At 43.7% G+C, this 72,089-nt stretch overlaps 1 long non-coding RNA gene across 1 annotated transcript; it reads right to left on the reverse strand.

Moving 5' to 3' along the window:
• Window positions 1-27,709: 27,709 nt before the first annotated feature.
• On the reverse strand, window positions 27,710-30,469 carry LOC146767628 (uncharacterized). Its single transcript, XR_014955269.1, has 5 exons — window positions 29,627-30,469; window positions 29,169-29,223; window positions 28,884-28,975; window positions 28,217-28,317; window positions 27,710-27,822 (listed from the first exon to the last, which is right to left on the reverse strand). It is a non-coding gene; the product is annotated as an uncharacterized LOC146767628 (long non-coding RNA).
• Window positions 30,470-72,089: the final 41,620 nt, after the last annotated feature.

Here is a 72,089-nt window from a genome sequence, read left to right on the forward strand (position 1 = left end):
AAGCATTACAGTGTATTGCAATCCATCATTTAAGAAACACTCAATAATGACTTCCTAAATGGAGAAGAAAGGTTTCTCTGGGATTTTGCTTTGTTGTTGGGTTTTTTTTTCCATTAGTTCCCTTCTAGACAGGCCACTATGGTTCAAATCAGATTTCATCACACAGAATCAAGCAATTTGGCAAAAAAAACCTGTGTCTACTGCATATCAGGAATTACACTTTGCAGAGACACTTCATCAGTCACATACTCATCATTATCTCTTGGCCTGAAGATTCTGCACAGATTTCAGAAGAACCCAGAAGCTTGGAAAAACCTGATCCTACTATATATCAGGAATCAGAATTTAGAGAGGTATTTTACTCTCACATACCCGCTATCTCCTGGTGCCTCTTCATCATGGGTTGTCAGTGAACCAGCTGAATTCTCTGGTGATCTGGAAAGATGTGAGTCCTGCTGGTTCTGCTCCCTGGACTGCAGTGGATTAAAAATGAAAACAGAGTAGGAACCACTCAAAACAACTCTATCCTACTTCCCTCTACCAGTTCCCTGATTGGATTTGGGCTAGAAGCTTTTCTTTTGCTTGTTAGCCCCAAAAAGGGCAACTTCTGCAGTCCCAGCCCTAAACACTTCATGTTGGATGAACAGCTGCTGAAGAATTGAAACCAAACCAGAAATTTGTGTGCAAAGAATTCCAGTTTGCTACTCTATTTCTCTATCCAGGCAAACTGGACTTGGACTATGTGAAATCTGCTACTTCCTGCTAGAAATACAAAGAACACAGAGATCTGACAGTGTCATCCTGGCAGGGATTTCTCCCTCTATAGACATCACCAAGAAGGGACTTGGAGGGATGGGCAAGTTGGAGCTTCCCAGCAAGGGCTGTGCTTCCAGCCAGCTGCCCATAGCACCCATCTAAAACAACTGAGTTGTACAGCTCCCCTTTTGTCCCTTTTCCTCCCACAAACCACAAAGGACAAGAACATGTGGATCCTCACCTCTGAGTCCTCATCTGACCAATATGGAGGATCAAAATCAAATAGATAGTAACTAGAGAGAGGAGAACCACAAGAAAAAACAGCCATTAATTTCACTGGACATCAAGGGTTACTAACAGAGAAAACACTGGTACTTAAAACATCCCCTCTTCTGATTAAGCAACATCCCAGCCCAGAAACACAATCATTCCAAGATTTTTTTGTGGACGGTGTGTCCAGCCATCCTCTTCCATTGGATGTTAGATGGACAGCTCCTAAGAAGCTAAGGCTTCACAAACAGACAATAAAGGTTTCTGCTGGATTTTGCTGGGCTTATTTTAATTCTCTTCCAGGCAGGCCACTAGATGCCAGGTCTGAAGTATTTGCACAGAGTTAGGCGGAACCCAAAAGCTTGGCTAAAACCTCTTTTGACCACTTCTCTGAAATTAGAGTTTTGATAGACACTTTCACTCTCACATACCCATCATATGCTCTAGGTTCCTCTTCATCATTCCTTGCCAGTGGCTCGGCTGGATTCTCTGATGCTCTGGGAAGATGTGGCTGCTGCTGGCTCTGCTGCTTGTCCTGAAATGGGGTAGAAATGGAACCACCACTTAGGAACCACCTGAACGCTGTACTTCCTGCGTCCCTATTTCCGTTCCCTAATTGGATTTGGGATGGAGCCATTTCTTTCTCTCTTTCTCCCCCAAACTGGCAATTTCGCCTGTGATAGCCTGAACACTACTTATTATGTATATGAACAGCTGCTGAAGAGGGAAATACCCTGTACCCAGCCCTGCCCTTGCATTTGGTACATGTGGAGCTGGGTCGTGCAAATTCTGCTGTAAAATTTGAGGCCTTTTGTTTGCAAAGGTTCAGGAACAACCCTGTCAGGATATAACTCCCGTGCTATGTTTGCTGCATGTTTCTGTTTTGCACAGCAGCAGTGGCAACCCAAATTTGAGCAGATACACTGCACTGTGGGCTGGATCCAAGCATATTCTTACCAAATAGTAGGGGAAAATGAAAAAATACCAAATGTGACCCTTTTAAAGACTTATTGGAATAAGAAACCAAATTATTGTGTACCCCAGTCAGCCACATTTGCATTTACACCTCAGTGACAGAGGTACCTTAAACTGAGGTTGCAGCTAAAACACTTCTTCCTTGGGAAGTCAAAGACTTCCTGTGCTCTCCTTTAAACCACAGAAGGAACAACCCTTAGGCTGCTCACCCACTCTCTTCAAGCAGTTCTCAGCCATGCTGATGTGTTTATGAGTGTGTTTGTGGCTGGCTGGGAACTGCTGACTAAACTGTGGCCAATCAGAGCCATCATTCAACCTTTGAGGCCAGGGTACTCAGTAAGATTTCAGAAGACAAGCAAGAAAATTAATTTGAATGCAAGATGGAGAGGAGTGTGCCAGGCATTACTTACCATAAAAGACTCATCATCACTGATAGTGATGACTTCAGGCTCAGAAGATTCACCTGTGAGATCTATGACTTCAGGCTCAGAAGAGTCACCTGTGAGATCTATGACTTCAGGCTCAGAAGATTCACCTGTGAGATCTATGACTTCAGGCTCAGAAGAGTCACCTGTGAGATCTATGACTTCAGGCTCAGAAGATTCACCTGTGAGATCTATGACTTCAGGCTCAGAAGAGTCACCTGTGAGATCTATGACTTCAGGCTCAAAAGATTCACCTGTGAGATCTATGACTTCAGGCTCAGAAGAGTTACCTGTGAGATCTATGACTTCAGGCTCAGAAGATTCACCAGTGAGATCTATGACTTCAGGCTCAGAAGAGTCACCTGTGAGATCTATGACTTCAGGCTCAGAAGAGTCACCTGTGAGATCTATGACTTCAGGCTCAGAAAATTCACCTGTGAGATCTATGACTTCAGGCTCAGAAGATTCACCTGTGAGGTCTATGACTTCTACAACAGCTGAAAAGAGAGAACATGAGAACCATGGTCAGAGCTTGCAGAGCAATGCAATGGGCTGCCACTGTAGAACAGCTGTGGCTGGATTCTCCATGCCCTCAGGTGTCCGACATTTCACTCAAGCTTTGCCCTCAACAGTGCACAGGGAGCAGGGCAGACTCTGTGCAAAACAAGCTGAAGGGCAGCTGAGCTCCTCACAGGTTCTATTGGATGACTACAGATTACAGGAGGTTCACATCAACAGATGATTCATTTCATATAGGGGAATGTTTAGCACACAGTGGAAAAAACCAAACAAACAAACCACAGCAATTACTAATTTTCTGGCACCATGCTGTAGATTGGTTCCTTGAAGGATGGGGCAGAGCTAATGACAGGTTTTCCTCATCTCCATCCAGCCTGGGAGATCTCAAACTCAGCTTGCCACCCTCCACTGTGGCAGCTGCAGTGACTGCCAGCTCATCAGGACACACGTTCAGGTGTTTGAGCAGCACTGGAGGACCTTTCCTACACAGCTCATCTCCCACTTGCAGCCACTAAGAGCAGCAATAACAAGCAGCAGCAATAATGATCTCAGTAACAAACCAAAACAGTGTTCAGAAGGCTTGCTGTTTAGGGATGCCATACCAGGAGCTTCCCCAATCCCAAGGTTTCCCTTCCTCCCTAGTAAAGGGCCTAGAAACTGGCAAAAGCACATGGCCAGATGGTCTTCCACCCTCCAGAAGCCGCTTCTGTTCTTACCAGGCTCAGAAGCAGGTGTGCCACTTTCCTCAAGGTCTGTTGGCTCCGTCTGTGAAGTTCCACCTGCGCTGGAGGGCAGCAGCCGGCTCCGTTTCCGAGCTGGTCTGGAATCAACTGCTCCTCCACGGCGCTTTCGCTGACGCTGACAGGGAACAAAGCCTTAGCATTTTCTCTGCCACTAATATTAACATGGCCCTTGGGCTTTGCAACACTAATGACAGCACACAAGGACACAGAAAACACTCCTGCAAAGGCTGGAATACACACCAAATGCTGCTATGGGCCATTCCCACCCGAGCACATCACATCAGGGAAAAGACAGCACCCCTGATCTCTGACAAGCCGCCTCCCCGAGAAAGAGCCTGTCCCAATGGCTTGAAAATGAGGTCACCAGTTCCCAATTCCAGCAGGTTGCTGCTCACACCGTAAGCATTTCTGCACTACTGCTAACACCCACAGAGATCCAAAACCTTCCCAATTCCCGAACATCAAGTTACATGAAGATTTCAAAGGTTTCTGTTCCTCTGCATTTGCTACAAACTCTTGAAATGCTTTCTAGACCTACCCTGGAAAACGTTTCAAGAATCAGATTTGCATTGAGTTGCAAAGTACTTACTGAGCTCATGGTGTTTTGTGATCAAAAACAACCACCAAAATAAGCGGGACAAACTCCAAAAAAGGAATGCCAGGGATGTGATCAATCCCTTCGGTTCCTTTCGGCAGCCCACTGCAGATTTTTTGGCGTGACAGAAAACTGCTCTTCCAAACCTATCAGAAAAGTAGAGGCGAGATTATCCATTTGGATTGCCAGTTTTCTTGAACACTCCCATGCCCTAGGATTCCCATTCCCAAGTCTCCAGTTCCTGTCCAAAGCTAGATGCGAAGTCCATGACTCTGGTACTTGAGCCCACCTGCAGCCCATCCTGCAGCCCAGCCCAGCCCCTCAGCATCAGAAGCCTTTCCAAGAATTGTCTGCACTCACCTGTACGGTCAGTCCAGAGTTTGGCTCGCAAAAGTCAGCAAATCGCTCTCTAATCCCTTGTGGGATGGAGAAGAGGGATGCTCTGCGTCTGCTGCGCAGCAGAGAATCCCTCAACTGGCTCAACAGACTCCGTGCCAACAGAACATGGAACCAGGAGTGCCCCTGGCAACCGGTGGCAACGTTCCATGCCCAGGGAGCTGATGGCCGCAGTGCTCACCCACGGAGTTCCAGAAGGCCATGGAGGCAGCTCAGCCATCGCCTGCTGCTGCTGCCGCCCCCCAGGTCAGGGCGCTCAGGGCCCTGCCCAGCCCGGCCTGGAGCGGCCCATGGACAGGGCAGCCACAGCTTCTCTGGGCAGCCCGTTCCAATGTCTCACCGCCCCCTCAGCTCTGCCAAACACCCGATCCCAATCTCCCCTTCTCGTCTGAAGCCCTTCCCCTTCCCCATGGCTCTCTGCCCCCTTTGGGCACCGCAAGGCCGCAGTGAGGCCTCCCCGCTCCCGGCTGCTCCCCAGGCTGGACAGCCCCGGCTCTCCCAGCCTGGCCAGGGGACAGGTGCTCCAGGCCCCCACACCTCCCTACGGCTCCTCCGGCCCTGCTCCACAGGCACATCCTGCTGGGCTGGGCACAGCTGGGCACAGCTGGGCACAGCTCCGCACGTGGGGCAGGGCAGGGGCAGAGCAGGGGCAGAGCTGCACCTCCCGCGCCCTCAGCCTGAGCAAGCCGAGCATCACTGGAGCCTTTCTGCGGCTAAAGAAACCCCATCACACCACACCTCCCCAAGTCAGAAAGAAATTTAAACCCTTCCTTAACCCTCCTCCTTCTGGTCTATGAGTCTGTTGCTCTTTTAACTCTTATCCGAGTGTTTGAACTTTAACCCTAATAAACAGCCATTAAAAAAGAATCAAAATTTGTTGGGTTTTTTTCCAGACTATGGAAAGTCTAACAATTCAGCTCATTATTTCAAGTCTCTGAAGTCTTGACATTTTCAGGGTTCCAATGCTCCTCTACCAGAGTTTCCCAACAGGGCTGAGGAGTTTTGCTTTGCTCCTGGTGTTATGGAGAGGCTTACAATGAAAACTTTAAAGTAAGAAATAAAAAGCAGGCCAGTTAATTAAAAACAAGCAAGCCTGTTTATTACTGAAAGAACAACTGGAAGCCAAAGCCTCCGGCCAGTCCGTAGACTGTTTCAATAACTTAGTAACTGTATACCTAGGGGCATTTCCAAGGATACCAGCTCCAAGGAAAGACCTGGGTGTCACACACCCCAGGCCTTTTAAAGTCTCCCTCTTCTTCCCTTATTGGGGCGCTCAGGATCCGTGCTGTGATAAATTTCTTTTTCTGTTGCTGACTGGCCCCATAAGTTGGCGCCGTCTTGGCCAATCATTTTGAGATTCTTGCTTCTTAGTGGTTGGTCTCTCCTCCAGTCTTAATCCAAGCTGCGGCTGTGTTCTACGATGTTATACTTCTAGAAGCTTCTCTGCCCCCCCTCCACAAAGATTGGCATTTCCTGCCTGGTTCCAGTCCCCTTTTAAGTATACACAACAGTATTGAGTTTTAATAAAACCTTACTTTGTACCCACAACATCCAATCCTGCACCACACCCTGTTAACTACATATCCAATTATAACTTGTTACTTGTATCAACAACATCCCTTTTCATACATACATTGTTAACAACATTCCCCAAAAGTTTAAATTTTTTTTTTTTGTTGTTCATAGCAATCCCCCCTCTAATTCTTTGATCAAGCTTTAGCCTGCATCAACCTTAACTCATCAAACTGGACTTTCATAGTTTCTGTAAAACTCTTTTAACTTCTGGTATTTCTCATACATCTCTTTTGCACTTTCTATTCCTTTTCTTCTTGGTTTTCTTTCATCACCATAATTTTTTCATCTGTTAACCTTTCAAGAGAAGTCTGGACAATATTGTTAATCATTCTGATAAGACAAGGTACTAAACAAGGAAGGAAAATTAAACTTATGAGTGCCCCTCCCTCTATAAGTAGCATCTTTTTCTACCATTCTCTATTCCAGATGTTATCCCACCAATTAGCTTTTATTAATGGGGTCCATCGTTGCACAGGTACATGTGCATATTTTCTGATCCTGGTGGTTATATTTTTAATTAGGTCCCCATGATCATCAGTTTTTCTACAGCATTCAGATGAATTAAACTTTCCACATACCACTCCTTCTTCAGCCAGCAGGTAGTCCAAGGCTAGCCCGTTCTGATATATGGCAGTCCTCATCTGGCGGCTCTGCACTGATTACAAGTCTAGAACTAAAGTTGTCTCATTAGAAATTATCTCTAGAAGTGCTTGTAACCTTATAATTCTGTTTAACATATGAATGGGGGTTCTATACCCCCGTGAACCGTCCTGTGCCCAGGTGGCAGGGCCATAGGTTTCAATAATTCTCTCTGGGGGCCATCTTCCTCCCCCCAACTCTGTGTTCCTCCACTTAGATCTCTCTTTTTACGTTTTAACTCATCATAGAGGGGTAACCCTAAACCTTGATGGTCCTCTTTTGGGAGTAGAAAGAATGACGGTCTTATTACACCTAATGTACAACTCCCTTTCTAGTCTTTTGATAGCATCACATATGCCATCTTTCCAGAGCAATCCAGAACAATCCTTTTGGGGCTTTCCAGAATTTTAGTGATCTGGTGTTTTTAACTTCAGTCTTATTCCAAAATTTAGATGACTTAGGTTCATCTTGATATGGATTTGGTTTTTTAGCTAGACACTTACACAGTTATTCTCTTTGTATATAAGATTTTTGTTTTCGCGCCCAATACAGATGTTTACTCTGGGGAATCCACCACTCATGGGTATCATTAGCAGTTAGATACTTTTTACAAGACAGTTCACCTGCATAGGAAAGAAATTTCAGTTCCCTTCTCCATATACATTCTTCCCCGATTACCTCGGACTTTAAGTTCCAAACTTCTTCCTCGTTTCGGATGTCTGGTTGTCAGTGTCTATTTAGATTCTTCATCAGTTTTAGAGTTTCTTGAGGGCTGAGCGCGATTCCTTCCCAGGGCCATATTTCTGATGTCCTGGTATCCCCACATATCCAGCAATTCGACACATTGAACCCATGGCTAATTCTTTCTACCAGATCTAAAATCAAATTCTTTCAATTCCTTAATTTTGTTTCTACTCCTGGTTTAATCACCCCTCTTATCTCTTTCTCTTGTATTAAGTCCAATCCTTTAACGACCCTATTCCCTATTTTCTTATCAGTGCATAACCATTTCTCCCTTGTAGGGGATTCCCCCATTAGTTTCTGTTTATGGGTCCCTTCATTTTCAAATAGCCAGTAGGTTTTTCCATCTTTTACACGGGTTTGTAATTGTGACAAGTCAACACACTCAGGGTTAAGATTAGTGTGGAATGTGAGAACTGCGCTCTGCGCATTCCCGGTATAGATAGCATGATAGCAGTTATCACAGGAGTTCGGTGAGCTCTCCTGGAGACTCGCAGTCACTATTGCTATCAGCACCCATGGGGGTGCAGTACAGGTTACTCTCTTGACTCTCGTGGTCCTTGGTCAGCCTCAGATGGTAAGAGTACTGTCACCTGATCTGGGCTTGCCCCCTGTGCTGACATTCTTACCGGTATCCTCATCTTACTCCACTCTTTTGTGTGTTGACTTGTTATTTTTTTCCCGTTTTAGGGTCAGATCGCTACTATGGTGGGAGAATGCTCTATCTTATGGAGACTCCTTGTCACAGATTCTGTAATGAGAAATACCAGAAAGTGCAATTAGTTTCTATTAACATTTTATCCAAAACTGTCAATAAATATTCTAAATAGTAACACTTTAATAATAAATATTACAATAAATATTTAAATAGCTCTTTATCTTAACTTTAACACTAATACTGGATTAAATAGGATATTAAATAACAAGTTTATAAATAATATCTTTAAATAACAGTTCATAGATTACAACGTTAGAACAACGTTTTATAAAAAAAGAGGTGCTACTTGGTGTTAGTAGAGTCTTCCATAGTCTATCCTGTGGGAGCAGAAACTGAACCTTTGACCCTAGTGACACAGGTCCACCCTTTTTCTTGAGTTCTTATTGCAGTTTCGGTAGTTAATAAAACTTGGTATGGGCCTTCCCATCTGGGGGTTAATGGCTGTTCTTTCCATGATCTAATTAATACCCAATCTCCTGGTTGGTATTTATGGATTTTAAAATCAATGGCAGTACTTTGGGGGAAATATCCATTCCTCCTTAACTCTTCTAATGTTTTTGCAATTGTTTTTAGGTAAATTTTCACACCTTTTTCCCCTTCTTCATATGTCCCCATACAATGTGAGGTAATCAAAAATGGGAGTCCAAACATCAGTTTGTGAGGGGAAATACCCATATCAGATCTAGGCTTTGTTCTCACTCTCATCAGGGCTAAAGGGAGGCATTTTACCCAATTCATTTTTGTTTCATCTACTAACTTGGTAAGTATAATTTTCAGGGTCTGGTTAGCTTGCTCTACCCTTCCTGAGCTTTGGGGCCTCCAAGGAGTATGCAACTTGCAAGTCATACCAAGTGTTTCAATTACATTTTGTAAAATTCTAGCAGTAAAATGAGGCCCTCTGTCTGAATCTATTGTATTCACTATACCATAACGTGGGATAATTTGTTCTAGCAGAATTTTACTAACAGTTTCTGCAGTTGCTTTTACTATTGGAAAAGCCTCTAGCCAATGGGTAAGGTGATTGATAATAACTAATAAATGTTTAAACTTCTGTACTTGAGGAAATTCAGTGAAGTCAATTTGTATGTTCTGAAGAGGTCTTTTAGCTAATTCTCTTCCCCCTACAGGTACTTTCTTAATTATTTTGTTATTTATTTTCTGACAAGCCATACAATACTTTGATACAGCTTTTGCTATCCCAAAACCCCCAATGCACACATATGTTCTGAAAAAGTGATCACAGAGTGCTTGAGTTCCCCAATGTGTAGAGGCATGCAGAATTTCTAGGATTTTACAGGATAGGTTTTTATTCAATACTTGCCTCCCATCAGGCATTATCCATTTCCCCAATTCATCCCTCACACCCCCTTGTTTCTGCAATTCTTTTTGCTCTTGTTCTGTGCATACTGGAATTTCTTCCCCATCCATTTCTTTTAGTTTTTCTATTTCAAATATCCACTCTTCCTTTCCTAAAGCTGCCTCTTTTGCTGTCTGATCCGCTAAATTGTTTCCTTGCATTTCTATTGATGTCCCCCTTTGATGTCCTTTAACATGTACTACTGTGACTTCTAATGGATCTTTTAGTGCTTTTAGTATTTCCTTTATCAATTCTTCATGAATTAACATTTTACCTTTAGAGTTTATAAACCCTCTTTCTTCCCAAATCTTACCGAATGTGTGTACAACTCCGTAAGCATACTTGGAATCAGTATAGATAGTTCCTTTATTGTATTTCTACCAAATTAAGCCTCTTAATAGGGCATACAATTCACAGCACTGAGCTGACCATTTAGTTGGTAATTTTCCTTTTTCTATTACTTTCATCGTTTTCCCATCTATAACTGCATAACCGGACACCCTTTTCCCTTCTACAGTTCGAGAAGAGCCATCTATAAATAACACTTCCCCTTCTAATAAAGGTAATTCTTGTAGCTCTTCTCTTGCTTTAGTCTGCAGATTCATTAATTCTTCACAACAATGTTCAAGGTGGCCTTCTGATTTTCCATATAAAAATTGTGCAAGATTTTGCACTTTTGTAGTTGTAAGTTCTATGCTATCAATATTAGTTAGTACTATTTCATATTTAAGTAATCGACTGTCCGTAATCCATTGATTAGCTTTTTTGCTCAATATTAATGTTATATCATGGGGGTATGTACCTTAATTCTACCTCCAAAGGTTAGTTTATAGCTTTCCTCAATTAGAGTCACAGCAGCGGCCACCGACTGTAGGCAGGTGGGCCAGCCTCTCACCACAGGTTCCAACAATTCTGACATATAAGCAATTGGTTTCCTTTCTCCGCACCACTCTTGCACTAATACACCATAAGCAATTCCTTCATCTACATTTACAAACTGTTCAAAAGGTTTTTCCAAATTGGGCAAACTTAAACCTGGAGCTTTCATCAGTCTTTCCTTTAACTCTGTTAATTTCCCTTCATCTTCTTCAGTCCATTCAAAAGTCTGGGTCTCAACCAATTTATCATATAAGAATTTAACTAACTTGGTGTGTCCATCTATCCAGGATTTACAGTATCCAACTAAGCCAAATAATTGTCTTACATCCCTTTTCTTTTTTGGGGAGGGCAAGGATAGGATTCCCTCAATTCTACTCATTGCCAATTTCTTATAACCTTTCCCAATTAGATGTCCTAAATATTTTACTTCTTGCTCTACAAATTTGAGCTTTCCTCTTGACACTTTTAAGCCCTTTTTTCCCAGAAAATTTAAAAGTTCTATGGTAGGTTCTCGTACTATTTCCTTTTGCTCCCCCAAAATGAATAGATCATCCACATATTGTAAAATCTGGGTATTCTGTTTTGACTCAAATTGCTCTAATAATTCTTCCAATGCTTGTCAAACAGATTTGGTGATTCAGTAAACCCTTGGGGCAATCGCGTCCATTGATATAATTGTTTTCTCCCTGTGTTCTCATCATACCATTCAAAAGCAAACCACCCCCTACTCTCCTCTGCTAATGGGCATGCCCAAAACACATCTTTAAGTTCTATCACACTAAACCAGGAATGTTCTGGTGGTATTTTATTCAACAGTGTGTAAGGGTCAGGCACTACTGGATATCTGGCTACAGTTTGCTTATTGACTTCTCTTAGATCCTGTACTAATCGGTACGTTCCACATGACTTTTTAACTGGTAAAATTGGTCTATTATGGGGTGACATACATGGCTCTAATGTCCCATCTTGAATCAATCCTTTTATTATGGGAGTTAACCCCTGTTTTCCTTCAGCTGAGATGGGGTATTGACGGACTCGAATGGTTGTAATTTCGGGTTTCATTTTTATCTTTATCGGCGGTATATCTAATAAGCATCGACCACCTTCTTCTGCCCATACCTGGGAATCTATTTCTTTCTCATCTTTGGTATTTAATCTCATAATTGTTGCTACCATCTTCCCTTCTTTTGGAACTAAAGAACTTTATTTGTAAATCACGGCTGAGTAAATTACACTTCAAATTAGGCATAAATAGTAAATCAACACATCCTACCCTTGAATTTCCTCTTACTATTACTTGTTTAATTATGGGTACTTCAAATGGACTACTGCTTGCCCCTCTTACTTTACAAGTTGTTCTACCAAGTTCACTACTGTAGCTATCATGCTGGCATGGTAGCGTGGAGGAAGGTTTAAGAAAGGCCTTAGGAACGGTAAACTGAGGAAAAGGATACATTCATGTATGCCCCATTGTTTTAGAAAGGCCTTGGGAATGGTAAACTGAGGGAAAAGATACATTTATGTATGCTCCACTGTTTCGGGAAAGTCCCGCTTCAGCATTCCTCTGTAAACCCCCTTCTCCCCACCCCTGAGCAGTTCCCATTGGACCTGGCCCCTGGGGTGGTTCTGATGTGCCTTAGCTGAACACTGTCTCTATTGTTTAGACCGTATCTCTTAATTTTGCTGTATAAAACTGTATCTGGGCAATAGCCCGTGGCCTTTTGGTCCCTGCAATGCTTCAGGCAATACAATCTATCTGGACAAGCATACCATTGGTCTCTCTTGGTCTCTTTATCTCGAATCCTAGCGGCGACTGAGGCAACGCTGCCGCTCAGACCGTGCTAACCCAGCCGCTGCCCGGTAAGCCCAGGGCAGCGGGACCACGGCAAACCCTGGCCCCAAGAGGGGACAGCTAGCCGGAGGGTCCCGGGGGGCCGGGGAGGGACGGGGGACAGCAGCAAGGAACCCCCGAAAGCAACAAGTGGCAGTCCAAAGAGAAGCAACAAGTGGTGCACCAACGTTGGGCTTTGCATTGGTCTGAGCGAGCGAGGCCCCAGCCGTCGTGGACAGCCCACTGGCTAGGAGCTTTTCCAGATGCTTTGCAGTGTCACCGCGAGCAACAGAGCGGAGAGCGGTGCGAATAAGCCGCCACGCAGGCTGTCAGTTCCGCGGGGAGAAGCTCTTGGATCACGCTGGTGGTGGGGCATTTGCCTCTCCACACAGCCCAGCGGGACTGTTGCCGTGGAGACAGACGCCGATTTCTGTCTGGCGCGGTCTCCACGGGTCGGACGGCACCTCCCAACACCTGGAAAACCGCCCGCGGAGTCGGGAATCGTTGCTGCAGCGGTGTCTAAAGGACGGCAGTGGGTGAGTCTCGGTACTGGGGGGCAGGGGCCCGGCCAGGAGACATCGGCTCTCTTGTGCCCGAGGGGGGACACGCCAGCGCGCAGGTGTGACGGGAGTCTCCGTCGTAGCTTTAGAACTTTGGGGTTTGCTACAGTAATTGGTTGAGATTTGCTGTGAAGGTAGCGATGGGTGTTACGCTGACTACACAGCAGAAAGAGATTTATAAGCAAGTTCAGGAGCCCCTGCAGAGTGCAGGTGTCAAATTTCCTAAGAGCCTTGTGAAAGAGTTTGTCAGATGGTTATCAGTAAGTTTTCCCGAGGTAACAGAGCAAGTAGTGAGAGAAGACGATTTTGGAAGAGTGTGGGTGCAGTGCTGAGTGAAAGGACAAAGGCAGGAGATCCCTCAGTGAAAGAAGGTTTTATGAGAATGTTTTTGTTCATTTACAATGTTGTGAAAGAGAGTGCAGACACTCAGTGCGCCCGGGGAGCAGAAAAGCGCCCTGTTGCGTCCCCTGTGTCTCCCCGCGCCCCCTGCGGTGAAAAAACTAACCGTGCAGATGTAGATTTAGTTTCTAACCCTTCTCCGCCTCCTGCTTTCGCTCCCGCAGCTGAAAATCCATGCTTTGCACCCCCCATCCCCCTCGTGCAGCCACCAAAACATGGAGGCGGCCACGCGGTGCTCCCGGTGCTCCCTGTGCCAGCCCACATACCCCTTCCTTCGCCCGTCCCCGATCCCAACCCCTCCTCCCTTGCGGCGATCCAGCCCCCGGTTCAGCCCATGGTTCAGCCCACATTCCAGCCCACATTCCAGCCCCCGGTTCAGCCCTCAGCTCCTCCCCTCGCAGTTGCATCACCACCCCCTGCCCCCTGCCCCGCTCCACACGGCCCCGCCGGCTGCGGCCACTCCCACACAAGCCGGCCCGCCTCCCTCTCCCTCTCCCGGTCTCTCTGGCAACGGCAGCACCGACACTGTCAGCGCGGGGAACCGGGAACTGGTCAGAGACACCGACCGTGCGTTCCTGACCCCTGTGATCTATAATGCCAGGGGACAGAACGCCAAATGGGAGCCCCTTTCGTATGATAGTATTAGGGAACTTTGCAAAACAAAGCGTGAGTTTGGGGAAAGAAGTGATTTTTTTAAGAGCATTTTAAAAGCTACTCTAAGCTCTAAAACATATGTCCCTGCTGACTTGAAACATCTTTTCAGTTGCTTGCTCCCTCAGTCTGAGTTTAGATTGTGGGAAAGAACCTGGAAAAGGCTTGCAGGACATCTCCTCCCAGAGATTCTGCAAAATCCAAGTCATTCCACAGATACAGAGGATGAGGAAATCACTTTAGAACATCTAGTGGGTGAGGGTGATTGGAGCCAAGCTGAAAAGCAAGCAGCAGGCATTCCCAGGGCAGTGTTGGACCTGTCCAGGGATGCAGCAGAACGTGCATTTTTTAACATGCCTTCTAAAGAACCTGTTGTTTCTTATAGTGCTTTGAAGCAGTCTGTTGCAGAACCATTCATGGATTTTGTGGATCGAGTGCGAGCCTCTGTGGAAAAAAGGGTGCAAAATCCAGAGTTCCAAGACCAGCTTATATTAGAACTTGTCACCACAAATGCAAATGAAGTCTGTCAGCGAGTCATCCTGGCTCTTCCATCATCGCCTCCCCCCACACTCGATCAGCTCATCGAGGAGTGCACCAGGAAAGCTGTGCTGAGGACAGAGGACTCAGTGATAAAACCACGGGAAAGGGTGGTTGCTACAGCAGCAGCAACCCCGAGGACTCCAGGGTCTGAAGGGCCTCCTCAACAAGGGGGGAAAGTGGGAGGGGGGGAATCATTTTCCTTTATACTGGCAGAGCAAATTGTATCTTTTTCAGAGTTAGTTTACTTTGTTATATGATTTTATCTTTCTTTCAGACTAGCAGAATGTCAATTTCCACATTCCTGCTCATCGTTTAGTTCCAGGGAATGGTCATCTACCCTTCCATGGTGGATGCATGGATTGTTCCACAGCCCAAGAAAAATGTGTGGGTCACGCTAGCCCAAGCCTTGCAACAAGATCTTATGTGTTTGCCCACTGCCTCAGCAGAAAATCCAATGTCCACATGTTTAATAGGGGTGCCAAGTAAGGAGGATGAGTTCCCAATTGATCTGGTCCATTTGCAAAAGCAGGTGAACGAAAATAAAATACCTAAAGGTGCAGGACAAGTTAAAGCACCAGTGCGAAATCCCCTCATTTTGTGGCAAGGATGGGTCTCACATTTGCCCACTGCTGAGGGAGAGCCCCAGGAATTAAAACTCCTAGGCTCTGCAAAAGCTGAATTCTGCATTCAATTTGATTTTTCCCCAACCAAAGAAGTAAAATTATATGAGCATGTCAAACAGTACAAGGTAGAATTCAGAGCAGGTCAATGGTGCACAGCTGTCTATAAGCTGAAATTTACATCCACCACTGATTTCCGTCCACGCAAGCTGGACAAGGGAATGTTTCTTATCTGTGGGGACAGAGCATACCCAGGAATCCCCTCTCGTCTTATTGGAGGTCCATGCACTTTTGGGCATCTGACCCTTGCTTCCCCCAACATGACCCAAATTCCAATTGGGCAAGCAAAAGGTGAGAAAAAGATTACTAAGCGGAGTGCAAGTCAATTTGATGAACATTGTGATGCAGGAATTTACCATTGGGCAAAATCCAAAAGAGTTGCCGTCTCTGTGTTTTTACCATGGGTTGCGGCAGCCAAAGCATTGAGTGAATTAGGCAATCTAGAATGCTGGGTGACAAAGCAGGCAAATTTAACATCAGCAGCCCTGAGTGACCTCCTAGAAGATGAGGAAATAACCAGGAAGGCTACCCTCCAAAATAGGACAGCTATTGATTTCCTGCTGTGGGCACATGGTCATGGATGTAAAGAATTTGATGGGTTGTGTTGTTTTGATCTGTCATCTAAAAGTCAGAGTGTCCACTCGTCCATTCAGAAAATGAGAAGCCTCACTGGGAGTATGAAGCAAGAAAATGAGGATTGGTTTAAAACTCTGTTCAAAGACTAGGATCTTTCTGGGTTGGCAGTGTCTCTTTTAAAAGACATCTTTTACTTTCTAGTTGCATTGTTTTTAGTTCTGTTAGCATTTGGGATTCTGAAGCGGATCGTCTCCAAGGTCATCACCTCGAAGCCAAAGGCTTCCGCACCGGTTTTCATCGCTGCTGCCGCCACGGAAAGCGATTGGTGGGAAGATGACAAGCAGAAAGACACTGCAGTTTAAGAGCCACAGTTTTACCTTCTCCCAAGGCACTGTTCTTCTTATTAAGTAAAGAAGAGGGAATTGTAGCTATCATGCTGGCATGGTAGTGTGGAGGAAGGTTTTAGAAAGGCCTTAGGAATGGTAAACTGAGGAAAAGGATACATTCATGTATGCCCCATTGTTTTAGAAAGGCCTTGGGAATGGTAAACTGAGGGAAAAGATACATTTATGTATGCTCCACTGTTTCGGGAACGTCCTGCTTCAGCATTCCTCTGTAAACCCCCTTCTTTCCACCCCTGAGCAGTTCCCATTTGGCCTGGCCCCTGGGGTGGTTCTGATGTGCCTTAGCTGAACACTGTCTCTATTGTTTAGACCTTATATCTTAATTTTGCTGTATAAAACTGTATCTGGGCAATAGCCCGTGGCCTTTTGGTCCCAGCAACGCTTCACGCAATACAATCTCTCTGGACAAGCATACCATTGGTCTCTCTGGGTCTCTTTATCTCAAATCCTAGCGGCGACCGAGGCAACGCTGCTGCTCGGACCGTGCTAACCCAAACGCTGCCTGGTAAGCCCAGGGCAGCGGGACCACGGCAAACCCCAGCCCCAGAGGGGACAGCTAGCCGGAGGGTCCCGGGGGGCCGGGGAGGGACAGGGGACAGCGGCGAGTGACCACCGAAAGCAACAAGTGGTGGTCCAAAGAGAAGCAACACACTACCTTCTGGCATCTTAAAAACACATGACCTATCAGCTCCTGTATCTACTAAAAATTCAAATTCTTCTCTCTGAGGACCAACCTCTAAATTTATCAAGGGCTCCCCTTTTAAATCCTTTACTGCCCTCAGAGAATAGAGCCCCTGACATCCCTAATCTTCTCCTTCTCCAACTCCTATCTCAATTTCTCTGTATAACTTCTGGTCTTTTATGAACTGCTTACAATTTTTCTTGACATGACCCCTGTTACCACAATAAAATCACTCTCGTTTTTCAAATTCTCCTCTTTGGTCTGGTTTTCTCTCCCTCTTATGCCATTCTATCTCCTTTTGGGTTTCTTCCGGCTTTCCCTGACTTTCCCTTGCTACTGCTACCATGATTTTTGCCTTCATTTTCGCCTTCTCCTCCTTCCTCCTTAGAAACACCTTTTGTGCTTCCTTTAATAGCTCATTTAAACTCCTTTCCTGCCATTCTTCAAGCTTTTCCAGTTTCTTTCTAATATCATCCCAAGGCCTCGCCACAAAGTGTACCCTAATGAGTACCTTTCCCTCCCGGCTTTCTGCATCCACACTGGAGTAAAGTTGAAAATTTCTTTTTAACCGGGCTAACCACGCACTTGGAGCCTGATCCTTTTCCTGATGGCTATCAAATGTTAGCTTTACATTGTTTGCTCTCGGAACTGCGTTCCTGATTCCTTTTATGATCAAAGATCTATACTCCCCCATACTCTTCTGCCCTGCTTCATTATTTGTGTCCCAATCCGGTGGTGTTAGGGGCATTTTAACCTCCCCAGGGGGAACATCTGCAGGGTGGCCCGTTCTATTTTCTTTCTCCCACACTTTTATTCCTGCAATTTGTATTAGCTGCATCTCCTCGGGAGAAAATAAAATTCCTATTATTGAATTTAATTCTTCCCAGGTATAGATATTAGGACCTAGGAATTGATCTAGCTGGTGTGCAATTCTTCTACCAAGGTCTTTGTTTCTTTCTTAAAATTCCTCACCTCGGAAGCTGTCAATGGGGCATTCACAAATCCTATTCCATTGGCTCCTCCCATGGGAACTTCCCTTAGGGGAAATAGTCTTTCTGCCCTTTCTCCTCCTGAGCAACACTGGTTTTAAACCGAGTGTTACAATGGTGGGATATTGGACTAGCTGTTTCAGCTTTACCACAATTACAACCTTGAACTTTATTTCCTTGCACACTATTCTGCCAATCACTATTCGCTACTAGTCCCCTCTCCCATCAATCTTTGTTTCATTTATGTGTCTTGGAGGTGTTTAAGACAACACTCTGTGAAGGAGGTTGGTTAGCACTGGTTATGAGGAGGTTTGGAGGGTGTGACGAAACCTTAATCCTGGAGTCAGGGGTTATAACCACCTGACTTGGGGCTGTTAATGTACTTCCTGTTGATGGTGTGGAGAGAATATGGGGAGGAGTCGGAGAGGCTGAAGGGGTAGGTTGGACAGGTGCAGGTATTGAAGGAGCAGGTTGGACAAGAGGAGGTGCCGGAGGAACAGGAGGGGAAGAGGGTGGAAGATAAAGGGTCCCACCTTCTTGCGGGCTTTTCCCTTGAGTCTTTAACATTCTTAATGTCCTTTGACACTTTGTACCCTTTTGCTTTTTCCTCCAGGGTATCACTTTCTAACCAACAACTTGCATACTTAGTTTCTTCCTCACTCACACTCTTCCTCAAATTCACATATTTGTTTAAAGCTAAACACAACCACCTGTCCTTTGAACCATACCAAGGCCAGTAAACTGACCCTTCCTGGAGAGCTTCTTTTGGCCATATTTCCACACAATATTGTATCATCTTTATTTTAGATAATCCTTTAAACTTCTCATCACCTTCCCACTTTTCAATCATTTCTCCTAAAGGGCTACTGGGTGGAATTTCTTTCAGCTTACCCTTCTTAATCCCTCCCCTGCGGGAGTTCTTACTAGTACCCTGCCCCATTTTATAAATTAACTGGACAACGAACTAACCTAGCAAGCAGTAAGTCAAATGAGCTAATGAAAGGATCTACACTTATGTGAAACAGGACAATTGAAATTACTCTTGACTGAATAAACTGATATAGCAATGTGAACCTTGATTGGTCAAAAATAACTTTTATCCAAAATATTGAATTTAACAATCTAAAATAATGTAATTAATACCAGATGGAATGATCAAGTGATTGAAAACAAACAAAAATAAAACTGTTGACATTTAATTTAAAAAATTGAAATAAAAGAATTAAAATAAAATAATTGAATTTCAATAAAAACAATCAGAATGAAATTAATTAGAATTATGAAATTAAAATTGTGCAATTGCAATAAAGAAACAACTGGAATAAACTACTAAAATTCAATAAAATTATTAGAAATAAACTATCATAACAAAATAGGATGATCTAATTTTGAATAATTATATAATTAATCTTAATAAAGATAATAAATGAATTAAAATAAAACAATTTAAACAAACAATTCTTCATAACAATTAAAATAAACATTTGGAATAAAACAATTGGAATCATTTTTTGTTTTGTTTTTGTTTTAATATCAAAAATTGAATTAATTCATGAATTGAAATAAAACAATTGAAATAAATTGAAATAAACAAATCAGAATAAAACAATTAAAATAAAACAAATGGAATTGAAATAGCAACTTTAACCTAGTTCAGATTTAAATGAGAATAATTCAGATAATTGAAATAGAATGAAATAATTAGTACAATTGAAAGAGAATAATTGAATTAGACTAATTGAAATCACAACTGTCAAATTTAAATAAAATAATTAAATGGAATTATTGGAATTAAATAATTAAATTGGGCAAATTTTTGTCTAGTAAAACAATTGAATAAAATAATTGATAAACTGAAATAAAACCATTAAAATGCAAAATCAAAATAAAACTATACTATTAAAGTACCAAATAAATCTAACAGAAACAACTAAATCAAACAATCTGAATAGATTACAATAAAAAGATCAAACTAAATATAACTAGTAATGATCCAAAATACCAAATTGGCATTCTCGTAATTGAAATTAATACAACAAACAAAAGTAATGAAATGATCCAATAAAACAAACAACCTATAGAAACAAAAAGAATAAAATAACTCGCTATAACTGACCACAAGATTCCATCGCAATCAAGTCACACATATAAATAAATAGGTTACATTCCTTGTAACTTGATGATTAGGGTCACAAGCTGGAGCACTGCTAGCAAGCAGCCCCAGGGCCCTCTGCCAGGCTCAGCCCCCTTGGCCGCCCCCTTCTCGTCAGGCAATGCCCGCCCGTCACCGCGGCCCCTCCCAGGGAGGCCCGGCCGCAAAGTGGCTCCTCTGAGCCGCCGCTGCCTCGCACTCCAACGGCGCCTCGCGGCTGCCAGCACCACTCGCTGCAAAATGAAGACTTAAACTTTCTACTTATTCCAAAAGCCAACTTGTACCAACTAAATGCGTTCAAGTAGTCTTGAACTCAAACATAAAATTTAGCAACTTATAATTTTTAATACCTCTACCTTCAAACTAACAGTACACTAAACAGATATACTCTCTCTCTAACGAAATGCTTTTTAAGTTCATTCTCCCTGTCCGGTAAGTGGTCTGGGGACTCTTGGCTACCACCTCACCCCAGAACCTCACTTACACCGTGCTCTGACCTTCGACACACACACAATTAACTCAGCTTGAAACAGTTAAACAATAACCATTTCTATCCCCAAATAATCAGCACCTAGAAAAGCAATGATACCAATAAATTACATCCAGGTAGTCCTGGACTCAAAAGTAAAAACTATGTAACTGAAGTACCACATAAAAGGAAACAACAAATTCCCTGACCCGAGCTCGCCAGGGTAGGAGGAGATCCCAGCTCCGAGTCACCAGGCCAGGAGGATCCCCCTAACTTGCCTGGCGTGGCCGAAACCAGGTGCGTCCACCTGCCCAGCCCACCCCGTGCAGGACCAGGTGCGTGCCCGCCCCGCGTGCCCGCCGTGCAGAGAATTGGGGTCCTACCCCCCTCGGCCGGGACTCCGATCCCCCCCTACCAAAAAGGAGGACACTCCCCTAACCGGTGGCTCCCTATCCTCGGTCTCCGGTTAGGAGTATTTTCTACCACCGACGCTGAGGTCCTGCTTCCAAAGGACCTTTCCAGGCACTGGGTTTCTGGGAACCCACGGAAGTCACCTTTAATGGCTTTGGACGGTCTTCCCAGACCCACCCCTGGGAAGCTCTGGGCACTCAGCCCTCCGTGGCCCTCTTAGGGGTATCCCCTCACTCTGAGGCATTCCCTGGGTGCTCTTGGGACCGAATCCCTCAATCCAGCCCACCCCGGGGGTCTTGGGGATGGCTGAGCCCCAAGGGTACCACACTCAGTCCTCTGCCCTCTCGCTTCCTTCCACTATCGCTCCGGGGGTCTGGCCTGCCGGCCCCGTCTCACTCACACACACTCTCTCACCATTCGGGGTGTACCCTTCCATACCCTCCATCCCCCTCGCACACTCACCCAGGTGCCGCTCACCCAAGTGCTGCGAGGACCTCTCCCGCTGCCTGGAAGGCTACTCTAAGTTGTTGAGGCTTCCAGGAGTTCCTGAGGATCAAGCCAGCAGCCCCTCTGTGGATCCAATGTACTCCTCAAGAATCCAGTCAGCTGGAATCGTCCGGGTGCACCTCCCAAATCCAAGTCCTACACCAGACCCGCCTCTGGGTGTGGCTCTCCAGGGCGATGCCCCAGTTGTTATGGACAGGCTTACAACAAAAACTTTAAAGTAAGAAATAAAAAGCAGGCTGGTTAATTAAAAACAAGCAAGCCTGTTTATTACCGACAGAACAACTGGAAGCCAAAGCCTCTGGCCAGTCCAGAGACTGTTTCAATAACTTAGTAACTGTATACCTAGGGGCATTTCTAAGGATACCAGCTCCAAGGAAAGACCCGGGTGTCACACACGCCAGGCCTTTTAAAGTCTCCCTCTTCTTCCCTTATTGGGGCGCTCAGGATCCGTGCTGTAATAGGTTTCTTTTTCTGTTGCTGACTGGCCCCATAAGTTGGCGCCGTCTTGGCCAATCATTTTGAGATTCTTGCTTCTTAGTGGTTGGTCTCTCCTCCAGTCTTAATCCAAGCTGTGGCTGTGTTCTACGATGTTATACTTCTAGGAGCTTCTCTGCCCCCACTACACAGATTGGCATTTACTGCCTGGTTCCAGTCCCCTTTTAAGTATACACAACAGTATTGAGTTTTAATAAAACCTTACTTTGTACCCACAACATCCAATCCTGCACCACACCCTGTTAACTATATATCCAATTATAACTTGTTACTTGTATCAACAACATCCCTTTTCATACATACATTGTTAACAACATTCCCCAAAAGTTTAATTTTTTTTTTTTTTTTGTTCATTACACCTTCCTCCTGAAGCCCTGCTCCACTACGGAAGGTGACAGAGCAGAAGAAGCAGAATTAGTATTCACTTTTCCTTCTAGCCACTCTGCCTCGGGACCTGTGTTCAGAAGGAAGGGCTGTGGCTCCTGAGAGCAGCAGGGAACCCATCTCAGCCCTGCCAGGTTCAGGGCTGCTCCTCCGCCCCTGGTCCTGTTGGGTGCTCTGGGGTGTGGGGAGAATGGTGGAAATTGATCCGGGGCTCTGGAGAGCACAAGGATATGTTCAGCTCCGGCTCTACATGAGGAGGCTCATTTCTTACAAAAGTTTCTCTGTTCTTGCAATTCATCCTTTTGGGTATTTGACAACATGCTGGGTGTTGAAGAATGGGTAGGGACTTTTCCATTTTTTGAAGAATCCCAAAGTAGATTTAATACTTTATATAAAATGCAAAGACACTAAAGCAATTCCAAATATACATTTAATAGATGAATATTTAAGCACCTTGTATGAATCCGAAAGCACCGATTATGAGAAATGAACAATTCAAATGTGCTGTCTTTCTGGTCTGGCCTTCAAAGCTCAAAATACCCCATTTCTTCTATGCCTACAGATCAATGATGAAATGAGCTGAAAATGTGCTTTTCCTTCTGCTGACAACTATGCACCACAACTGAAACCAATGCTTTAACTATTCAGTTTCTTTTTGGTAATCAGTGCTTTCCTAGATCAATACTTTCTAAAAATTATATATAGATATATATATACACACACGGAATGCTTTAATTCCTAACCCTATACCAAAATTTTAAAAGAAAATTGCCTCAGCTGATAGTGTTGAGCCATACTAACATCTCTTTAAACCTATTATAAAATCAGCTGAGTGCCATTTCATTACTTAAATTTACTTGACCATAAATCGTTTCCTTAAATGCTCCTTTTAATGAGAATACGTGGCATTGCATGTCACCTAGGAGTATAGCTTTTAGAAAGACATATAGATAATTTAACAAGACATTTCTGCTTACTGTCATTGCATCCACCAAGTAGCTAAAAGTCTAGCAAAAATGAGAACCAAAAAACATCAGTCTAAAATTTATGGCTGTCTTGTAATTAAATAATTTTATTTGTGTCTGTTGAAGAATTATCTTTGAGTTTAATTTTGACAACTCAAGTAGGTTTCATTAAAAACAAAAATCAAAAAATCACTTTATCAGGCTAATACTAATGTTTTCATTTTTTTATTAAGACCAAGCCACATAAAAATTAGGGGCTACATTGAACCTTGTTTATTACTACCTCTACATAAATATGGCAATATTAGGACATCTTGAAATATGACTGAGGAAGCAGATAAATAATACAATAAAGACAAAAATGAAAAACCAAAATTAAGGATTCATGTCCACACAGATGACCAACTTTTAACACACAGAGGACCTCAGTTCAGTTTGGTCATCTGAGTTTTCTGTTTCATGACACAATGAATTTACTCTCCCATTGTTTACCTGAGATCTGCCTGTGCCTCTTTATTACTTTTGTATAACAGAAGTAATTTTCTTTCCTCTCTTATGTCCAATTTCTAAATCTTTGGACAGTTGCATTCCTCTTCAGTGTAACATAGGATTATACTGCTGTGATTGAAGGAAGCTACAACATAGTTGTACTGCCAACAGCTCAAAGATGGTAACCAACTTCAGACATTCAAAAACACCTTCCTTTGAAAGCCTCCAGATTCTAATTCTAATGAAACCTTACAGCACTAAATGCAGCAGTTTGTTAATGTAGCAGTTATTGTCAAAGAACATTACTTTCTTTGGATGTGTGCACAACCTGCTACTCTTTCCATCTTCTGAGGGATAAAGTCATGACATTTTCCCCAAAGCGTCCACCAGAGTCTGGCCTGAGAAATTGAATCCCTCTCACCCCAAGCAGGCTGTGTTTCTTTTTCCCTGTACAACACACACTGGCCACAAGAACTACAATCAGTACAGTCCAGCACAGAAGAGCAGACAGACTATATTTAAATCAATCAAAACTTTATTTAAATTGAATTCAGCAAAAATGAAACTATATAGAGGAAGAACTATATACATAAAGAAACAAGTCTCTACACTGCCTATTGTCCAAGATCTATCTCAGTCTGTCCTGAGAAGCAGAAGCACTCATAAATAAATGGTATGGTATAGTTCTGGAGTAAGTTCCATTCTGCAGGTTGGGCACATGTGAGCGGCCTCCAGGGCAATCGGGAGGCATCTACTGCAGAAGACATGGCCACACAGGGTTGCCACAAGCTGTCGTCCACGTTGAGTAAACTGGAAGAAAGAAAATCACAACATTTATTGTGAGGAAAGAATTTGAGTCTGCTGCCCTATTGGCACCAGGCAAATGAGACTTTGAACATATGGAATCAGTTAGAATTACAAGGGACCCACAGATCTGCCAGTGCCATCTTGGCAAGGGCTTCTGCCTCTACATTCACCAAGAAGTGACTTGTGGAGCTTCACAGCAAGGGCTGTGCTTCCAGCCAGCTGCCCACAGCATCCCACATCATCCGACTGACTTGTGCAGCTCCCCACTTCTGGCTTTCTCCTCCCACAAAGCAGAAAGGACAACAACGGGTGGATCCTTACCTCCGAGTAAAATTCCATGCAAATTGGACACCTAACAACAACTCCTTGCTGTGCACTAGAGGAAACAGAACTAGAAAGAACATGCAGCTGTTAATATGACCACACTTCAGTGGTTATTGATATATAAAAGCTCACATATTCATACAACTGCACTGACTAGCCATGACACATTTCCTTTGAAGATCCCTGCTGTCTTTAAGGCTCTGTTTGCTGCATTTAATGAGGATTTCGGGTCTCCCATCTCCCCTGCCCTGAGGGAAAGGATGTCCTGGTTTTCACTGGGAGAATGGTGCAGTCAGTCACCCTGCTCTGGGCTTTGAAGTAGCAGCAGTCTCTAGCACTGGCCAGTTTGTGTATGGCAACCTTGACTTCCAGCAGGTCATCAGTGACAGCTTTGTAACTACAGCATCAGCTGTCCTCTGGGAATTATTCACCCCAGAATATTCATTCTAGGTCCCAGTTTTAAACTACAGAGTAATACAGCTCTGGCAAGATCCAACCCTGGGAAGGAGCCTTTGGTCAATTTTAAATGCTGCAGCACTGAGCTATTTTGGCCTTAACTAAACAGAACAGTTACATTCAGTAATTGAGAAGCTTGAGACTGGAGGGACAAAGTATTCCTGTTTTATATTAACCAGGGGTTGGGATTTGTTCACCTACAGACTTAACAATCAAAACTTAAGTATCTACAAATTCATTGGCAAAATGCCAAATTAAGGTTTAGAATCGTAGAAGCCCTTTAGGTGGCATGTTTAAGACCTGACACCTAAAAGTTCCATACTCAAGTTATCTCCTACATTGCCTTTCCTAAAGCCTCAAAGCTGTGTCTTTTCCCCACCCCAAAAAAACCAATTTGAAAACCTTATACCATAATTATAATATTCTTTGTCCTCCCTAGTGACACAGACACTTGGTTAAAATTAATCAGTGTAATGAACTGTATCTTTCTTATCCTGATGGAGTGCTCCTACAGCAGGACTTTCCTGTTCCCCTGCAGAATGGGAATTTTACTGTGCAGGCACCCAACTTGAACTGCAAGATTTCCATCACAGAAGCAAGTAAATCAGGGCCTGTGACATCCAGCATTGGCCATAAAAGCACGACCTCCACAACTGCCTGTGTGCAAGTCTACCTTGGGAAGAAGGGCTCCAGCTCCAGGAGAAAGGCAACCAGCTGGCACCGTTCCAGCAGGGAATTTTTGTTGGAATTTGCCCAGCTGCTGCCTGCTGGCCCCCTGATGCCAAGCCCCAGTGATTACAATGGAAGCATTTCCATATCTAACATCACTACTACAGCTTGTCAGAAAAAGCAAATGCAATACTGAGCTTTGGCCTGTGACCAATCCCCATTCCTTGCCATACCCCCACACTCATCTCTAAGGCTCTATGCAAAGATGCACATCTGTTTTGGGCTGCTTTTTTCTCCCAAAATTCAAATAGTATCATGTGATCATCCTGCAACATGGCAGAAGGAGGGAAATAAGTAGAGTAGGGAAGGCGTCAAAGATAAATCAGGCATAGCAGTATTACTAAGTCCTACACAGAAAAGAAAGGAAGGCACAGAATTCTGTGTGTGGTGGGGCATGAGGCATACATACTCTGAACTCTGAGTGTCCTCCTCCTCTGCTCCCTGTTCTGCAGGGGCTGAGTCAGCCACAGGTGCATCATTAGCTCCTGTTCCATTACCAGAGCCATCCACCTGTTCCTGGCTGTTCAGCGTAACATTTCTCCTTTCCTGTCCATACACTGTAATTTAATTTTCAGAAGTTAGATCTATTGTTCTTTCTGTCCCTGGAGCTACCCTTGAAATAAGTTATATAAATAGTCAGTAATGGTTCCTATTTTAAATGGACTCTGTTCAGCCAAGTTAAAAACAATCCTAAACAAACTACTTTCCCAAATAGTAAGGATGAACCCTTCCAGACTTTGTGACTACTCTTCTACAAACCAACACACTTGGTCTATTAAAGCACAGTCCTTTGTTTTTTGCTAAAGGCAGTTTCAATCCCTGCTTCTTGAGTTTCTTGAAAACAAAACAAAACAAAAGCAAACAAATTAGAAAAAAAAGAACCCCAAAAATAACAGTTATGTTTAAGACAACTCCATTATCAACTGTGAAACATCAACTCACCTTCAAGAAGCTTCCATCGATGCACATGGGAAGGGAGAGAAAAGAAGATACAATTAGATTTGGTGAGCCCCCCTGGTGCTGCACACAAACCCCAGCTCAGAAAGCAGTTACAGCAGAGGAGGGGAGCAAGGGTAGGGCATCACCCTCGAACTTTGCCTAAGAGCATTCAAAGCAGTAGCACAAAGAGCCACTGCCCTGAAGAGCAAAGAAGTGGGTGCTGCTGATTCTGCTCTCATTGCTGCAACAGGGTACAAACAGGGGCAGCTTAGGAGCCCCTGAACACCCTCCTCCCCTGTTCCTGTTCCCTAGTTGGATTTGACCTGGCGCTCTTTATTTCCCTCTTTCTCCCTCAAAAGGGAAAATTCAAATGTTATATCCATAAACACTCAGTATAAGGTGAACCACTGCTGAAGAAAGGAAGCCACAACAGAAATCTGGGAGCAAAGAATTCCAGTTTGCTCTTCTATTGGCACCAGGAAAACTGGACTTGGACTATGTGCAGTCTGTCACTCAATGCTATAAAACTATAAGGAACACACAGAGCTGCCAGTGCCATTCTGGCAAGGGCTTCTCCCTCTGTGGACACCACCAAGGAGGGACTTGGAGGGATGGGCAAGTTGGAGCTTCCCAGCAAGAGCTGCCTGTGTCACCCACCTAAAACAACTGAGTTGTGCAGCTTCCCCTCCATTCCCTCCCCTCCCACAAAGTAGAAATTATGAGAACATGTGGATCCCCACCTCTGAGTCCTCATCCTCACTAGTTGGCGGACTGGCAGGACCTGCTTGCTGTGCCCTAGAGGGAAAAGGACCAGAAAGAACATGCAGCCATTAATTCCACTGTCCATCAAGGGTTATTGATACATAAACTGTAAGAGATTGAAACATCCCGTAATCTGATTTAGCAACATCCCAGCCCAGTAACACAATCATTCCAAAAACTTTTATGTACTGCAGTGCAACTCAGGCCATTTTCTCAGAAGTATTCAATATTGTTGAAGAGAGAAGTAAGATTTCCTCTTGACTTTGGTGTTTGCTTTTCTCAAATTAGTTGGTTCTCTTCCAGACAGGCTACTATATGCCAAGTCAAATTTTTTCCCTCAGAATCAAACAGACCCCAAAAGCTTGGAAAAAATGTTTCTACTATATAGTCAAAATTAGGCTGTGAAGAGATATTTTCTGGTACGTACTCATCATTATCACTTTGTTCCTCTTCATAGCTCCCCATCACTAGCACAACTGAATTATCTTCTGCTCTGAAGAATTGTGGCCGTAGCTGCAAATTCCAGCACTGTTGTAATGGAGTAGAAATTGAGGCAATTTAGGAACCACCTGAACACCCTCCTCCACGCTCCCCTGTTTCAGTTCCCTAACTGGACTTGGACTAGAGGTTTGGGTCCTTACCACTGGGTAATAAGGCATCCAAACTCGAGCAACATATACACTGTCTAGCCATCTGCTAAAGAGAACAGAACCAGAAGTACATGCAACATTAACTTCATTGGGCACCAAGGATTACGGAAACACATACGCTGTCAGAAATTGAAACATTCCCTATTCTGATTTAGCAACATCCCAGCCCAACAACACAATCATTCCCAGAGCTTTTATGTACTGCAAGCATTTCAGTATATCTCAAGCCTTATTTAACATATTTAACATTTAATAATTTCTTCATGCACAAAGAAGAATGGCTTCTACTGGATTTTGCTGCTTGATTTTTACATTACTTCTCTGCAGGACACTGTATTCCAGGTCTGATGTTTTGCCACAGAATCAAGCAGAACCCAAAAGCTTAGCAAAACATTAGGTTTACCATATATCAGAAATCAGAGAAACAGTTTCTTTCTCCCATACCCTTGATTATCTCTTGGTTCCTCTCCAGCATCACTTGCAGGTAGCTCAGCTGAATTCTCTGCTGTTCTGAAAAAATATGGGCGCTCCCAGTCCTGCAGTGAGATAGAAATGGAGGCATCTAGGAACCACCTGAACACCTTTCTCCCTGCTCCCTTGTTTCAGTTCCCTAATTTAATTTGGCCTGGAGCTGTTTCTTTCCCTCATTTGCCCCCAAAAGAGCAAATTCTGCTGACACAGCCCTAAATACTTCATGCTGGATGAATAAATCAACATGTGGATCCTCACCTCTGAGTCCTCATTCTCCTCAGCCAGAGGATTAGCAGGACCTGCTGGCCATGCACTAGAGACAACAGAACCAAAAAGAACATGCAGCCATTAATTTCACTGCAAACCAAGAGCTACCAGTACACAAACTGTCAGTTTTTGAAACATTCCTTATTCTGATTTTGCAATATCCATCCCAGCAACACAGTCATCCCAAGAAATTTTATGTACTGCAAGAATTTCAGCATGTGTGAAGCCATCTGGCTAAATGACTTTATGAACAGAGGTTTCTGATGGATTTTCCAGGTTGGGTTTTTTCTTTTTTTTTCTTTCATTAGTACTTTTCCAGACAGACCACTTTATTCCAGGTCTGAAGTGTTTTGCACAGAATGAAGAAGAACCCAAAAGCTTGGTAAAAAAATCAGTTTTACCATAGATCAGAAATTAGAGTTTAGAGAGACATTTTCTCTCTTGCATACCCTTCAACATCTATTGGTTCCTCTTCATCATTGCTTGCCAGTAGATCAGCTGAATTCCCTGATGCACTGGAAACATGTGGGTACTGCTGGTTCTGCTCCCTGTGCTGCAATGGGGTAGAAATGGAGACAGATTAGGAACCCCCTGAACACCCTCCTCCCCTGTTTCAGGTCCCTAACTGGATTTGGGCCTAGAGCTGTTTATTTCCCTCTTTCTCCCTCAAAAGGGAAAATTCAAATGTGATATCCATAAACACTCAGTATAAGGTGAACCACTGCTGAAGAAAGGAAACTGCAACAGGCATTGGAAGGAAAGAATTCCAGTTTGCTCTTCTATTGGCACCAAGCAAACTGGACTTGGACTATGTGCAGTCACTCAATGCTATAGAACTATAAGGAACACACAGAGCTGCCAGTGCCATTCTGGCAAGGGCTTCTCCCTCTGTGGACACCATCAAGAAAGGACTTGGAGGGATGGGCAAGTTGGAGCTTCCCAGCAAGGGCTGTGCCTCCAGCCAGCTGCACGTGTCACCCACCTAAAACAACTGAGTTGTGCAGCTGCCCTTTTGTCCCTTTCCCTCCCACAAACCACAAAGGACAAGAACATGTGGATCCTCACCTCTGAGTCCTCATCTGACCAATATGGAAGATCGAAATCAAATGGTAGCCGATCACTAGAGAGAGCAGAACCAGAAGAACATGCAGCCATTTCAACATGGAGCCATTTATTTCCTGGGCACCAAGGGTTGCCACTAAAGAAAATGTCGGTACTTAAAACATCCCCTATTTTGATTTAGCAATATCTCAGCCCAACAGTACAATTATTCCCAGAGCTTTTACATATTGCAAGCATTTCAAGCCATACTGAAGAAACATTTGTAATGGCTTCATGCACAGAGAGGAATGGTCTCTACTGGATTTTTTGGTTTGTTTTGTTGTTTTTTTTTAAATTGTTTCTCTTTCCATCAGGCCACTCTATTCCAATTCTGAAATTTTGGCACAGAATCAAGCTAGAACCCAAAAGCTTGGCAAAATCTCCTGCTATGTATCAGAAATTAGATTTTAGAGAGTCAATTTATCTGTAACATACTCATCAATGTCTCTTGGTTCTTCTGCATCTTCCCTTGCCAGTGGCTCATCTGATGTTCTGGAAAGATTCAGCTGCTGCTGGCTCTGCTCCCTGTCCTGCAATGGGGTAGACATAGATGCACTTAGAACCACCTGAACACTGTACTTCCTGATTCCCCATTTCAGTTTCCTAATTGCATTTAGGCCTGGAGCTGTTTCTTTCCCTCTCTTACCCCCAAACTGGCAAATGTGCTGTGTTATCCAAAGATATTTTGTGTTAGATTAACAGTTGCTAATGAAAGAACCCCAAACCAAAACCATCTCTGGGAACTGGAGTTGGGTCATGCAGGCTCTGTTGTAAAGTTTGAGGCCTTTCCTTTGAAAAGGCTCAGAATAATTCTGTCAGGAAGTACCCTTTATGTTATGCCTGCTGCATATTCTGCTTTGCACGGCAGCAGCAACACCCCAAAACTGATGGAATAAACTACACAATCTGGATCAAGGGTTATTCTTTCAAACAGCAGGGGAAATGAAAAGAAAAAAAAGAGTGACATTTTAAAAGACTTCTTGGAGCAATAAAAATACACCTAGTTTGTACCCCAGTCAGCTGCAGTTGCACTTGGTGCCTCAGTGACAAGAGCACCTTAAACTGATGTTGCAGCAAAAACACTTCTTATTTGGGAAGTCAAAGACTTCCTGTTCTCTCCCTTGATTTTTTCTATAAATTACTGAAGCAACAAGCTCTTTTAGATTATTATTACACTCTCTGAAAGTGATACTCAAAGAGATAGTAAGATGCCAGAAGACAGGCCTAGGAGCTCAAGAGAAACTAATGTGAATGCAAGATGGGGAAGAGTGTGCCATTCACTACTTACCATAGGAGACTCATCGTCAATGATATTGATGACTTCAGGCTCTGAAGATTCACCTGTGAGATGTATAACATCTTCATATCTGAGCTGTATGACTTCTTCACCTGCCACATCTATGGCGTCTTCATATCTGAGCTGTATGACTTCTTCACCTGTCACATCTACGGCATCTTCATATCTGAGCTGTATGCCTTCTTCACCTGTCACATCTATGGCGTCTTGATATCTGAGCTGTATGCCTTCTTCACCTGTCACATCTACGGTGTCTTGATATCTGAGCTGTATGCCTTCTTCACCTGCCACATCTACGGCGTCTTCATATCTGAGCTGTATGCCTTCTACACCTGCCACATCTATGGCGTCTTGATATCTGAGCTGTATGCCTTCTTCACCTGCCACATCTATGGCGTCTTCATATCTGAGCTGTATGCCTTCTTCACCTGCCACATCTATGGCATCTTGATATCTGAGCTGTATGCCTTCTTCACCTGTCACATCTACGGTGTCTTGATATCTGAGCTGTATGCCTTCTTCATATGGCACATCTACGGCATCTTCATATCTGAGCTGTATGACTTCTTCACCTGTCACATCTACAGCGTCTTCATATCTGAGCTGTATGCCTTCTTCACCTGTCACATCTACAGCATCTTCATATCTGAGCTGTATGCCTTCTTCACCTGTCACATCTATGGCATCTTGATATCTGAGCTGTATGCCTTCTACACCTGTAACATCTATGTCGTCTCGATATCTGAGCTGTATGACTTCTTCACCTGCCACATCTACAGCATCTTCATATCTGAGCTGTATGCCTTCTTCACCTGTCACATCTACAGCGTCTTCATATCTGAGCTGTATGCCTTCTTCACCTGTCACATCTATGGCGTCTTGATATCTGAGCTGCATGCCTTCTTCACCTGTCACCTCTACGGCATTTTCATATCTGAGCTGCATGCCTTCTTCACCTGTCACGTCTATGGCATCTTCATATCTGAGCTGTATGCCTTCTACACCTGCCACCTCTATGGCATCTTCATATCTGAGCTGTATGCCTTCTTCACCTGTCACATCTATGGCGTCTTGATATCTGAGCTGTATGCCTTCTTCACCTGTCACATCTATGGCATCTTGATATCTGAGCTGTATGCCTTCTTCACCTGTCACATCTACGGTGTCTTGATATCTGAGCTGTATGCCTTCTTCATATGGCACATCTACGGCATCTTCATACCTGAGTTGTATGCCTTCTACACCTGCCACATCTACGGCGTCTTCATATCTGAGCTGTATGCCTTCTACACCTGTAACATCTATGTCGTCTCGATATCTGAGCTGTATGACTTCTTCACCTGTCACATCTACAGCGTCTTCATATCTGAGCTGTATGCCTTCTTCACCTGTCACATCTACAGCGTCTTCATATCTGAGCTGTATGCCTTCTTCACCTGTCACATCTATGGAGTCTTGATATCTGAGCTGTATGCCTTCTTCACCTGTCACCTCTACGGCATTTTCATATCTGAGCTGCATGCCTTCTTCACCTGTCACGTCTATGGCATCTTCATATCTGAGCTGTATGCCTTCTTCACCTGTCACATCTATGGCGTCTTGATATCTGAGCTGTATGCCTTCTTCACCTGTCACATCTATGGCATCTTGATATCTGAGCTGTATGCCTTCTTCACCTGTCACATCTACAGCGTCTTCATATCTGAGCTGTATGCCTTCTTCACCTGACACATCTACAGCATCTTTATGTCTGAGCTGTATGCCTTCTTCACCTGCCACATCTACAGCATCTTCATATCTGAGCTGTATGCCTTCTTCACCTGTCACATCTATAGCGTCTTCATGTCTGAGCTGTATGCCTTCTTCACCTGCCACATCTATGGCATCTTCATCTTCACCTGTGAGATCTATGGTGTCTTCACCTGTGAGATCTATAACTTCTTCACCAATTGAAAATGAGAACATTAGAGTCAGATCAGAGATTACAGAGGAATGAAATAGGCTGACAGTGTGGAACAGGCTCAGGATGGATTTACTGTGCTTTAGGTCTTTTTTTTTTCAAGAATAGGTCCAAAATTTCACTCAAGCTTTGCCCTCAACAGTGCATATGGAGCACAGCTGGCCCTGTCCGCTAAGGGGCAAAACAAGTGGAAGAGCAGCTGTGCTCATCACAAGTTCTATTGGACGACAACAGGAGGTTCGCATCAACAGATTATTCATTTCATATAGGGGAATGTTTAGCACACAGTGGAAAAAAAGTCCCACCAAAACTCTAATCATAGAGGGGATCCTAATTTTAAAGTATCATGCTGTATATATTCCCCAGAAGGATTGGTCACAGCTAATGACAGATTTTCCTCGTCTCCATCCAGCTTGGGAGATCTCAAACTCAGCTTGCCACCCTCCACTGTGGCAGCTGCAGTGACTGCCAGCTCATCAGAACACACGTTCAGGTGTTTGAGCAGCACTGGAGGACCTCTCCTACACAGCTCATCTCCCACTTGCAGCCACTAAGAGCAGCAATAACAAGCAGCAGCAATAATGATCTCAGTCACAAACCAAAACCATGTTCAGAAGGCTTGCTGTTTAGGGATGCCATACCAGGAGCTTCCCCAATCCCAAGGTTTCCCTTCCTCCCCAGTAAAGGGCCTAGAAACTGGCAAAAGCACATGGCCAGATGGTCTTCCACCCTCCAGAAGCCGCTTCTGTTCTTACCGGGCTCAGAAGCAGGTGTGCCACTTTCCTCAAGGTCTGTTGGCTCCGTCTGTGAAGTTCCACCTGCGCTGGAGGGCAGCAGCCGGCTCCGTTTCCGAGCTGGTCTGGAATCAACTGCTCCTCCACGGCGCTTTCGCTGACGCTGGCAGGGAACAAAGCCTTAGCATTTTCTCTGCCACTAATATTAACATGGCCCTTGGGCTTTACAACACCAATGGCAGCACACAAGGATTCAGAAAACACTCCTGCAAAGGCTGGAATACACACCAAATGCTGCTATGGGCCATTTCCACCCGAGCACATCACATCAGGGAAAAGACAGCACCCCTGATCTCTGACAAGCCACCTCCCCGAGAAAGAGCCTGTCCCAATGGCTTGAAAATGAGGTCACCAGTTCCCAATTCCAGCAGGTTGCTGCTCACACCATAAGCATTTCTGCACTACTGCTAACACCCACAGAGATCCAAAACCTTCCCAATTCCAGAACATCAAGTTACATGAAGATTTCAAAGGTTTCTGTTCCTCTGCATTTGCTACAAACTCTTGAAATGCTTTCTAGACCTACCCTGGAAAACGTTTCAAGAATCAGATTTGCATTGAGTTGCAAAATACTTACTGAGCTCATGGTGTTTTGTGATCAAAAACAACCACCAAAATAAGCGGGACAAACTCCAAAAAAGGAATGTCAGGGATGTTATCAATCCCTTCGGTTCCTTTAGGCAGCCCACTGCAGATTATTTGGCGTGACAGAAAACTGCTCTTCCAAACCTATCAGAAAAGTAGAGGCGAGATTATCCATTTGGATTGCCAGTTTTCTTGAACACTCCCATGCCCTAAGACTCCCATTCCCAAGTCTCCAGTTCCTGTCCAAAGCTAGAGGCGAAGTCCATGACTCTGGTACTTGAGCCCACCTGCAGCCCATCCTGCAGCCCAGCCCAGCCCCTCAGCATCAGAAGCCTTTCCAAGAATTGTCTGCACTCACCTGTACGGTCAGTCCAGAGTTTGGCTCGCAAAAGTCAGCAAATCGCTCTCTAATCCCTTGTGGGATGGAGAAGAGGGATGCTCTGCGTCTGCTGCGCAGCAGAGAATCCCTCAACTGGCTCAACAGACTCCGTGCCAACAGAACATGGAACCAGGAGTGCCCCTGGCAACCGGTGGCAACGTTCCATGCCCAGGGAACTGATGGCCGCAGTGCTCACCCACGGAGTTCCAGAAAGCCATGGAGGCAGCTCAGCCATCGCCTGCTGCTGCTGCCGCCCTCCAGGTCAGGGCGCTCAGGGCCCTGCCCAGCCCGGCCTGGAGCGGCCCATGGACAGGGCAGCCACAGCTTCTCTGGGCAGCCCGTTCCAATGTCTCACCGCCCCCTCAGCTCTGCCAAACACCCGATCCCAATCTCCCCTTCTCGTCTGAAGCCCTTCCCCTTCCCCGTGGCTCTCTGCCCCCTTTGGGCACCGCAAGGCCGCAGTGAGGCCTCCCCGCTCCCGGCTGCTCCCCAGGCTGGACAGCCCCGGCTCTCCCAGCCTGGCCAGGGGACAGGTGCTCCAGGCCCCCACACCTCCCTACGGCTCCTCCGGCCCTGCTCCACAGGCACATCCTGCTGGGCTGGGCACAGCTGGGCACAGCTGGGCACAGCTCCGCACGTGGGGCAGGGCAGGGGCAGAGCAGGGGCAGAGCTGCACCTCCCGCGCCCTCAGCCTGAGCAAGCCGAGCATCACTGGAGCCTTTCTGCGGCTAAAGAAACCCCATCACACCACACCTCCCCAAGTCAGAAAGAAATTTAAACCCTTCCTTAACCCTCCTCCTTCTGGTCTATGAGTCTGTTGCTGTTTTAACTCTTATCCGAGTGTTTGAACTTTAACCCTAATAAACAGCCATTAAAAAAGAATCAAAATTTGTTGGGTTTTTTTCCAGACTGTGGAAAGTCTAACAATTCAGCTCATTATTTCAAGTCTCTGAAGTCTTGACATTTTCAGGGTTCCAATGCTCCTCTACCAGAGTTTCCCAACAGGGCTGAGGAGTTTTGCTTTGCTCCAGGTGTTATGGACCGGCTTACAATGAAAACTTTAAAGAAATAAAAAGCAGGCCAGTTAATTAAAAACAAGCAAGCCTGTTTATTACTGACAGAACAACTAGAAGCCAAAGCCTCCGGCCAGTCCAGAGACTGTTTCAATAACTTAGTAACTGTATACCTAGGGGCATTTCCAAGGATACCAGCTCCAAGGAAAGACCCGGGTGTCACACACGCCAGGCCTTTTAAAGTCTCTCTCTTCTTCCCTTATTGGGGCGCTCAGGATCCGTGCTGTGATAGGTTTCTTTTTCTGTTGCTGACTGGCCCCATAAGTTGGCGCCGTCTTGGCCAATCATTTTGAGATTCTTGCTTCTTAGTGGTTGGTCTCTCCTCCAGTCTTAATCCAAGCTGTGGCTGTGTTCTACGATGTTATACTTCTGGAAGCTTCTCTGCCCCCCCTCCACAAAGATTGGCATTTCCTGCCTGGTTCCAGTCCCCTTTTAAGTATACACAACAGTATTGAGTTTTAATAAAACCTTACTTTGTACCCACAACATCCAATCCTGCACCACACCCTGTTAACTACATATCCAATTATAACTTGTTACTTGTATCAACAACATCCCTTTTCATACATACATTGTTAACAACATTCCCCAAAAGTTTAAATTTTTTTTTTTTGTTGTTCATAGCAATCCCCCCTCTAATTCTTTGATCAAGCTTTAGCCTGCATCAACCTTAACTCATCAAACTGGACTTTCATAGTTTCTGTAAAACTCTTTTAACTTCTGGTATTTCTCATACATCTCTTTTGCACTTTCTATTCCTTTTCTTCTTGGTTTTCTTTCATCACCATAATTTTTTCATCTGTTAACCTTTCAAGATAAGTCTGGACAATATTGTTAATCATTCTGATAAGACAAGGTACTAAACAAGGAAGGAAAATTAAACTTATGAGTGCCCCTCCCTCTATAAGTAGCATCTTTTTCTACCATTCTCTATTCCAGATGTTATCCCACCAATTAGCTTTTATTAATGGGGTCCATCGTTGCACAGGTACATGTGCATATTTTCTGATCCTGGTGGTTATATTTTTAATTAGGTCCCCATGATCATCAGTTTTTCTACAGCATTCAGATGAATTAAACTTTCCACATACCACTCCTTCTTCGGCCAGCAGGTAGTCCAAGGCTAGCCCGTTCTGATATATGGCAGTCCTCATCTGGCGGCTCTGCACTGATTACAAGTCTAGAACTAAAGTTGTCTCATTAGAAATTATCTCTAGAAGTGCTTGTAACCTTATAATTCTGTTTAACATATGAATGGGGGTTCTATACCCCCGTGAACCGTCCTGTGCCCAGGTGGCAGGGCCATAGGTTTCAATAATTCTCTCTGGGGGCCATCTTCCTCCCCCCAACTCTGTGTTCCTCCACTTAGATCTCTCTTTTTACGTTTTAACTCATCATAGAGGGGTAACCCTAAACCTTGATGGTCCTCTTTTGGGAGTAGAAAGAATGACGGTCTTATTACACCTAATGTACAACTCCCTTTCTAGTCTTTTGATAGCATCACATATGCCATCTTTCCAGAACAATCCAGAACAATCCTTTTGGGGCTTTCCAGAATTTTAGTGATCTGGTGTTTTTAACTTCAGTCTTATTCCAAAATTTAGATGACTTAGGTTCATCTTGATATGGATTTGGTTTTTTAGCTAGACACTTACACAGTTATTCTCTTTGTATATAAGAACAGCTTGAGCCAGATTTTTGTTTTCGCGCCCAATGCAGATATTTACTCTGGGAATCCACCACTCATGGGTATCATTAGCAGTTAGATACTTTTTACAAGACAGTTCACCTGCATAGGAAAGAAATTTCAGTTCCCTTCTCCATATACATTCTTCCCCGATTACCTCGGACTTTAAGTTCCAAACTTCTTCCTCGTTTCGGATGTCTGGTTGTCAGTGTCTATTTAGATTCTTCATCAGTTTTAGAGTTTCTTGAGGGCTGAGTGCGATTCCTTCCCAGGGCCATATTTCTGATGTCCTGGTATCCCCACATATCCAGCAATTTGACACATTGAACCCATGGCTAATTCTTTCTACCAGATCTAAAATCAAATTCTTTCAATTCCTTAATTTTGTTTCTACTCCTGGTTTAATCACCCCTCTTATCTCTTTCTCTTGTATTAAGTCCAATCCTTTAACGACCTTATTCCCTGGTTTCTTATCAGTGCATAACCATTTCTCCCTTGTAGGGGATTCCTCCATTAGTTTCTGTTTATGGGTCCCTTCATTTTCAAATAGCCAGTAGGTTTTTCCATCTTTTACACGGGTTTGTAATTGTGACAAGTCAACACACTCAGGGCTAAGATTAGTGTGGAATGTGAGAACTGCGCTCTGCGCATTCCCGGTATAGATAGCATGATAGCAGTTATCACAGGAGTTCGGTGAGCTCTCCTGGAGACTCGCAGTCACTATTGCTATCAGCACCCATGGGGGTGCAGTACAGGTTACTCTCTTGACTCTCGTGGTCCTTGGTCAGCCTCAGATGGTAAGAGTACTGTCACCTGATCTGGGCTTGCCCCCTGTGCTGACATTCTTACCGGTATCCTCATCTTACTCCACTCTTTTGTGTGTTGACTTGTTATTTTTTTCCCGTTTTAGGGTCAGATCGCTACTATGGTGGGAGAATGCTCTATCTTATGGAGACTCCTTGTCACAGATTCTGTAATGAGAAATACCAGAAAGTGCAATTAGTTTCTATTAACATTTTATCCAAAACTGTCAATAAATATTCTAAATAGTAACACTTTAATAATAAATATTACAATAAATATTTAAATAGCTCTTTATCTTAACTTTAACACTAATACTGGATTAAATAGGATATTAAATAACAAGTTTATAAATAATATCTTTAAATAACAGTTCATAGATTACAACGTTAGAACAACGTTTTATAAAAAAAGAGGTGCTACTTGGTGTTAGTAGAGTCTTCCATAGTCTATCCTGTGGGAGCAGAAACTGAACCTTTGACCCTAGTGACACGGGTCCACCCTTTTTCTTGAGTTCTTATTGCAGTTTCGGTAGTTAATAAAACTTGGTATGGGCCTTCCCATCTGGGGGTTAATGGCTGTTCTTTCCATGATCTAATTAATACCCAATCTCCTGGTTGGTATTTATGGATTTTAAAATCAATGGCAGTACTTTGGGGGAAATATCCATTCCTCCTTAACTCTTCTAATGTTTTTGCAATTGTTTTTAGGTAAATTTTCACACCTTTTTCCCCTTCTTCATATGTCCCCATACAATGTGAGGTAATCAAAAATGGGAGTCCAAACATCAGTTTGTGAGGGGAAATACCCATATCAGATCTAGGATTTGTTCTCACTCTCATCAGGGCTAAAGGGAGGCATTTTACCCAATTCATTTTTGTTTCATCTACTAACTTGGTAAGTATAATTTTCAGGGTCTGGTTAGCTTGCTCTACCCTTCCTGAGCTTTGGGGCCTCCAAGGAGTATGCAACTTGCAAGTCATACCAAGTGTTTCAATTACATTTTGTAAAATTCTAGCAGTAAAATGAGGCCCTCTGTCTGAATCTATTGTATTCACTATACCATAACGTGGGATAATTTGTTCTAGCAGAATTTTACTAACAGTTTCTGCAGTTGCTTTTACTATTGGAAAAGCCTCTAGCCAATGGGTAAGGTGATTGATAATAACTAATAAATGTTTAAACTTCTGTACTTGAGGAAATTCAGTGAAGTCAATTTGTATGTTCTGAAGAGGTCTTTTAGCTAATTCTCTTCCCCCTACAGGTACTTTCTTAATTATTTTGTTATTTATTTTCTGACAAGCCATACAATCCTTTGTTACAGCTTTTGCTATCCCGAAACCCCCAATGCACACATATGTTCTTAAAAAGTGATCACAGAGTGCTTGAGTTCCCCAATGTGTAGAGGCATGCAGAATTTCTAGGATTTTACAGGATAGGTTTTTATTCAATACTTGCCTCCCATCAGGCATTATCCATTTCCCCAATTCATCCCTCACACCCCCTTGTTTTTGCAATTCTTTTTGCTCTTGTTCTGTGCATACTGGAATTTCTTCCCCATCCATTTCTTTTAGTTTTTCTATTTCAAATATCCACTCTTCCTTTCCTAAAGCTGCCTCTTTTGCTGTCTGATCCGCTAAATTGTTTCCTTGCATTTCTATTGATGTCCCCCTTTGATGTCCTTTAACATGTACTACTGTGACTTCTAATGGATCTTTTAGTGCTTTTAGTATTTCCTTTATCAATTCTTCATGAATTAACATTTTACCTTTAGAGTTTATAAACCCTCTTTCTTCCCAAATCTTACCGAATGTGTGTACAACTCCGTAAGCATACTTGGAATCAGTATAGATAGTTCCTTTATTGTATTTCTACCAAATTAAGCCTCTTAATAGGGCATACAATTCACAGCACTGAGCTGACCATTTAGTTGGTAATTTTCCTTTTTCTATTACTTTCATCGTTTTCCCATCTATAACTGCATAACCGGACACCCTTTTCCCTTCTACAGTTCGAGAAGAGCCATCTATAAATAACACTTCCCCTTCTAATAAAGGTAATTCTTGTAGCTCTTCTCTTGCTTTAGTCTGCAGATTCATTAATTCTTCACAACAATGTTCAAGGTGGCCTTCTGATTTTCCATATAAAAATTGTGCAAGATTTTGCACTTTTGTAGTTGTAAGTTCTATGCTATCAATATTAGTTAGTACTATTTCATATTTAAGTAATCGACTGTCCGTAATCCATTGATTAGCTTTTTTGCTCAATATTAATGTTATATCATGGGGGGTATGTACCTTAATTCTACCTCCAAAGGTTAGTTTATAGCTTTCCTCAATTAGAGTCACAGCAGCGGCCACCGACTGTAGGCCGGTGGGCCAGCCTCTCACCACAGGTTCCAACAATTCTGACATATAAGCAATTGGTTTCCTTTCTCCGCACCACTCTTGCACTAATACACCATAAGCAATTCCTTCATCTACATTTACAAACTGTTCAAAAGGTTTTTCCAAATTGGGCAAACTTAAACCTGGAGCTTTCATCAGTCTTTCCTTTAACTCTGTTAATTTCCCTTCATCTTCTTCAGTCCATTCAAAAGTCTGGGTCTCAACCAATTTATCATATAAGAATTTAACTAACTTGGTGTGTCCATCTATCCAGGATTTACAGTATCCAACTAAGCCAAATAATTGTCTTACATCCCTTTTCTTTTTTGGGGAGGGCAAGGATAGGATTCCCTCAATTCTACTCATTGCCAATTTCTTATAACCTTTCCCAATTAGATGTCCTAAATATTTTACTTCTTGCTCTACAAATTCGAGCTTTCCTCTTGACACTTTTAAGCCCTTTTTTCCCAGAAAATTTAAAAGTTCTATGGTAGGTTCTCGTACTATTTCCTTTTGCTCCCCCAAAATGAATAGATCATCCACATATTGTAAAATCTGGGTATTCTGTTTTGACTCAAATTGCTCTAATAATTCTTCCAATGCTTGTCAAACAGATTTGGTGATTCAGTAAACCCTTGGGGCAATCGCGTCCATTGATATAATTGTTTTCTCCCTGTGTTCTCATCATACCATTCAAAAGCAAACCACCCCCTACTCTCCTCTGCTAATGGGCATGCCCAAAACACATCTTTAAGTTCTATCACACTAAACCAGGAATGTTCTGGTGGTATTTTATTCAACAGTGTGTAAGGGTCAGGCACTACTGGATATCTGGCTACAGTTTGCTTATTGACTTCTCTTAGATCCTGTACTAATCGGTACGTTCCATCTGACTTTTTAACTGGTAAAATTGGTCTATTATGGGGTGACATACATGGCTCTAATGTCCCATCTTGAATCAATCCTTTTATTATGGGAGTTAACCCCTGTTTTCCTTCAGCTGAGATGGGGTATTGACGGACTCGAATGGTTGTAATTTCGGGTTTAATTTTTATCTTTATCGGCGGTATATCTAATAAGCATCGACCACCTTCTTCTGCCCATACCTGGGAATCTATTTCTTTCTCATCTTTGGTATTTAATCTCATAATTGTTGCTACCATCTTCCCTTCTTTTGGAACTAAAGAACTTTATTTGTAAATCACGGCTGAGTAAATTACACTTCAAATTAGGCATAAATAGTAAATCAACACATCCTACCCTTGAATTTCCTCTTACTATTACTTGTTTAATTATGGGTACTTCAAATGGACTACTGCTTGCCCCTCTTACTTTACAAGTTGTTCTACCAAGTTCACTACTGTAGCTATCATGCTGGCATGGTAGCGTGGAGGAAGGTTTAAGAAAGGCCTTAGGAATGGTAAACTGAGGAAAAGGATACATTCATGTATGCCCCATTGTTTTAGAAAGGCCTTGGGAATGGTAAACTGAGGGAAAAGATACATTTATGTATGCTCCACTGTTTCGGGAAAGTCCCGCTTCAGCATTCCTCTGTAAACCCCCTTCTCCCCATCCCTGAGCAGTTCCCATTGGACCTGGCCCCTGGGGTGGTTCTGATGTGCCTTAGCTGAACACTGTCTCTATTGTTTAGACCGTATCTCTTAATTTTGCTGTATAAAACTGTATCTGGGCAATAGCCCGGGGCCTTTGGTCCCTGCAATGCTTCAGGCAATACAACCTCTCTGGACAAGCATACCATTGGTCTCTCTTGGTCTCTTTATCTCGAATCCTAGCGGCGACTGAGGCAACGCTGCCGCTCGGACCGTGCTAACCCAGCCGCTGCCCGGTAAGCCCAGGGCAGCGGGACCACAGCAAACCCCAGCCCCAAGAGGGGACAGCTAGCCGGAGGGTCCCGGGGGGCCGGGGAGGGATGGGGGACAGCAGCAAGGAACCCCCGAAAGCAACAAGTGGCAGTCCAAAGAGAAGCAACAAGCGGCGCACCAACGTTGGGCTTTGCATTGGTCTGAGCGAGCGAGGCCCCAGCCGTCGTGGACAGCCCACTGGCTAGGAGCTTTTCCAGATGCTTTGCAGTGTCACCGCGAGCAACAGAGCGGAGAGCGGTGCAAATAAGCCGCCACGCAGGCTGTCAGTTCCGCGGGGAGAAGCTCTTGGATCACGCTGGTGGTGGGGCATTTGCCTCTCCACACAGCCCAGCGGGACTGTTGCCGTGGAGACAGACGCCGATTTCTGTCTGGCGCGGTCTCCACGGGTCGGACGGCACCTCCCAACACCTGGAAAACCGCCCGCGGAGTCGGGAATCGTTGCTGCAGCGGTGTCTAAAGGACGGCAGTGGGTGAGTCTCGGTACTGGGGGGCAGGGGCCCGGCCAGGAGACATCGGCTCTCTTGTGCCCGAGGGGGGACACGCCAGCGCGCAGGTGTGACGGGAGTCTCCGTCGTAGCTTTAGAACTTGGGGTTTGCTGCAGTAATTGGTTGAGATTTGCTGTGAAGGTAGCGATGGGTGTTACGCTGACTACACAGCAGAAAGAGATTTATAAGCAAGTTCAGGAGCCCCTGCAGAGTGCAGGTGTCAAATTTCCTAAGAGCCTTGTGAAAGAGTTTGTCAGATGGTTATCAGTAAGTTTTCCCGAGGTAACAGAGCAAGTAGTGAGAGAAGACGATTTTGGAAGAGTGTGGGTGCAGTGCTGAGTGAAAGGACAAAGGCAGGAGATCCCTCAGTGAAAGAAGGTTTTATGAGAATGTTTTTGTTCATTTACAATGTTGTGAAAGAGAGTGCAGACACTCAGTGCGCCCGGGGAGCAGAAAAGCGCCCTGTTGCGTCCCCTGTGTCTCCCCGCGCCCCCTGCGGTGAAAAAACTAACCGTGCAGATGTAGATTTAGTTTCTAACCCTTCGCCGCCTCCTGCTTTCGCTCCCGCAGCTGAAAATCCATGCTTTGCACCCCCCATCCCCCTCGTGCAGCCACCAAAACATGGAGGCGGCCACGCGGTGCTCCCGGTGCTCCCTGTGCCAGCCCACATACCCCTTCCTTCGCCCGTCCCCGATCCCAACCCCTCCTCCCTTGCGGCGATCCAGCCCCCGGTTCAGCCCATGGTTCAGCCCACATTCCAGCCCACATTCCAGCCCCCGGTTCAGCCCTCAGCTCCTCCCCTCGCAGTTGCATCACCACCCCCTGCCCCCTGCCCCGCTCCACACGGCCCCGCCGGCTGCGGCCACTCCCACACAAGCCGGCCCGCCTCCCTCTCCCTCTCCCGGTCTCTCTGGCAACGGCAGCACCGACACTGTCAGCGCGGGGAACCGGGAACTGGTCAGAGACACCGACCGTGCGTTCCTGACCCCTGTGATCTATAATGCCAGGGGACAGAACGCCAAATGGGAGCCCCTTTCGTATGATAGTATTAGGGAACTTTGCAAAACAAAGCGTGAGTTTGGGGAAAGAAGTGAATTTTTTAAGAGCATTTTAAAAGCTACTCTAAACTCTAAAACATATGTCCCTGCTGACTTGAAACGTCTTTTCAGTTGCTTGCTCCCTCAGTCTGAGTTTAGATTGTGGGAAAGAACCTGGAAAAGGCTTGCAGGACATCTCCTCCCAGAGATTCTGCAAAATCCAAGTCATTCCACAGATACAGAGGATGAGGAAATCACTTTAGAACATCTAGTGGGTGAGGGTGATTGGAGCCAAGCTGAAAAGCAAGCAGCAGGCATTCCCAGGGCAGTGTTGGACCTGTCCAGGGATGCAGCAGAACGTGCATTTTTTAACATGCCTTCTAAAGAACCTGTTGTTTCTTATAGTGCTTTGAAGCAGTCTGTTGCAGAACCATTCCTGGATTTTGTGGATCGAGTGCGAGCCTCTGTGGAAAAAAGGGTGCAAAATCCAGAGTTCCAAGACCAGCTTATATTAGAACTTGTCACCACAAATGCAAATGAAGTCTGTCAGCGAGTCATCCTGGCTCTTCCATCATTGCCTCCCCCCACACTCGATCAGCTCATCGAGGAGTGCACCAGGAAAGCTGTGCTGAGGACAGAGGACTCAGTGATAAAACCACGGGAAAGGGTGGTTGCTACAGCAGCAGCAACCCCGAGGACTCCAGGGTCTGAAGGGCCTCCTCAACAAGGGGGGAAAGTGGGAGGGGGGGGAATATTTTTCCTTTATACTGGCAGAGCAAATTGTATCTTTTTCAGAGTTAGTTTACTTTGTTATATGATTTTATCTTTCTTTCAGACTAGCAGAATGTCAATTTCCACATTCCTGCTCATCGTTTAGTTCCAGGGAATGGTCATCTACCCTTCCATGGTGGATGCATGGATTGTTCCACAGCCCAAGAAAAATGTGTGGGTCACGCTAGCCCAAGCCTTGCAACAAGATCTTATGTGTTTGTCCACTGCCTCAGCAGAAAATCCAATGTCCACATGTTTAATAGGGGTGCCAAGTAAGGAGGATGAGTTCCCAATTGATCTGGTCCATTTGCAAAAGCAGGTGAACGAAAATAAAATACCTAAAGGTGCAGGACAAGTTAAAGCACCAGTGCGAAATCCCCTCATTTTGTGGCAAGGATGGGTCTCACATTTGCCCACTGCTGAGGGAGAGCCCCAGGAATTAAAACTCCTAGGCTCTGCAAAAGCTGAATTCTGCATTCAATTTGATTTTTCCCCAACCAAAGAAGTAAAATTATATGAGCATGTCAAACAGGACAAGGTAGAATTCAGAGCAGGTCAATGGTGCACAGCTGTCTATAAGCTGAAATTTACATCCACCACTGATTTCCGTCCACGCAAGCTGGACAAGGGAATGTTTCTTATCTGTGGGGACAGAGCATACCCAGGAATCCCCTCTTGTCTTATTGGAGGTCCATGCACTTTTGGGCATCTGACCCTTGCTTCCCCCAACCTGACCCAAATTCCAATTGGGCAAGCAAAAGGTGAGAAAAAGATTACTAAGCGGAGTGCAAGTCAATTTGATGAACATTGTGATGCAGGAATTTACCATTGGGCAAAATCCAAAAGAGTTGCCGTCTCTGTGTTTTTACCATGGGTTGCGGCAGCCAAAGCATTGAGTGAATTAGGCAATCTAGAATGCTGGGTGACAAAGCAGGCAAATTTAACATCAGCAGCCCTGAGTGACCTCCTAGAAGATGAGGAAATAACCAGGAAGGCTACCCTCCAAAATAGGACAGCTATTGATTTCCTGCTGTTGGCACATGGTCATGGATGTAAAGAATTATATGGGTTGTGTTGTTTTGATCTGTCATCTAAAAGTCAGAGTGTCCACTCGTCCATTCAGAAAATGAGAAGCCTCACTGGGAGTATGAAGCAAGAAAATGAGGATTGGTTTAAAACTCTGTTCAAAGACTAGGATCTTTCTGGGTCGGCAGTGTCTCTTTTAAAAGACATCTTTTACTTTCTAGTTGCATTGTTTTTAGTTCTGTTAGCATTTGGGATTTGAAGAGAGCCTGACAGAGGAATGGTTGAACGACAAGGGACATGATACTGTAAAATTAATCCAAATAGGGAGGGCTACGTGACTGCTGCAAAGTTCGCATGGCCCTGAAGAATAGATGATGTGCAGAAAGCAGGATATTGAAACTGCTTGGTATGTAGAAGTAGATAGAGAAGAACAAAGGAGTACTAAGCTGTTCTAACTGCAAGGCCAGCCGGACAGGCATGTATCGATCATAAAGATACTTTTAAGATAATAGTACAAGTCACATAGCAACCAATCATGAGCTTGGTTTTTGCAATATGTATGAGCTAATTAACAAACATATATAAACTGTGTAATCTGTCACAATAAACTGAGACTTGATGATCATGATATCATGAGTCTTGTCTCCCGCGGCATTTTCCCTCTAACAACTGGCGCCCGAAAGCTGGGACCTGAACCGAGCCTAAGGCGAGAGAGGTGCTGCGTTGGAGTTCGGGTCCTGCGGCTGGAAGGACGGCGAAAATAAAGAGAAGAGGCAAAACGCTCTTCTCCGCGCCCTGAGTGACCGTAGAAGCGGGCTCAGCCGATACGTGCTGCCGAAGCCTGAAGGAGCCAGCAACGGTACCGACGTAATCATGGAAAGGCAAGCAGCATATGATTTATTTAGTGCTTCTCTTATAAAAAGGCAGATTAGGGGGATTGACTTAGATAAGGATCTCCCTTCGCTATTGCATCATGCTGAGTCTTACGGCTTTTTCGTTAACCCCCATAGTGTTCCTAAACTTTCAGAATGGAGAAGATATAGGGATAAGTTGTGGGAATTAGTGTTAGATGAGGATAAACCGGGCAAGAAAATGAGTAAACTTTGGAGAGTGGTTGATAACGAATTGTTAATGTGTCAGGCAGAAAAGAGGGCGGTGGAAGTGATACGGACAGCTCTGGAGAAAAATAAGGAATGTAAATCCTCGCTTCTCTCCAGTGAACCAAACCCTCCGGTTCTCACAAATTTTCCCATTCCCATCTCTGCTTCTGAAATGCCTGTACCTCCCATAGACACTAGTAGCATTGAGGTGCTGGAAATTGAGATCCAAATTGCTTTATGGCAATGGGACTGGGATCCCAAATTCACTTTTTGTGAACGGGAATCAGGTAGAACGGAGCGGGCGCGGGGCCAGACAGAGCGGGGCCGGCCAGCACCGAGCCGGAGGCGAGCCCGGGGCGGAGCGGACATCAGCCGAGAGACGGAAGGCTCCTTGTTGCCGAGCAGCAGCGCAAGGGGGGAGAGGGGCGTTCCTGGGGCTCAGCCGCGCTGGAGCCGGAGCAGGCGGGGCGCGGCCGTGGCGGGGGTGTCTCTTCTCCCATCCACAAGGTGACACAACAAGGACGGGAGCGAGGCGGCGCCGCCCCTCATCTCCCCGCAGCGCCCAGCAATGGCGGCGGAGATGGCGGCACAGTCCTGGTTGCCATGGCAGCGACAACGCCGAGAGCAGCAGCGCCACCGGTGGCGGGATCGCGACACTACAGCAAAAATTTCAACAGCATCTTCCCAATTTCTTACAAGAGTCAGAGACGTAATGAAAAAGTACAGCAGTACCGAGTGTTTTCCAAGATACCAAGAAGGATGAACATTATGTGAATCAATGTTATTTCAAATATGATATAGATAAAAATCACTGTATAAAGATAGAAATTTTAGTAATGATTTAATTACCAAAAATGTCTCTGAAAACAAAGAGTTGAGAAAATGTCATCTGATGGAATTTTAGTATTGAGTTTGTAATCTCCGTCTTTGGGTTTTTATAGATAATAATATAAGTAATAGTGATTTTTAAGTTTTATAGATAATACGATAAATAGTGATTGTTAAGTTTTTGTAAGTAATGATAAGTAGTGATTGTTACTAATGTTATATGAGTGCTTTAAAAGGATTGTCTTAAACTATTTTAAACATTTCTTGTTAATAGGTTGATCATAAAATGCGAGTTGTCTGATTTTTGTGATAAGAATTATTATTAAGGTATTAAGGTATTAAGGTGTTGTTATAGTATTTACAGTCAGTTTTCATATGTTTTATTGTCTCTTTAGGTGATTGATTACAAGATATTTTTTCAGGATCCTGTGTTTTTGATTTTTTAACTACTCATGTGTTTTCTTTATCCAATCTTTTATGCAGCTGCAATTCATCTTCCTTTAAAAATTCATTATCCAAATTTTAATTCAAAATTTCAGACTTCAAATTTTCAGATTTCTGAAGAAAGGGTTTGTTGTATTTAGAGAATTTTTGTCTTGAAAGAGATTTTAGACAGGTTCAATTATTTAATAGTTTGATAAATTTTTAATAATAAGGTTTTTTACTTATAACTGTTATTTCTAGGACTTTTGTTTTATAATGTGTTAAAACATATCCTCCAATTAGAGTTTGAGCTCTGGCCAAGCTCTGGCTCTGCGTGGATGGTGTGATTGACCCAGGTGTTTTCTGCATCAAAAAGTATTCAAGTCCTTTTGGCTTGACAATTTGACCATATAAGGCAGCTGAGCCTCAAAAGGAGTTTTGGAGAAACATGATCCGGACATGTTTTATCCAACTCGCTGTTGTTTTAAGGTTTATCAGCTGCTGCAGACTCTGAGATGACAATTTGATAGTGTAGCACTTGGTAACTGTGATTTTATATGTAATATTAATTGTGTATTATCTAATTGATTTTTATTTGTTGTTAGTTTCTTTACTATATGCATTGTTTTGTTCTTGATGTTTTTTCATGTTTATTATAAAGATGTTGATATTTCCATTTCTTCATGCAAATTTTAGGAAACAGAATTGAGAGAGGACCCTCCAGTCCCTGTGGGGAGTGTTGAGTTTGTTTGTGTTTTAGCAGGTGCAGAATCTGGATAGATTTCATTGAAGAATGTTAAACTTATCAATTTCAAGAGAACACTAATCTCTCCACAAGTAAATCAGAGGATGCACAGCAAAAGTGGATTGTGCAAAGATTTGTGTTTCACCCACAGAAGATTGTAGACTTTGGGTTTTTTCATAGGTGTGTTTTTAATTATGTTATAGACTTTTTTTACTAAGTTTTAATGAGTTTTAGTAATGCCTGTGATTTTTCTGTTCATTTTACCATTGCTTTTCAATGGCAAAAGAAAAAGAGGGACAATCAATTAGATAATCAAAAGCATAACATTAAGTTTATCATAAATATAGTTTGTATTTAGAATTAAGTTTGTTCCTTTCATGTTAAACAGAACAATCAAAACCATGAGAAATATGAAGTGGGGTGCACTTCTGTAATACTAACCTCATTTTTCACCCCACGAGTTGCTTCAGTGCAAGCTCTCACACAATTAAAAATCCTAGCCTACTGGACAGAAAAATAAATTAATATTTCATCTAAAATGTTAAGTGAGCTTGCCACAAATATAGGTAGTATCTGTCATGCAGTTCTGCAAAACAGAGCAGCTACCACTAATTTACTTCTTCTAGCCCAAGGTCATAGTTCTGAAGAATTTGAAGGAGTGTGCTGTATGAACTTATCTGATCACTCTACATCTATCCATAAGCAAATACGAAAATTGACCGAGCTAACACAACAGTTAAAGGTAGAAGATAGATTAGATATAAAAAGATAGCTAAAAGGATTGGGGATCGGACCATAGTTAAGAGACATTATCAAATACAGCATAATAGTTCTAAGCATAATTGTGATACTTTTGCTTGTTTTGCCCTGTGTGTTTACTTGCTTGCAAGGCTTGATGCAGCAGCTTTTGCAGAAAATGCTGAATGCACACCTTCTTGTACAAAAGGAAAACGGGGGAGATGAAGAGAGCCTGACAGAGGAATGGTTGAACGACAAGGGACATGATACTGTAAAATTAATCCAAATAGGGAGGGCTACGTGACTGCTGCAAAGTTCGCATGGCCCTGAAGAATAGATGATGTGCAGAAAGCAGGATATTGAAACTGCTTGGTATGTAGAAGTAGATAGAGAAGAACAAAGGAGTACTAAGCTGTTCTAACTGCAAGGCCAGCTAGACAGGCATGTATCTTTCACAAAGATAGTTTTAAGATAATAGTACAAGTCACATAGCAACCAATCATGAGCTTGGTTTTTGCAATATGTATGAGCTAATTAACAAACATATATAAACTGTGTAATCTGTCACAATAAACTGAGACTTGATGATCATGATATCATGAGTCTTGTCTCCCGCGGCATTTCCCCTCTAACAGGGATTCTGAAGCGGATCGTCTCCAAGGTCATCACCTCAAAGCCAAAGGCTTCCGCACCAGTTTTCATCGCTGCTGCCGCCACAGAAAGCGATTGGTGGGAAGATGACAAGCAGAAAGACACTGCAGTTTAAGAGCCACAGTTTTACCTTCTCCCAAGGCACTGTTCTTCTTATTAAGTAAAGAAGAGGGAATTGTAGCTATCATGCTGGCATGGTAGTGTGGAGGAAGGTTTTAGAAAGGCCTTAGGAATGGTAAACTGAGGAAAAGGATACATTCATGTATGCCCCATTGTTTTAGAAAGGCCTTGGGAATGGTAAACTGAGGGAAAAGATACATTTATGTATGCTCCACTGTTTCGGGAACGTCCTGCTTCAGCATTCCTCTGTAAACCCCCTTCTTTCCACCCCTGAGCAGTTCCCATTGGGCCTGGCCCCTGGGGTGGTTCTGATGTGCCTTAGCTGAACACTGTCTCTATTGTTTAGACCTTATATCTTAATTTTTGCTGTATAAAACTGTATCTGGGCAATAGCCCGTGGCCTTTTGGTCCCTGCAACGCTTCAGGCAATACAATCTCTCTGGACAAGCATACCATTGGTCTCTCTGGGTCTCTTTATCTCGAATCCTAGCGGCGACCGAGGCAACGCTGCTGCTCGGACCGTGCTAACCCAGCCGCTGCCTGGTAAGCCCAGGGCAGCGGGACCACGGCAAACCCCGGCCCCAGAGGGGACAGATAGCCGGAGGGTCCCAGGGGCCTGGGGAGGGACGGGGGACAGCGGCGAGTGACCACCGAAAGCAACAAGTGGTGGTCCAAAGAGAAGCAACACACTACCTTCTGGCATCTTAAAAACACATGACCTATCAGCTCCTGTATCTACTAAAAATTCAAATTCTTCTCTCTGAGGACCAACCTCTAAATTTATCAAGGGCTCCCCTTTTAAATCCTTTACTGCCCTCAGAGAACAGAGCCCCTGACATCCCTAATCTTCTCCTTCTCCAACTCCTATCTCAATTTCTCTGTATAACTTCTGGTCTTTCATGAACTGCTTACAATTTTTCTTGACATGACCCCTGTTACCACAATAAAATCACTCTCGTTTTTCAAATTCTCCTCTTTGGTCTGGTTTTCTCTCCCTCTTATGCCATTCTATCTCCTTTTGGGTTTCTTCCGGCTTTCCCTGACTTTCCCTTGCTACTGCTACCATGATTTTTGCCTTCATTTTCGCCTTCTCCTCCTTCCTCCTTAGAAACACCTTTTGTGCTTCCTTTAATAGCTCATTTAAACTCCTTTCCTGCCAATCTTCAAGCTTTTCCAGTTTCTTTCTAATATCATCCCAAGGCCTCGCCACAAAGTGTACCCTAATGAGTACCTTTCCCTCCCGGCTTTCTGCATCCACACTGGAGTAAAGTTGAAAATTTCTTTTTAACCGGGCTAACCACGCACTTGGAGCCTGATCCTTTTCCTGATGGCTATCAAATGTTAGCTTTACATTGTTTGCTCTCGGAACTGCGTTCCTGATTCCTTTTATGATCAAAGATCTATACTCCCCCATACTCTTCTGCCCTGCTTCATTATTTGTGTCCCAATCCAGTGGTGTTAGGGGCATTTTAACCTCCCCAGGGGGAACATCTGCAGGGTGGCCCGTTCTATTTTCTTTCTCCCACACTTTTATTCCTGCAATTTGTATTAGCTGCATCTCCTCGGGAGAAAATAAAATTCCTATTATTGAATTTAATTCTTCCCAGGTATAGATATTAGGACCTAGGAATTGATCTAGCTGGTGTGCAATTCTTCTACCAAGGTCTTTGTTTCTTTCTTAAAATTCCTCACCTCGGAAGCTGTCAATGGGGCATTCACAAACCCTATTCCATTGGCTCCTCCCATGGGAACTTCCCTTAGGGGAAATAGTCTTTCTGCCCTTTCTCCTCCTGAGCAACACTGGTTTCAAACCGAGTGTTACAATGGTGGGATATTGGACTAGCTGTTTCAGCTTTACCACAATTACAACCTTGAACTTTATTTCCTTGCACACTATTCTGCCAATCACTATTCGCTACTAATCCCCCTCTCCCTTCAATCTTTGTTTCATTTATGTGTCTTGGAGGTGTTAAGACAACACTCTGTGAAGGAGGTTGGTTAGCACTGGTTATGAGGAGGTTTGGAGGATGTGACGAAACCTTAATCCTGGAGTCAGGGGTTATAACCACCTGACTTGGGGCTGTTAATGTACTTCCTGTTGATGGTGTGGAGAGAATATGGGGAGGAGTCGGAGAGGCTGAAGGGGTAGGTTGGACAGGTGCAGGTATTGAAGGAGCAGGTTGGACAAGAGGAGGTGCCGGAGGAACAGGAGGGGAAGAGGGTGGAAGATAAAGGGTCCCACCTTCTTGCGGGCTTTTCCCTTGAGTCTTTAACATTCTTAATGTCCTTTGACACTTTGTACCCTTTTGTTTTTTCCTCCAGGGTATCACTTTCTAACCAACAACTTGCATACTTAGTTTCTTCCTCACTCACACTCTTCCTCAAATTCACATATTTGTTTAAAGCTAAACACAACCACCTGTCCTTTGAACCATACCAAGGCCAGTAAACTGACCCTTCCTGGAGAGCTTCTTTTGGCCATATTTCCACACAATATTGTATCATCTTTATTTTAGATAATCCTTTAAACTTCTCATCACCTTCCCACTTTTCAATCATTTCTCCTAAAGGGCTACTGGGTGGAATTTCTTTCAGCTTACCCTTCTTAATCCCTCCCCTGCGGGAGTTCTTACTAGTACCCTGCCCCATTTTATAAATTAACTGGACAACGAACTAACCTAGCAAGCAGTAAGTCAAATGAGCTAATGAAAGGATCTACACTTATGTGAAACAGGACAATTGAAATTACTCTTGACTGAATAAACTGATATAGCAATGTGAACCTTGATTGGTCAAAAATAACTTTTATCCAAAATATTGAATTTAACAATCTAAAATAATGTAATTAATACCAGATGGAATGATCAAGTGATTGAAAACAAACAAAAATAAAACTGTTGACATTTAATTTAAAAAATTGAAATAAAAGAATTAAAATAAAATAATTGAATTTCAAGAAAAACAATCAGAATGAAATTAATTAGAATTATGAAATTAAAATTGTGCAATTGCAATAAAGAAACAACTGGAATAAACTACTAAAATTCAATAAAATTATTAGAAATAAACTATCAGAACAAAATAGGATGATCTAATTTTGAATAATTATATAATTAATCTTAATAAAGATAATAAATGAATTAAAATAAAACAATTTAAACAAACAATTCTTCATAACAATTAAAATAAACATTTGGAATAAAACAATTGGAATCATTTTTTGTTTTGTTTTTGTTTTAATATCAAAAATTGAATTAATTCATGAATTGAAATAAAACAATTGAAATAAATTGAAATAAAACAATTGGAATAAAACAATTAAAATATATATTTGAAATAAAAAATAGAATATATATATTTATATAGAAACAATCAAATAATTAATCAATTAAAATAAAACAATTGAAATAAACAAATCAGAATAAAACAATTAAAATAAAACAAATGGAATTGAAATAGCAACTTTAACCTAGTTCAGATTTAAATGAGAATAATTCAGATAATTGAAATAGAATGAAATAATTAGTACAATTGAAAGAGAATAATTGAATTAGACTAATTGAAATCACAACTGTCAAATTTAAATAAAATAATTAAATGGAATTATTGGAATTAAATAATTAAATTGGGCAAATTTTTGTCTAGTAAAACAATTGAATAAAATAATTGATAAACTGAAATAAAACCATTAAAATGCAAAATCAAAATAAAACTATACTATTAAAGTACCAAATAAATCTAACAGAAACAACTAAATCAAACAATCTGAATAGATTACAATAAAAAGATCAAACTAAATATAACTAGTAATGATCCAAAATACCAAATTGGCATTCTCGTAATTGAAATTAATACAACAAACAAAAGTAATGAAATGATCCAATAAAACAAACAATCTATAGAAACAAAAAGAATAAAATAACTCGCTATAACTGACCACAAGATTCCGATCGCAATCAAGTCACACATATAAATAAATAGGTTACATTCCTTGTAACTTGATGATTAGGGTCACAAGCTGGAGCACTGCTAGCAAGCAGCCCCAGGGCCCTCTGCCAGGCTTAGCCCCCTTGGCCGCCCCCTTCTCGTCAGGCAATGCCCGCCCGTCACCGCGGCCCCTCCCAGGGAGGCCCGGCCGCAAAGTGGCTCCTCTGAGCCGCCGCTGCCTCGCACTCCAACGGCGCCTCGCGGCTGCCAGCACCACTCGCTGCAAAATGAAGACTTAAACTTTCTACATATTCCAAAAGCCAACTTGTACCAACTAAATGCGTTCAAGTAGTCTTGAACTCAAACATAAAATTTAGCAACTTATAATTTTTAATACCTCTACCTTCAAACTAACAGTACACTAAACAGATATACTCTCTCTCTAACGAAATGCTTTTTAAGTTCATTCTCCCTGTCCGGTAAGTGGTCTGGGGACTCTTGGCTACCACCTCACCCCAGAACCTCACTTACACCGTGCTCTGACCTTCGACACACACACAATTAACTCAGCTTGAAACAGTTAAACAATAACCATTTCTATCCCCAAATAATCAGCACCTAGAAAAGCAATGATACCAATAAATTACATCCAGGTAGTCCTGGACTCAAAAGTAAAAACTATGTAACTGAAGTACCACATAAAAGGAAACAACAAATTCCCTGACCCTAGCTTGCCAAGCTAGGAGGAGATCCCAGCTCCGAGTCACCAGGCCAGGAGGATCCCCCTAACTTGCCTGGCGTGGCCGAAACCAGGTGCGTCCACCTGCCCAGCCCACCCCGTGCAGGACCAGGTGCGTGCCCGCCCCGCGTGCCCGCCGTGCAGAGAATTGGGGTCCTACCCCCCTCGGCCGGGACTCCGATCCCCCCCTACCAAAAAGGAGGACACTCCCCTAACCGGTGGCTCCCTATCGTCGGTCTCCGGTTAGGAGTATTTTCTACCACCGACGCTGAGGTCCTGCTTCCAAAGGACCTTTCCAGGCACTGGGTTTCTGGGAACCCACGGAAGTCACCTTTAATGGCTTTGGACGGTCTTCCCAGACCCACCCCTGGGAAGCTCTGGGCACTCAGCCCTCCGTGGCCCTCTTAGGGGTATCCCCTCACTCTGAGGCATTCCCTGGGTGCTCTTGGGACCGAATCCCTCAATCCAGCCCACCCCGGGGGTCTTGGGGATGGCTGAGCCCCAAGGGTACCACACTCAGTCCTCTGCCCTCTCGCTTCCTTCCACTATCGCTCCGGGGGTCTGGCCTGCCGGCCCCGTCTCACTCACACACACTCTCTCACCATTCGGGGTGTACCCTTCCATACCCTCCATCCCCCTCGCACACTCACCCAGGTGCCGCTCACCCAAGTGCTGCGAGGACCTCTCCCGCTGCCTGGAAGGCTACTCTAAGTTGTTGAGGCTTCCAGGAGTTCCTGAGGATCAAGCCAGCAGCCCCTCTGTGGATCCAATGTACTCCTCAAGAATCCAGTCAGCTGGAATCGTCCGGGTGCACCTCCCAAATCCAAGTCCTACACCAGACCCGCCTCTGGGTGTGGCTCTCCAGGGCGATGCCCCAGTTGTTATGGACAGGCTTACAACAAAAACTTTAAAGTAAGAAATAAAAAGCAGGCTGGTTAATTAAAAACAAGCAAGCCTGTTTATTACCGACAGAACAACTGGAAGCCAAAGCCTCTGGCCAGTCTGGAGACTGTTTCAACAACTTAGTAACTGTATACCTAGGGGCATTTCCAAGGATACCAGCTCCAAGGAAAGACCCGGGTGTCACACACGCCAGGCCTTTTAAAGTCTCTCTCTTCTTCCCTTATTGGGGCGCTCAGGATCCGTGCTGTAATAGGTTTCTTTTTCTGTTGCTGACTGGCCCCATAAGTTGGCGCCGTCTTGGCCAATCATTTTGAGATTCTTGCTTCTTAGTGGTTGGTCTCTCCTCCAGTCTTAATCCAAGCTGTGGCTGTGTTCTACGATGTTATACTTCTAGAAGCTTCTCTGCCCCCACTACACAGATTGGCATTTCCTGCCTGGTTCCAGTCCCCTTTTAAGTATACACAACAGTATTGAGTTTTAATAAAACCTTACTTTGTACCCACAACATCCAATCCTGCACCACACCCTGTTAACTATATATCCAATTATAACTTGTTACTTGTATCAACAACATCCCTTTTCATACATACATTGTTAACAACATTCCCCAAAAGTTTAATTTTTTTTTTTTTTTGTTCATTACACCTTCCTCCTGAAGCCCTGCTCCACTACGGAAGGTGACAGAGCAGAAGAAGCAGAATTAGTATTCACTTTTCCTTCTAGCCACTCTGCCTCGGGACCTGTGTTCAGAAGGAAGGGCTGTGGCTCCTGAGAGCAGCAGGGAACCCATCTCAGCCCTGCCAGGTTCAGGGCTGCTCCTCCGCCCCTGGTCCTGTTGGGTGCTCTGGGGTGTGGGGAGAATGGTGGAAATTGATCCGGGGCTCTGGAGAGCACAAGGATATGTTCAGCTCCGGCTCTACATGAGGAGGCTCATTTCTTACAAAAGTTTCTCTGTTATTGCAATTCATCCTTTTGGGTAATTGACAACATGCTGGGTGTTGAAGAATGGGTAGGGACTTTTCCATTTTTTGAAGAATCCCAAAGTAGATTTAATACTTTATATAAAATGCAAAGACACTAAAGCAATTCCAAATATACATTTAATAGATGAATATTTAAGCACCTTGTATGAATCCGAAAGCACCGATTATGAGAAATGAACAATTCAAATGTGCTGTCTTTCTGGTCTGGCCTTCAAAGCTCAAAATACCCCATTTCTTCTATGCCTACAGATCAATGATGAAATGAGCTGAAAATGTGCTTTTCCTTCTGCTGACAACTATGCACCACAACTGAAACCAATGCTTTAACTATTCAGTTTCTTTTTGGTAATCAGTGCTTTCCTAGATCAATACTTTCTAAAAATTATATATAGATATATATATACACACACGGAATGCTTTAATTCCTAACCCTATACCAAAATTTTAAAAGAAAATTGCCTCAGCTGATAGTGTTGAGCCATACTAACATCTCTTTAAACCTATTATAAAATCAGCTGAGTGCCATTTCATTACTTAAATTTACTTGACCATAAATCGTTTCCTTAAATGCTCCTTTTAATGAGAATACGTGGCATTGCATGTCACCTAGGAGTATAGCTTTTAGAAAGACATATAGATAATTTAACAAGACATTTCTGCTTACTGTCATTGCATCCACCAAGTAGCTAAAAGTCTAGCAAAAATGAGAACCAAAAAACATCAGTCTAAAATTTATGGCTGTCTTGTAATTAAATAATTTTATTTGTGTCTGTTGAAGAATTATCTTTGAGTTTAATTTTGACAACTCAAGTAGGTTTCATTAAAAACAAAAATCAAAAAATCACTTTATCAGGCTAATACTAATGTTTTCATTTTTTTATTAAGACCAAGCCACATAAAAATTAGGGGCTACATTGAACCTTGTTTATTACTACCTCTACCTAAATATGGCAATATTAGGACATCTTGAAATATGACTGAGGAAGCAGATAAATAATACAATAAAGACAAAAATGAAAAACCAAAATTAAGGATTCATGTCCACACAGATGACCAACTTTTAACACACAGAGGACCTCAGTTCAGTTTGGTCATCTGAGTTTTCTGTTTCATGACACAATGAATTTACTCTCCCATTGTTTACCTGAGATCTGCCTGTGCCTCTTTATTACTTTTGTATAACAGAAGTAATTTTCTTTCCTCTCTTATGTCCAATTTCTAAATCTTTGGACAGTTGCATTCCTCTTCAGTGTAACATAGGATTATACTGCTGTGATTGAAGGAAGCTACAACATAGTTGTACTGCCAACAGCTCAAAGATGGTAACCAACTTCAGACATTCAAAAACACCTTCCTTTGAAAGCCTCCAGATTCTAATTCTAATGAAACCTTACAGCACTAAATGCAGCAGTTTGTTAATGTAGCAGTTATTGTCAAAGAACATTACTTTCTTTGGATGTGTGCACAACCTGCTACTCTTTCCATCTTCTGAGGGATAAAGTCATGACATTTTCCCCAAAGCGTCCACCAGAGTCTGGCCTGAGAAATTGAATCCCTCTCACCCCAAGCAGGCTGTGTTTCTTTTTCCCTGTACAACACACACTGGCCACAAGAACTACAATCAGTACAGTCCAGCACAGAAGAGCAGACAGACTATATTTAAATCAATCAAAACTTTATTTAAATTGAATTCAGCAAAAATGAAACTATATAGAGGAAGAACTATATACATAAAGAAACAAGTCTCTACACTGCCTATTGTCCAAGATCTATCTCAGTCTGTCCTGAGAAGCAGAAGCACTCATAAATAAATGGTATGGTATAGTTCTGGAGTAAGTTCCATTCTGCAGGTTGGGCACATGTGAGCGGCCTCCAGGGCAATCGGGAGGCATCTACTGCAGAAGACATGGCCACACAGGGTTGCCACAAGCTGTCGTCCACGTTGAGTAAACTGGAAGAAAGAAAATCACAACATTTATTGTGAGGAAAGAATTTGAGTCTGCTGCCCTATTGGCACCAGGCAAATGAGACTTTGAACATATGGAATCAGTTAGAATTACAAGGGACCCACAGATCTGCCAGTGCCATCTTGGCAAGGGCTTCTGCCTCTACATTCACCAAGAAGTGACTTGTGGAGCTTCACAGCAAGGGCTGTGCTTCCAGCCAGCTGCCCACAGCATCCCACATCATCCGACTGACTTGTGCAGCTCCCCACTTCTGGCTTTCTCCTCCCACAAAGCAGAAAGGACAACAACGGGTGGATCCTTACCTCCGAGTAAAATTCCATGCAAATTGGACACCTAACAACAACTCCTTGCTGTGCACTAGAGGAAACAGAACTAGAAAGAACATGCAGCTGTTAATATGACCACACTTCAGTGGTTATTGATATATAAAAGCTCACATATTCATACAACTGCACTGACTAGCCATGACACATTTCCTTTGAAGATCCCTGCTGTCTTTAAGGCTCTGTTTGCTGCATTTAATGAGGATTTCGGGTCTCCCATCTCCCCTGCCCTGAGGGAAAGGATGTCCTGGTTTTCACTGGGAGAATGGTGCAGTCAGTCACCCTGCTCTGGGCTTTGAAGTAGCAGCAGTCTCTAGCACTGGCCAGTTTGTGTATGGCAACCTTGACTTCCAGCAGGTCATCAGTGACAGCTTTGTAACTACAGCATCAGCTGTCCTCTGGGAATTATTCACCCCAGAATATTCATTCTAGGTCCCAGTTTTAAACTACAGAGTAATACAGCTCTGGCAAGATCCAACCCTGGGAAGGAGCCTTTGGTCAATTTTAAATGCTGCAGCACTGAGCTATTTTGGCCTTAACTAAACAGAACAGTTACATTCAGTAATTGAGAAGCTTGAGACTGGAGGGACAAAGTATTCCTGTTTTATATTAACCAGGGGTTGGGATTTGTTCACCTACAGACTTAACAATCAAAACTTAAGTATCTACAAATTCATTGGCAAAATGCCAAATTAAGGTTTAGAATCGTAGAAGCCCTTTAGGTGGCATGTTTAAGACCTGACACCTAAAAGTTCCATACTCAAGTTATCTCCTACATTGCCTTTCCTAAAGCCTCAAAGCTGTGTCTTTTCCCCACCCCAAAAAAACCAATTTGAAAACCTTATACCATAATTATAATATTCTTTGTCCTCCCTAGTGACACAGACACTTGGTTAAAATTAATCAGTGTAATGAACTGTATCTTTCTTATCCTGATGGAGTGCTCCTACAGCAGGACTTTCCTGTTCCCCTGCAGAATGGGAATTTTACTGTGCAGGCACCCAACTTGAACTGCAAGATTTCCATCACAGAAGCAAGTAAATCAGGGCCTGTGACATCCAGCATTGGCCATAAAAGCACGACCTCCACAACTGCCTGTGTGCAAGTCTACCTTGGGAAGAAGGGCTCCAGCTCCAGGAGAAAGGCAACCAGCTGGCACCGTTCCAGCAGGGAATTTTTGTTGGAATTTGCCCAGCTGCTGCCTGCTGGCCCCCTGATGCCAAGCCCCAGTGATTACAATGGAAGCATTTCCATATCTAACATCACTACTACAGCTTGTCAGAAAAAGCAAATGCAATACTGAGCTTTGGCCTGTGACCAATCCCCATTCCTTGCCATACCCCCAACACTCATCTCTAAGGCTCTATGCAAAGATGCACATCTGTTTTGGGCTGCTTTTTTCTCCCAAAATTCAAATAGTATCATGTGATCATCCTGCAACATGGCAGAAGGAGGGAAATAAGTAGAGTAGGGAAGGCGTCAAAGATAAATCAGGCATAGCAGTATTACTAAGTCCTACACAGAAAAGAAAGGAAGGCACAGAATTCTGTGTGTGGTGGGGCATGAGGCATACATACTCTGAACTCTGAGTGTCCTCCTCCTCTGCTCCCTGTTCTGCAGGGGCTGAGTCAGCCACAGGTGCATCATTAGCTCCTGTTCCATTACCAGAGCCATCCACCTGTTCCTGGCTGTTCAGCGTAACATTTCTCCTTTCCTGTCCATACACTGTAATTTAATTTTCAGAAGTTAGATCTATTATTCTCTCTCTCCCTGGAGCTACCTTTGAAACAAGTTATATAAATAGTCAGCAATGGTTCCTATTTTAAATTGACAATATTCAGCTGGGTTAAAAACAATCTCAAACAAACTACTTTCCCAAATACTGACTGGACTCTTCCAGACATTGTGACTACTCTGCTACAAAGCAACATAAAATATTTGCTTTGTTCAGCCTACACACAGCTAAAAAAGATGACCCAAGAGATTCTCAAGGAAAGTCCCTGGAATCAATAAAATTACTCGGAGCAGTATCCCCTTAGAAATTGCCATTAGCATCCTCCTGAATTAAGATAATTTGAAAATGAAGTTATATGTTATGCAAAATGTAGAATATGTGAAAGATTTCTTAAGGAAGGATGCTCTTTGTATTGCTATATTTGATCATTCTATACTTTCAAACCAAATCACCTGGAAGGGAGATTTATTCCATTAAATAGACAGCAACTAACAAACAAGCTCTAAGTGGTCAAGAAAAACAAATCCCTTGTTGGTAGAATTGCCTTGTAAAGGTTCAGGGCTTGACATGCTTGAAGGAGCTCAGATTTGGGGAAGGGTTAACAAAGCTTGGGGAGAAGGACGCCCACTGAGAGTGGACACAAAAAATGCAGAATTGAGGGGCCAAAAGGACATCTGGCACAACTCCCAAGATAAGGAAGAAACTAAGAAACCCAACTCTCCTGAAAGCAGCTCTGACTGGTAGAAAATAATTCCTGCCAGGGGGAGATTGCAGCCCCCAACTCATGGAGCAGCAACTCAAGAATCTCCCAGCCCAAAAGAAGAGGGAGACTGAGCAATGGACTGAGTAGACTAATTAAAGTGAGAAGTAAGAAAATCATTAACCAAAAGAAGACAGAATACGAGCTAAGGAGATAACCATGTCACTTGTAATGCTAATTTCTTTGTTTGATAACATCTATAAATAATAGAAGTTATTTTGATAGTGGCTGTGTCTGATTTGTGAAATACCACTGAGCACCCAGACTGGTGAAACACTGAAATAAACAACCAATGTCTCTCTCAAGTGTATGATTATTTACCTGTCACACCCCAGTAACCAATCCTATTTTTGTGGGCAACATATTGATCAAGTCACAGGGAGAACCATTCTTAATGGCCTGCTCTGTAACAGCAAAAGGGTCAAGAAATGCTTTTTAACTCTCAGAAACCGCAGGCAGCAATGACTTCTGCAACTCCAGTGTCCATGTAACACTAATTATCACTAATCAATCAAAACTGCAGAAAGTGTTACCAAATTAAAGTTCCTTCTGCATAAGTATTCAGCTACAACTTTTATTGCAGGGATTTCCCACTGTGACTGACAGAGGCCACCGCACACACATTGCGTTCTCTAAGACACTGGCCAGGGGCTTTAGCCCTGTCCCTTGCCTTTTGCTAAGAGCAGTTTCAATCCCTGCTCCTCAACTTTCTTGGGAAAGTACAACAAAACTAGCTATCACATTTTAGATAAAAGTCCATTACCTACTGTGAAACATCAACTCACCTTCAAGAAGCTTCCATCGATGCACATGGGAAGGGAGAGAAAAGAAGATACAATTAGATTTGGTGAGCCCCCCTGGTGCTGCACACAAACCCCAGCTCAGAAAGCAGTTACAGCAGAGGAGGGGAGCAAGGGTAGGGCATCACCCTCGAACTTTGCCTAAGAGCATTCAAAGCAGTAGCACAAAGAGTCGCTGCCCTGAAAAGCAAAGAAGTGGGTGCTGCTGATTCTGCTCTCATTGCTGCAACAGGGTACAAACAGGGGCAGCTTAGGAGCCCCTGAACACCCTCCTCCCCTGTTCCTGTTCCCTAGTTGGATTTGACCTGGCGCTCTTTATTTCCCTCTTTCTCCCTCAAAAGGGAAAATTCAAATGTGATATCCATAAACACTCAGTATAAGGTGAACCACTGCTGAAGAAAGGAAGCCACAACAGAAATCTGGGAGCAAAGAATTCCAGTTTGCTCTTCTATTGGCACCAGGAAAACTGGACTTGGACTATGTGCAGTCTGTCACTCAATGCTATAAAACTATAAGGAACACACAGAGCTGCCAGTGCCATTCTGGCAAGGGCTTCTCCCTCTGTGGACACCACCAAGGAGGGACTTGGAGGGATGGGCAAGTTGGAGCTTCCCAGCAAGAGCTGCCTGTGTCACCCACCTAAAACAACTGAGTTGTGCAGCTTCCCCTCCATTCCCTCCCCTCCCACAAAGTAGAAATTATGAGAACATGTGGATCCCCACCTCTGAGTCCTCATCCTCACTAGTTGGCGGACTGGCAGGACCTGCTTGCTGTGCCCTAGAGGGAAAAGGACCAGAAAGAACATGCAGCCATTAATTCCACTGTCCATCAAGGGTTATTGATACATAAACTGTAAGAGATTGAAACATCCCGTAATCTGATTTAGCAACATCCCAGCCCAGTAACACAATCATTCCAAAAACTTTTATGTACTGCAGTGCAACTCAGGCCATTTTCTCAGAAGTATTCAATATTGTTGAAGAGAGAAGTAAGATTTCCTCTTGACTTTGGTGTTTGCTTTTCTCAAATTAGTTGGTTCTCTTCCAGACAGGCTACTATATGCCAAGTCAAATTTTTTCCCTCAGAATCAAACAGACCCCAAAAGCTTGGAAAAAATGTTTCTACTATATAGTCAAAATTAGGCTGTGAAGAGATATTTTCTGGTACGTACTCATCATTATCACTTTGTTCCTCTTCATAGCTCCCCATCACTAGCACAACTGAATTATCTTCTGCTCTGAAGAATTGTGGCCGTAGCTGCAAATTCCAGCACTGTTGTAATGGAGTAGAAATTGAGGCAATTTAGGAACCACCTGAACACCCTCCTCCACGCTCCCCTGTTTCAGTTCCCTAACTGGACTTGGACTAGAGGTTTGGGTCCTTACCACTGGGTAATAAGGCATCCAAACTCGAGCAACATATACACTGTCTAGCCATCTGCTAAAGAGAACAGAACCAGAAGTACATGCAACATTAACTTCATTGGGCACCAAGGATTACGGAAACACATACGCTGTCAGAAATTGAAACATTCCCTATTCTGATTTAGCAACATCCCAGCCCAACAACACAATCATTCCCAGAGCTTTTATGTACTGCAAGCATTTCAGTATATCTCAAGCCTTATTTAACATATTTAACATTTAATAATTTCTTCATGCACAAAGAAGAATGGCTTCTACTGGATTTTGCTGCTTGATTTTTACATTACTTCTCTGCAGGACACTGTATTCCAGGTCTGATGTTTTGCCACAGAATCAAGCAGAACCCAAAAGCTTAGCAAAACATTAGGTTTACCATATATCAGAAATCAGAGAAACAGTTTCTTTCTCCCATACCCTTGATTATCTCTTGGTTCCTCTCCAGCATCACTTGCAGGTAGCTCAGCTGAATTCTCTGCTGTTCTGAAAAAATATGGGCGCTCCCAGTCCTGCAGTGAGATAGAAATGGAGGCATCTAGGAACCACCTGAACACCTTTCTCCCTGCTCCCTTGTTTCAGTTCCCTAATTTAATTTGGCCTGGAGCTGTTTCTTTCCCTCATTTGCCCCCAAAAGAGCAAATTCTGCTGACACAGCCCTAAATACTTCATGCTGGATGAATAAATCAACATGTGGATCCTCACCTCTGAGTCCTCATTCTCCTCAGCCAGAGGATTAGCAGGACCTGCTGGCCATGCACTAGAGACAACAGAACCAAAAAGAACATGCAGCCATTAATTTCACTGCAAACCAAGAGCTACCAGTACACAAACTGTCAGTTTTTGAAACATTCCTTATTCTGATTTTGCAATATCCATCCCAGCAACACAGTCATCCCAAGAAATTTTATGTACTGCAAGAATTTCAGCATGTGTGAAGCCATCTGGCTAAATGACTTTATGAACAGAGGTTTCTGATGGATTTTCCAGGTTGGGTTTTTTCTTTTTTTTTCTTTCATTAGTACTTTTCCAGACAGACCACTTTATTCCAGGTCTGAAGTGTTTTGCACAGAATGAAGAAGAACCCAAAAGCTTGGTAAAAAAATCAGTTTTACCATAGATCAGAAATTAGAGTTTAGAGAGACATTTTCTCTCTTGCATACCCTTCAATATCTATTGGTTCCTCTTCATCATTGCTTGCCAGTAGATCAGCTGAATTCCCTGATGCACTGGAAACATGTGGGTACTGCTGGTTCTGCTCCCTGTGCTGCAATGGGGTAGAAATGGAGACAGATTAGGAACCCCCTGAACACCCTCCTCCCCTGTTTCAGGTCCCTAACTGGATTTGGGCCTAGAGCTGTTTATTTCCCTCTTTCTCCCTCAAAAGGGAAAATTCAAATGTGATATCCATAAACACTCAGTATAAGGTGAACCACTGCTGAAGAAAGGAAACTGCAACAGGCATTGGAAGGAAAGAATTCCAGTTTGCTCTTCTATTGGCACCAAGCAAACTGGACTTGGACTATGTGCAGTCACTCAATGCTATAGAACTATAAGGAACACACAGAGCTGCCAGTGCCATTCTGGCAAGGGCTTCTCCCTCTGTGGACACCATCAAGAAAGGACTTGGAGGGATGGGCAAGTTGGAGCTTCCCAGCAAGGGCTGTGCCTCCAGCCAGCTGCACGTGTCACCCACCTAAAACAACTGAGTTGTGCAGCTGCCCTTTTGTCCCTTTCCCTCCCACAAACCACAAAGGACAAGAACATGTGGATCCTCACCTCTGAGTCCTCATCTGACCAATATGGAAGATCGAAATCAAATGGTAGCCGATCACTAGAGAGAGCAGAACCAGAAGAACATGCAGCCATTTCAACATGGAGCCATTTATTTCCTGGGCATCAAGGGTTGCCACTAAAGAAAATGTCGGTACTTAAAACATCCCCTATTTTGATTTAGCAATATCTCAGCCCAACAGTACAATTATTCCCAGAGCTTTTACATATTGCAAGCATTTCAAGCCATACTGAAGAAACATTATGTAATGGCTTCATGCACAGAGAGGAATGGTCTCTACTGGATTTTTTGGTTTGTTTTGTTGGTTTTTTTTAAATTGTTTCTCTTTCCATCAGGCCACTCTATTCCAATTCTGAAATTTTGGCACAGAATCAAGCTAGAACCCAAAAGCTTGGCAAAATCTCCTGCTATGTATCAGAAATTAGATTTTAGAGAGTCAATTTATCTGTAACATACTCATCAATGTCTCTTGGTTCTTCTGCATCTTCCCTTGCCAGTGGCTCATCTGATGTTCTGGAAAGATTCAGCTGCTGCTGGCTCTGCTCCCTGTCCTGCAATGGGGTAGACATAGATGCACTTAGAACCACCTGAACACTGTACTTCCTGATTCCCCATTTCAGTTTCCTAATTGCATTTAGGCCTGGAGCTGTTTCTTTCCCTCTCTTACCCCCAAACTGGCAAATGTGCTGTGTTATCCAAAGATATTTTGTGTTAGATTAACAGTTGCTAATGAAAGAACCCCAAACCAAAACCATCTCTGGGAACTGGAGTTGGGTCATGCAGGCTCTGTTGTAAAGTTTGAGGCCTTTCCTTTGAAAAGGCTCAGAATAATTCTGTCAGGAAGTACCCTTTATGTTATGCCTGCTGCATATTCTGCTTTGCACGGCAGCAGCAACACCCCAAAACTGATGGAATAAACTACACAATCTGGATCAAGGGTTATTCTTTCAAACAGCAGGGGAAATGAAAAGAAAAAAAAGAGTGACATTTTAAAAGACTTCTTGGAGCAATAAAAATACACCTAGTTTGTACCCCAGTCAGCTGCAGTTGCACTTGGTGCCTCAGTGACAAGAGCACCTTAAACTGATGTTGCAGCAAAAACACTTCTTATTTGGGAAGTCAAAGACTTCCTGTTCTCTCCCTTGATTTTTTCTATAAATTACTGAAGCAACAAGCTCTTTTAGATTATTATTACACTCTCTGAAAGTGATACTCAAAGAGATAGTAAGATGCCAGAAGACAGGCCTAGGAGCTCAAGAGAAACTAATGTGAATGCAAGATGGGGAAGAGTGTGCCATTCACTACTTACCATAGGAGACTCATCGTCAATGATATTGATGACTTCAGGCTCTGAAGATTCACCTGTGAGATGTATAACATCTTCATATCTGAGCTGTATGACTTCTTCACCTGCCACATCTATGGCGTCTTCATATCTGAGCTGTATGACTTCTTCACCTGTCACATCTACGGCATCTTCATATCTGAGCTGTATGCCTTCTTCACCTGCCACATCTATGGCGTCTTCATATCTGAGCTGTATGCCTTCTTCACCTGTCACATCTATGGCGTCTTGATATCTGAGCTGTATGCCTTCTTCACCTGTCACATCTACGGTGTCTTGATATCTGAGCTGTATGCCTTCTTCACCTGCCACATCTACGGCGTCTTCATATCTGAGCTGTATGCCTTCTACACCTGCCACATCTATGGCGTCTTGATATCTGAGCTGTATGCCTTCTTCACCTGCCACATCTATGGCGTCTTCATATCTGAGCTGTATGCCTTCTTCACCTGCCACATCTATGGCATCTTGATATCTGAGCTGTATGCCTTCTTCACCTGTCACATCTACGGTGTCTTGATATCTGAGCTGTATGCCTTCTTCATATGGCACATCTACGGCATCTTCATATCTGAGCTGTATGACTTCTTCACCTGTCACATCTACAGCGTCTTCATATCTGAGCTGTATGCCTTCTTCACCTGTCACATCTACAGCATCTTCATATCTGAGCTGTATGCCTTCTTCACCTGTCACATCTATGGCATCTTGATATCTGAGCTGTATGCCTTCTACACCTGTAACATCTATGTCGTCTCGATATCTGAGCTGTATGACTTCTTCACCTGCCACATCTACAGCGTCTTCATATCTGAGCTGTATGCCTTCTTCACCTGTCACATCTACAGCGTCTTCATATCTGAGCTGTATGCCTTCTTCACCTGTCACATCTATGGCGTCTTGATATCTGAGCTGCATGCCTTCTTCACCTGTCACCTCTACGGCATTTTCATATCTGAGCTGCATGCCTTCTTCACCTGTCACGTCTATGGCATCTTCATATCTGAGCTGTATGCCTTCTACACCTGCCACATCTATGGCATCTTCATATCTGAGCTGTATGCCTTCTTCACCTGTCACATCTATGGCATCTTGATATCTGAGCTGTATGCCTTCTTCACCTGTCACATCTACGGTGTCTTGATATCTGAGCTGTATGCCTTCTTCATATGGCACATCTACGGCATCTTCATACCTGAGTTGTATGCCTTCTACACCTGCCACATCTACGGCGTCTTCATATCTGAGCTGTATGCCTTCTACACCTGTAACATCTATGTCGTCTCGATATCTGAGCTGTATGACTTCTTCACCTGCCACATCTACAGCGTCTTCATATCTGAGCTGTATGCCTTCTTCACCTGTCACATCTACAGCGTCTTCATATCTGAGCTGTATGCCTTCTTCACCTGTCACATCTATGGAGTCTTGATATCTGAGCTGTATGCCTTCTTCACCTGTCACCTCTACGGCATTTTCATATCTGAGCTGCATGCCTTCTTCACCTGTCACGTCTATGGCATCTTCATATCTGAGCTGTATGCCTTCTTCACCTGTCACATCTATGGCGTCTTGATATCTGAGCTGTATGCCTTCTTCACCTGTCACATCTATGGCATCTTGATATCTGAGCTGTATGCCTTCTTCACCTGTCACATCTACGGTGTCTTGATATCTGAGCTGTATGACTTCTTCATATGGCACATCTACGGCATCTTCATACCTGAGTTGTATGCCTTCTACACCTGCCACATCTACGGCGTCTTCATATCTGAGCTGTATGCCTTCTTCACCTGACACATCTACAGCATCTTTATGTCTGAGCTGTATGCCTTCTTCACCTGCCACATCTACAGCATCTTCATATCTGAGCTGTATGCCTTCTTCACCTGTCACATCTATAGCGTCTTCATGTCTGAGCTGTATGCCTTCTTCACCTGCCACATCTATGGCATCTTCATCTTCACCTGTGAGATCTATGGTGTCTTCACCTGTGAGATCTATAACTTCTTCACCAATTGAAAATGAGAACATTAGAGTCAGATCAGAGATTACAGAGGAATGAAATAGGCTGACAGTGTGGAACAGGCTGAGGATGGATTTACTGTGCTTTAGGTCTTTTTTTTTTCAAGAATAGGTCCAAAATTTCACTTAAGCTTTGCCCTCAACAGTGCATATGGAGCACAGCTGGCCCTGTCCGCTAAGGGGCAAAACAAGTGGAAGAGCAGCTGTGCTCATCACAAGTTCTATTGGACGACAACAGGAGGTTCGCATCAACAGATTATTCATTTCATATAGGGGAATGTTTAGCACACAGTGGAAAAAAAGTCCCACCAAAACTCTAATCATAGAGGGGATCCTAATTTTAAAGTATCATGCTGTATATATTCCCCAGAAGGATTGGTCACAGCTAATGACAGATTTTCCTCGTCTCCATCCAACTTGGGAGATCTCAAACTCAGCTTGCCACCCTCCACTGTGGCAGCTGCAGTGACTGCCAGCTCATCAGAACACACGTTCAGGTGTTTGAGCAGCACTGGAGGACCTCTCCTACACAGCTCATCTCCCACTTGCAGCCACTAAGAGCAGCAATAACAAGCAGCAGCAATAATGATCTCAGTCACAAACCAAAACCATGTTCAGAAGGCTTGCTGTTTAGGGATGCCATACCAGGAGCTTCCCCAATCCCAAGGTTTCCCTTCCTCCCCAGTAAAGGGCCTAGAAACTGGCAAAAGCACATGGCCAGATGGTCTTCCACCCTCCAGAAGCCGCTTCTGTTCTTACCGGGCTCAGAAGCAGGTGTGCCACTTTCCTCAAGGTCTGTTGGCTCCGTCTGTGAAGTTCCACCTGCGCTGGAGGGCAGCAGCCGGCTCCGTTTCCGAGCTGGTCTGGAATCAACTGCTCCTCCACGGCGCTTCCGCTGACGCTGGCAGGGAACAAAGCCTTAGCATTTTCTCTGCCACTAATATTAACATGGCCCTTGGGCTTTACAACACCAATGGCAGCACACAAGGATTCAGAAAACACTCCTGCAAAGGCTGGAATACACACCAAATGCTGCTATGGGCCATTTCCACCCGAGCACATCACATCAGGGAAAAGACAGCACCCCTGATCTCTGACAAGCCACCTCCCCGAGAAAGAGCCTGTCCCAATGGCTTGAAAATGAGGTCACCAGTTCCCAATTCCAGCAGGTTGCTGCTCACACCATAAGCATTTCTGCACTACTGCTAACACCCACAGAGATCCAAAACCTTCCCAATTCCAGAACATCAAGTTACATGAAGATTTCAAAGGTTTCTGTTCCTCTGCATTTGCTACAAACTCTTGAAATGCTTTCTAGACCTACCCTGGAAAACGTTTCAAGAATCAGATTTGCATTGAGTTGCAAAATACTTACTGAGCTCATGGTGTTTTGTGATCAAAAACAACCACCAAAATAAGCGGGACAAACTCCAAAAAAGGAATGTCAGGGATGTTATCAATCCCTTCGGTTCCTTTAGGCAGCCCACTGCAGATTTTTTGGCGTGACAGAAAACTGCTCTTCCAAACCTATCAGAAAAGTAGAGGCGAGATTATCCATTTGGATTGCCAGTTTTCTTGAACACTCCCATGCCCTAAGACTCCCATTCCCAAGTCTCCAGTTCCTGTCCAAAGCTAGAGGCGAAGTCCATGACTCTGGTACTTGAGCCCACCTGCAGCCCATCCTGCAGCCCAGCCCAGCCCCTCAGCATCAGAAGCCTTTCCAAGAATTGTCTGCACTCACCTGTACAGTCAGTCCAGAGTTTGACTCGCAAAAGTCAGCAAATCGCTCTCTAATCCCTTGTGGGATGGAGAAGAGGGATGCTCTGCGTCTGCTGCGCAGCAGAGAATCCCTCAACTGGCTCAACAGACTCCGTGCCAACAGAACATGGAACCAGGAGTGCCCCTGGCAACCGGTGGCAACGTTCCATGCCCAGGGAACTGATGGCCGCAGTGCTCACCCACGGAGTTCCAGAAAGCCATGGAGGCAGCTCAGCCATCGCCTGCTGCTGCTGCCGCCCTCCAGGTCAGGGCGCTCAGGGCCCTGCCCAGCCCGGCCTGGAGCGGCCCATGGACAGGGCAGCCACAGCTTCTCTGGGCAGCCCGTTCCAATGTCTCACCGCCCCCTCAGCTCTGCCAAACACCCGATCCCAATCTCCCCTTCTCGTCTGAAGCCCTTCCCCTTCCCCGTGGCTCTCTGCCCCCTTTGGGCACCGCAAGGCCGCAGTGAGGCCTCCCCGCTCCCGGCTGCTCCCCAGGCGGGACAGCCCCGGCTCTCCCAGCCTGGCCAGGGGACAGGTGCTCCAGGCCCCCACACCTCCCT

This window comes from Lonchura striata, chromosome 4 (assembly GCF_050655825.1).
Source record: "Lonchura striata isolate lonStrDom1 chromosome 4, ASM5065582v1, whole genome shotgun sequence".
In the NCBI taxonomy this organism is placed as follows: domain Eukaryota; kingdom Metazoa; phylum Chordata; class Aves; order Passeriformes; family Estrildidae; genus Lonchura; species Lonchura striata.